The sequence below is a fragment of the Lathyrus oleraceus genome, chromosome 5, assembly GCF_024323335.1.
Source record: "Lathyrus oleraceus cultivar Zhongwan6 chromosome 5, CAAS_Psat_ZW6_1.0, whole genome shotgun sequence".
NCBI lineage: Eukaryota > Viridiplantae > Streptophyta > Magnoliopsida > Fabales > Fabaceae > Lathyrus > Lathyrus oleraceus.
Genome location: NC_066583.1, coordinates 47,547,727 through 47,619,815, shown reverse-complemented (window position 1 = coordinate 47,619,815; position 72,089 = coordinate 47,547,727). Strand labels below are relative to the sequence as shown.

At 35.6% G+C, this 72,089-nt stretch overlaps 4 protein-coding genes across 5 annotated transcripts; 2 read left to right on the top strand and 2 right to left on the bottom strand.

Annotated features, from left to right (window-relative positions):
- Window positions 1-1,193: 1,193 nt before the first annotated feature.
- On the top strand, window positions 1,194-3,139 carry LOC127087073 (allene oxide synthase 1, chloroplastic). Its single transcript, XM_051027929.1, has one exon. It carries the CDS (start codon window positions 1,279-1,281, stop codon window positions 2,986-2,988), a length of 1,710 nt encoding a protein of 569 aa, XP_050883886.1. The 5' UTR covers window positions 1,194-1,278; the 3' UTR covers window positions 2,989-3,139.
- A 17,087-nt stretch (window positions 3,140-20,226) lies between these two features.
- LOC127084124 (uncharacterized) lies at window positions 20,227-26,034 on the bottom strand. 2 transcript variants are annotated; one of them, XM_051024519.1, is made up of 16 exons: window positions 25,816-26,034; window positions 25,619-25,712; window positions 25,306-25,427; window positions 25,175-25,225; window positions 24,827-24,946; window positions 24,629-24,748; window positions 24,279-24,420; window positions 23,218-23,388; window positions 22,939-23,094; window positions 22,721-22,827; window positions 22,286-22,376; window positions 21,735-21,876; window positions 21,500-21,656; window positions 21,165-21,281; window positions 20,889-21,015; window positions 20,227-20,653 (listed from the first exon to the last, which is right to left on the bottom strand). In XM_051024519.1, the coding sequence occupies exons 1-16, from the start codon at window positions 25,824-25,826 to the stop codon at window positions 20,414-20,416; spliced, it is 1,968 nt and encodes a 655-aa protein (XP_050880476.1). In that variant the 5' UTR covers window positions 25,827-26,034; the 3' UTR covers window positions 20,227-20,413. The 2 variants fall into 2 exon arrangements, with proteins under 2 accessions (XP_050880476.1, XP_050880477.1); XM_051024520.1 differs by lacking the exons at window positions 25,175-25,225; window positions 25,306-25,427; window positions 25,619-25,712; window positions 25,816-26,034 and adding an exon at window positions 25,084-25,102.
- A 13,735-nt stretch (window positions 26,035-39,769) lies between these two features.
- On the bottom strand, window positions 39,770-43,254 carry LOC127084891 (uncharacterized). The gene is made up of 6 exons (XM_051025411.1): window positions 43,053-43,254; window positions 42,851-42,957; window positions 42,564-42,699; window positions 40,591-40,728; window positions 40,359-40,483; window positions 39,770-40,156 (listed from the first exon to the last, which is right to left on the bottom strand). The coding sequence occupies exons 2-6, from the start codon at window positions 42,892-42,894 to the stop codon at window positions 39,997-39,999; spliced, it is 603 nt and encodes a 200-aa protein (XP_050881368.1). The 5' UTR covers window positions 42,895-42,957; window positions 43,053-43,254; the 3' UTR covers window positions 39,770-39,996.
- Window positions 43,255-61,836: 18,582 nt separating this feature from the next.
- On the top strand, window positions 61,837-63,006 carry LOC127078655 (uncharacterized). The gene has a single exon (XM_051019088.1). The coding sequence runs from the start codon at window positions 61,837-61,839 to the stop codon at window positions 63,004-63,006; it is 1,170 nt and encodes a 389-aa protein (XP_050875045.1).
- The last annotated feature ends 9,083 nt before the right edge of the window (window positions 63,007-72,089 follow it).

Below are 72,089 nucleotides of genomic sequence, written 5' to 3'. Positions count from 1 at the left end.
TATAAATGTCTCAAATTATAAAAGATATTTTTAATAAATAATACTTTCTCCGTCTTAAATTAAAAAAGATTTTGAGCCTTTTTCAGTTTACATTTGAAATATTTCATATGAATTAAAACATTCGGAATTAATGATTTTAACTTTTTTTTTTAAGTTGATTTATTGTTATTATTATTAAGGAAAGAGAAAGTATATTATATATAAGAACAATTCATTTGCTTTGAATGCTATTTTTAATGTCATATTATTACTTATTGAATTGTGATAAAAATAATTATTAGGACATTGATGACAAATTATTAAAAACATAACTTATTAATTATTATAGATAATATTAGAAATAGCAAATAATTGTTATTATTATAAATAAGAATTTTTTTATCAGATATTCGTATTATTTCATATCATATATTTTTATTATTCGAATTCGAATGGTCTTTTCTTTTCTTGTGTACTCATTTAGGTAAAGTATTATTTTCAAATATTTTTAATAAATGACATTTTTTTGTCCCAAATAATTTTAAAAAATTGATAAATAATATTTTATCCATCTTAAATTATAAAAGATTTTAAACTATATTTGGAATATTTTTTACGAATTAAAAACAAATTATTATTCCTATTATTAATATTCTAAAAATAAACATTTTTATTATTAATATTTTAAAAATAATAATATCAAAAAAAAATTATTATCATAAAAAACTATTATTATTTACATTTTATTTTAAATATTTTTATATAAAAATTATTTAAAAAAAATCAATTATATTAATTAAATATAGAATTAATTAAAAAACTATTTAATAATAATTAGAAAACTATTTAATAAAGTATTTAAAATATTAAAAAAAAAAGTTTCTCATACCCTCGTCCATTGATTGACCGAGCCCACACAAGGCGCAATGGGCCTTCAAGCCCTCGACCAATGGATGGACGAGCCCAATAAGAAAAAGGGGCAGATTGAGAAATTTTTTTCAGAATAGGACAAAGTGGGAATTTATTTTCAAATAAGGGGCACTGCAGGAAAAAAGTCCATTTTACACAGACTTTTTAATTTCTTAACGATTGGAATTTTATAAGATTGGTCTTCAATTTCAACTTTCAACTTTCAAAGTTCATCTCCCATTCAATATATTCATAAACACAACTTCCAAAACAATCACTCCTTAATCTCCCATAATCCAATACAAATCAATACCAAACACCTTCAAATTAAAACACTCTCCCTTATCCCTTCCTTTCATCTAAACTCTATTCCTAACTTCCGAACCAAAAATGGCATCATCATCACTTACCTCCATATCTTCCCCTTTCCTTCAAACTGAATTTCCATTAAAAAGAACTACAAAACCCCACACTCGCTGCTCTATATCCAAATACCCTTTCACTCCACTTTCAGTTGCTCCATTAAAAGCATCTGGATCTAACACTGACAATACTCCTATAACATCTTCCGTCTCAGTGCCCGACACAAATACAACTGAAATATCAACTTCTAACACCAACAGTGACACCGAGAGTACCTTATCCTCCTCAGGTCCACAAGAACCATTGCCCCAATTGGAAACACCAAAAAACCTCCCACTCCGAAGAATTCCCGGAGATTACGGCCTCCCTTTTGTAGGACCCATCAAAGACCGTCTAGACTATTTCTACAACGAAGGTCGCGACAAATTCTTTCGAACCCGAATGAACAAATACAAATCAACCGTTTTTCGCGCCAATATGCCACCTGGCCCTTTCATTTCATCTAACCCAAACGTCATCGTTTTACTCGACGGTAAATCCTTCCCCATTCTCTTCGACGTTTCCAAAGTAGAAAAACGAGACCTCTTCACCGGAACTTTCATGCCTTCCACAGAACTCACCGGCGGTTACCGAATCCTCTCTTACCTCGACCCCTCCGAACCAAAACACGAACAACTCAAACGCTTTCTCTTCTTCCTCCTCAAATCTCGAAGCAGCCATTTCATCCCCGAGTTTCGTTCATCTTACTCTAAACTCTTCGACACCTTAGAGAAAGATCTTGAAAACACCGCAAAAGCGGTTTTCGCTGATGCTAACGATCAAGAAGCTTTTAACTACCTTTCAAAAGCCTTCTACGGAGTTAACCCTTCCGAAACAAGTCTCAAAACCGACGGTCCAAGCATAGTAACGAAATGGACTCTGCTTCAACTCGGTCCAATTCTCACATTAGGTCTTCCAAAGTGTATTGAAGAACCACTTCTTCACACGGTTCGTCTTCCACCGGCTTTGGTGAAGAAGGATTACCAGAGACTCTATGATTTTTTCTACGAAGCTTCTTCCGGACCGATCTTAGATGAAGCGGTTCGGCTCGGAGTTTCTAAAGAAGAAGCTGTTCATAATCTTATATTTGCAACTTGTTTTAACACTTTTGGTGGAATGAAGATTTTGTTTCCGAATATGTTGAAGTGGATCGGACGAGCGGGGGTTAATCTTCATGCTAAGTTAGCCAAAGAGATTAGATCGGTAGTTAAATCAAATGGCGGGAAAGTGACAATGGCTGCATTGGAGCAAATGCCATTGATGAAGTCAGTGGTTTATGAATCGTTTAGAATTGAGCCGCCGGTGCCGTTGCAATACGGGAAAGCGAAACATGATTTCGTGATAGAGAATCACGAGAACGCGTTTCAAGTGAAGGAAGGTGAAATGCTGTTTGGTTTTCAGCCGTTTGCGACTAATGATCCTAAGATATTTGATAGGGCTGATGAGTTTGTTGCGGATAGGTTTATTGGTGAGGAGGGAGAGAAGTTGTTGAAGTATGTGCTTTGGTCGAATGGTCCAGAATCGGAACAACCGACGGTTGGGAATAAGCAGTGTGCTGGGAAGGATTTTGTTGTGTTGTTTTCTAGGCTTTTGGTGGTGGAGTTGTTTCTGAGATATGATACTTTTGGTATTCAAGTTGAGAAGGCGCCGATAGGATCTGCTATTACCTTTACTTCTCTTAAGAGAGCAACCTATTAATTTAGTTTTGTTGGGGTTATATATGTTTTCATGCATGATGGATGTTGTTTTGTCTTTTTGGTTTTGCAGGTAGATTAAACAGCTTAGAAATTCAAATGGTGAAATCAAATACACAAGCTTCCAAATAAAAAGAGAATATATATTATCTACATATTCTTCTATTATTTCTATTGCATTTTCGACTAAACAATCAGTCTTGTTATTCAAATAGCATGATAGGTATTTTTATCAGAATTATTATAAGGGCAAAGATATTGATTGGGATCAAGGTTATAAATTGTAGCCATCATTTAGGAGCTATAAAAGGGAAAGGAGTGGAGAAAGAAAGGACAAATATTTTTACACACATATATTTAACTGAGGCTTGACTAGTTATACAATAAACTAAGTTATAAATGTGTACTTTTATCGTTACATTTGTTGTCCACCGTGTCCGATAAAATTTACTTGGTTCAGAGTGTCTAAAACTCATGAAGAGTTGGTGAGAAATACCGAAAGTAGTAATAACGATGATCAATCTGCTATAACATAAATATTGGCAGTTAAAGAGGAATTGCGGCAGAAAAATGAAGCTTTGCATGGAGATGAACGAGATTTACAACAAAGGAAGCAACAACCCGTCGTGAAGGAGGAGGAAAAAGAGTTTCTTGATCCTCAACCTCTATCTATTGATATCTGGGAGGCGTCTATCCTTGAAGAGTTCAAACCACTAAATATAATGATCACCAAGAACACATCACAACCCTCAATATCCAAATGGCCATAGTTGGAGCAACAAATTTACTAAAATGCAAACTCTTGGTGGACACACTCAAAGAAGCCACCCTTAGGTGTACATGAACTTGTCAAAATTCTCTATAACTAGCTCCTAGGATCTTGCCATGAAACGGACTCATAATTTCTCGACAAGAAGGCATAGAAGAGTCTTGATCACTATCTTATTTAATGTTTGTAGGAAAAATGTTCAATCCTCAAGAGACTATTTGGCCAGGTTTAACGAAGCAAATATTAATGTGATTCACCTTAATAAAAAATGTTCATGGAGGATTTCTAAAATGACCTCAAGGCAAGACAATTCAACGGGTCACTCTAACAAAAGATGACAAACTCAATGGAGGAGATCATGGTAGTTGCAAAATTTTAAGTGAAGGAGAGGATAATAATGTTGAGAATAGAATGATAGATGAAAAAGAGCGGAATATCAAGAATCCTAAATCATCTAATTCTAAGAGGAATCTAGTCATTCAGCTCAATCGAGATATGAACACATTTAAATCAAAACTAAGATCGACGTATAACTTTACACTCTTAAACACTCAGAGAGTTCAAATACTATAAGAAATACATCCTACCGGAGTGATTCCTCTCTCTCTTGTACCAAGAAAAAAAGGTGATGGGGTGTGAATCTGATAGATATGATAAATATCATAAAATGAAGGGGCATCGTACAAATGATTGTCACCAATTGAATGGAGAAATTAAACGTTTAATACAGGAGATTTGAAGGTGCAAGAAACACAAAAAATGGGGGGTTGAATTGAGTTTATAGATTTAAAAACTTTTGTCACTCAATATATCAAACAACAAAGATAATAATAAAGATAAGAACACAAGTATTTTTATTCTGGTTTGTTGTTAACGAAGTTACGTCCAGTCCACCCGCCTAAGTGATTTCGCCCTTAAAAAGGACTTAATCCAATAATCAAACTAATTATACAATAAACTCAAAGACACGCAGTCTAAGACTTCTTGAGAAATTATGACTATACCCTAGTCTCTCAAGAAAAACAACTCAAAGACTAATCGTCAACGACTTCTTGAGAATTCTGACTATCATTTGAGAATTCTGACTATCATTTAGGATATTCTAACTTCACCCTCCAACAAATCTATTTGCTACTATATAAAGAGGTCTTTGAATATTGGAAGAAGCATATAGAAGCATTGAACAGATATCAATGCTTACACTCGTAAAGAATACGTGAAAAGAGAAAAATAAAAGAAATGTTTCTCACACTTATACACTTAAAACATAAACTCTTTGAATATTTTTGTCAAGTGTAATATTTAGTTTAAACGTGTGTATCTGCTTGTTGAAGCATCTTGTAAACACAAAACCTGTTATATTAACTTTGGTTCAGAATCCGCCTTCAGAATTTGTTGAGACTTTAGAGTCTTGAGGAACAGGGTTCTGAAACTTTCAGAAGCTGATAGTCATAAATTGCATTAGAGTCTATTTGGCTGGTTTCTTTTCAGAAACATTGACTCTGACAGATCAAAGTTAATTTGAAACATCATAATTTGACTTGTTTGTAAACACAGTTTTATCATTTGGTTCAGAGTTTGGACATCTTCAGAGTCAGAGACTATTTCAAATTTTTCTGCACATTCAGAAAAATAGTTAGAGTACAAAATTATTCTTTACACTTTGTTATCATCAAAACTCAGGGATACTTGTAGAACCAAGCTTGTTCCAACAATCTCCCTATTTTTTATTATGACAAATCCATGTATTTAGATGAACAATTTTTACTTGGACAATCATTTTTATAAAACTTTAGATTTGTAAGCTCCCTCTAAGTTCTATAACTAACAAAATTGATGGTTTCTTCAGAATGGGGTTCGTAAGCTCCCCCCGAGTACTTATCATATTTTTCTTAGTTTCTTCAGAGTGAGGTTTGTAAACCCCCCTTGAGTTGAGACTTAGACAAATAAAATTGTTAATCAATTCAATTTTAGCTATATTTAGGTTTTATTAGGGTCACAAGATATATCCAAATCATATTCATTATCTCACCCTTTGTCATCAGTAAAAAAAATTAGAAAAAAAATATAATTGAAAGTAAAATGCAAAACAAAGAGTAAACGCAAGAGAAAAGAAAAATTATTTTTCATTGATGAAGATGATAATACAAAATAAGATAAAAAATAAGAAGACAACAACAAAAGAAAACCATGGAAAGTAGAAACTAGAGTAGAGAGAGTCCAACACTATAGGGTCCTAAGCTACTTCGAGCTTCTCACTCCAGTGAGTCTCCAGAGCCTCGGCGAACCCAGCCTCCTGCACATTCTCAAAAGTACCTTGTTGAAGGAAAAGTTTAGAAATAACTTTTCCAAAAGGTATGAGAGAAGTTATTCCCCCGTGAGAGGCAATAATCTTCTTCCTCAAGAAGTTAAAGATTGTGAGGGGAAGATTAACCCTAGTCCTTAACAAGATGAAGAAGATAAGATGCTTGTCAACATAAGTGAGTTTTTCCAATGTATTTTCACATGGCTGAAAGTTTGACATCAGTAGTTGATGGCAGATCTTCTCCTTGAGAAAAATAGAGGAGACATTTACCAGATTGTTCTTGGTGGTAAAGATCTTATCTTGAATGGATTTAACGAATGGACTTATCCTTCGGTACACGTTCATGTGAACCTCAACCTCCTGACACACGATTGCCTTAACAATCAGAGTAGGAGTTAGGGTGATGGGAATTCCAAAAACATTATATTTAATGCATGAAACATCTTGTCTAATCTGTATGAGGGGCACATTTGTCCAAAATTCTCTAATGAGAACAGGATAGATGGGCCCTTCAAGCATGTTAGAGTAATTCTCCAATTTCTGGGAACGAACATGACTTAGAAGATCAAGACCATGATTCCTAAATTTGTTGAAGTCACCAAATTTTTGATAAGCAATGGTGAAGGGGCAGGCTACTCCACAAACATAAGACATTTTTGAGATTTTAAAATGATGAAGGAAGATGGATTTTTTTCGAAAGTGATTTTAGCAAGTGCAGAATGAGATAAAAAGGAAAGAACTAAGGAAGAGTTTAAATAGAGAGGGAAATAAGGAGTTAAAACATTTTAGGAGGGAGTAGGTAGAAACCTAAACTAGGTAGACTCAACAGGTATCAATGCATGCATCAGTAATAACATTTAAACCAAGACACACAACATGACACGCTTGTCATAAGATATTATTACAAAATATTGAAAAAAAACAAAAAATAAGACATTTGAAAAGACATTTAAGAAAGCAGTTTTGAAAAAGTAAATAAAATTTTAAAAACTATATGCAATCTGATAAAGGGAGGAAAGTGAAGAGATTTTCTTTTGAACCAAATTTTGTTATCCTAATGGGTCACATTAAATGTTCAGGTGACTTTAACGTATGACATTTGTCTTACTTTAGATCCATGCCAAAGTGTTTAATTACACCATTAATATTAAGAGTTCAAAATCCAGAAGAAAGAAAATTCCAAAAGGATTTTGACTTTGGACCTTCTGACCCATGGAGCCTCATAACTTCATAAGGCTAACTGGTTCAGAGTTAATGTATCTCATAGTCATATTTTACTCTTCAAAAGCTACAAATTTTAAAAAGATTTTGTTTTATTTTGGACAAAGTTTCATTTTTAGATTTTTCAGAATAAAAACAAGTTTATCTTCAGCAATGGATTTTGTAAGGATATCAGTCCATTGATGGTTTGTATCTATAAAATTTAAATTAATTACACCCTTATGAACATAATCTCTTATAAAATGATGTTTGATTTCAATGTATTTAGCTCTGGAGTGAAAAATAGGATTATTTGGTAAGCAAATTGCAGAGGTATTATCACAAAGAATATGAATGTTACTATCATATAGTTGATAATCTTCTAGCTGGCTTTTCGTCTAGAGAATCTGAGTGCTACAACTAGATACTGCAATGTATTCAACTTTTGCAATTTATAATGCTATTGTTGTTTCCCTCTTGCTGGACCAAGAAATGAGATTGTCACCTAGAAACTGATAGCTTCCACTGGTGCTCTTCTTTTTTAGTCTATCTTCAGCATAATCAGCATCACAATAGCCTACTAACTTGTAATCTTTGAATTTTCTATAAAACAAACCAAGATTAGTAGTACCTTTCAGATGTCTAAAGATCCTCTCAACAACAGTCAAATGAGATTATTTGGGATATGATTGGAATCTAGCACAAAGACATATGTTGAATAAAATATCTAGTCTAGAAGCAATCAAGTATAAGAGAGATCCAATCATACATCTATATACTTTTTATTCTACTTGTTTGCTTTCATCTTTCTTCATAATGCATGTTGGATGCATTGGAGTTTTGGCTACTTTACACTCTGACAAGTCAAACTTCTTTAGTTCCCTTGTATATTTGCTTTAATGGATATATGTCCCTTTTGAATTTTGGTTGATCTGAATCCCCATAAAAAACTTTAATTCTCCCACCAGACTCATTTCAAATTCTGCATGCATAGACTTAGAAAATTCCTTGCAAATAGTAGCATTAGCAGAACCAAAAATAATATCATAAACATAAATTTGCACAACTAAGATATCATTTTTGAATGTTTTACAAAACAAAATTGTATCTACTTTCCCTCTTGAAAAATAATTTTTCAAAATAAAGTTGCTTAGTCTTTCATACCATGCTTTAGGAGCTTGTTTCAGACCATATAAAGATATCTTGAGTTTGTAAACAAAATCTGGATTTTTGTAATTTTCAAAACCTTGAGGTTGATCTACATACACTTTTTCAATAATGTAGCTATTCAAAAATGCACTTTTAACATCCATCTGATAAAGAATGATGTTAAGGTTTACAATAAAGGAAATTAAGAGACGAATTGACTCTAACCTGGCCACTGGTGCAAAGGTCTCAGTATAGTCAATTCCCTCTATTGAATATAGCCTTATGAAACCAGTCTGGCTTTGTTCCTTACCATTTATCCTTGCTCATTCAACTTGTTTCTCAATACCCATTCGGTTCCTATCACATGGGTTCCTTTGGGTCTGTACATAATATCTCATACATCATTTGCATAGCCAGAATCCATTCAGTGTCCAAAAGTGCTTTATCAATAGGGGTAGGTTCTATTTAAAGACACCAATCCCATAAGAATTTCTTTAGAAGGCTTAAATGAAGATCTGGTTCGGATGGGTTTAGATTTACCTCCCATAATCAATTCCTCAAGATGTGGAGATTTTTTCCTTTAGTTCCTCATAGGTGCTTGAGAAGCAACAACTACTGATTCAGGTTGAGCAGCTTTGTGTTAAGAATCTTTAGAGTATTTAACATCGGATTCCTTGCCTTCATAATTTGAGTAGCTAATCTCCGGATCTGTAAACTTTTCAACTAGCTTTGACTTGTCAAAGTCAAGCTTATCATCAAACATGACATGAATTGGTTCCTCAATAGTTATTGTTTCAGTGTTATATACTATGTAGCCTTTTAAGCGTTTCAAAGTATCCTAACATGATAAAATTTTGTGCTTTGGAATCAAACTTGTTTAAGTTCTCTTTAGTGTTTAGAATAAAACAAGAGCATCCAAAAGGATGAAAATATGAAATGTTGAGTTTTCTGTTTTTCCACAATTCATAAGAAGTCTTACCCATAATAGGTCTTATAGAGATCTTGTTCTGAATGTGACAAGTTATGTTAACTGCCTCTGCTCAGAAGTACTTTGCAACATTTGATTCATTGATCATGGTTCTGGCCATTTTTTGTAAAGTTATATTTTTCCTCTCTACAACTCCATTATGCTGAGGCGTTCCAAGGCAAGAGAAATCATGTGAAATGCCATGTTCATCAAATATTTTTTCGAAATCTTTATTTTCAAATTCTCCACCATGATCACTTCTAACTTTAACATCTTAAAGTCTTTCTCATTTTGTACTTGGAAGCAAAAGGTAGAAAACACAACATGTGACTTTTCCTTGTGCTTAAGAAAATTGACCCATGTCCACCTATTGTAGTCATCAACAATGACAAAATCATGCTTTTAACCATTGACAGAAGGTGTTTTCACAGGCCCAAACTAATCAATATGTAAAATCTTCAAAGGCTTAGAGGTCGAAACAACATTTTTGATTTTGAAGGAAGATTTAGAAAAATTTCCTTTCTGACATGCCTCATGTAACACCCTATTTCCCCTAATGCATAAGTATAATTAAATCATAGATTTTTCACAACATTCACACATAGGATGTTAAACATCTCGAAACACGCACCTATTGATCATGTAACACTTAATTTAAATAAACATGCAACACCTGGCATCGCATGCTCACCTTCACTTAGGGTATCATCGCAATAGAAATACTCGATTAAAACACACTAATATAAATCTCATATCATAATTAAAAAGCATCGACTCATAAGTCTTCTCCAAATTTTTATTACACCAAAACATAAAATATGAGAGTAAACATTGTTTCTCATAAATCTCAACCTAAAACAAAACAAATGCTCCTCAGTGTTACATATCAGAGTATAACCAAAGATAAAACAAAGAAACTAAAAGAAATAACTCCAGGAGCTAGCTCCCACTCACAGCGTCGACTATACTCTTGAGTATCTGCGTGATGCCCATGTAAGGGCAACATTCAAATAGAAGGGGTGAGAAATTACATTCAATAATAACATTTGGGAAGAGAACAATTCCATGAATCAAAAGTGATAATGTTGCAATACAAAAGTCGTGCCTTTCTTCATTTAACATCTCTCAAGCGTGAGCTTCGAGGAACTTTTGAGTCAAACCCTTGAGGGATCCTTTAATGCCCCAATTGGCCACTAGCTTGTTGGTGTTGATACCCAAGGCGAGTGAGAGCCCGGTCAAGCAGAAACCTTCTTCCAATTTGGGAAAAGGGTTGTATTCTTTGATTGATTGGTTAAGGAGTCTCTCAAGGTCTTCCAAGGTTGGAGAGATTTAGAAATCGGGGAAAGTGAAGCATCTCAAGGGGATGTCATAGTATTGGGCCATTGTAGTGATAACACCATAATCAACTTTCTCGGTCAGAAGACCTATGATGTTCCCAAAATTGGCTCTAAACTGTTGTCCTTAAGGGTTGTTGCTTTTGAGCTGAGGACCTTCAATGAGCTAATGTCAGGACTCTCGAATCGTAAGGTAGAAGTGTTTTTCCTTGTTGAGATATCCATGATTGTGTCGGTAAAAGGTCTTGTAATTCTTCGTTTGAAAAAATGAAAATCTTAAGAGATTTGCTTATTAGTTTGATGATGAATGAATATATGTATGAATGAATGATTGGTTTTATTTATTTCCATGGATCTTAGGCATGGGTTCAAGGTTTCGGACCATCGTGACGAAACATGGGGTTTAATAATGACTGCTTTGAAAACCAAGGTTCTCGCTTTGTATGATCTATGGATTTTGAGAAATTGGGTGTAAAACACTTCCCTTAGAGTCATGGACTCCCTTTACTTTCAGTCGTTTATGTCAATTTACTTGCCAGACGACTGCTCCATCAAAGTCATCTACTCTAAGTGAGATCTTTGCATCGACCCCTACGAGGAAGGCACCTCAGGGACCTATACTACGTGACCATCAGTCTAGGCTGACCATGGTTAAATGTTCTAAAAGGGGGTCTTAGGGTCACGGACTCTAGTAAAGGAAAGGATGCTTACACCGAAAGCACGACGGGCATCAATCCCCTTAAGAGAATCTACCTCTAAGTGAGGTTCTCGTATGAACCTAACGAGGAAGGCACCTCGCGAACCAATACTACTCAACCTCTCATATCTCAAGCAAGCTCTCAAACTCGGGTGGAGAGTCTTTCACACAAGGTTTTATTTGCAATCATTATTGCTTCCAAATTTCCTTCGTCACGGGGCCAAAGTTACGGACCAATGGACAAACACAAAAAATAAACACAGGTTAGCAACAAAAGTAATATATACAGAAAAATAAATGACAGATAAACTTCCACGTAAGTAAAAAGAGAAATAACCCAAACTAGGCTAGACTCACTTAGGGAAAACCGGAATGAACAAAAAGAAACTGGACGGACTGAACAAAAAGATCAGAAGAGTCGCCACCGAATTTTATTTGAGTACCTCTATTGGAGAGGCGAAGGGAAATAGTCGACAAAACCCTCAAAAAATATAAGTGCACAGGAAGCGCTAGGAAAGGATAAAGAGTCAGTCTCGCAACCGAGATTAGAGTTCGGGAGTCAGTTACGCAAGTAGAAGGTATTAGTACCCTCATGTCCATGGTATTCCATGGGGACCATTTGGGTTGTTTATGTACATGAGGATTTATCTGTTATCATTTTATTTTCAAAATAATGTGTGTGAAAGAGCGGGGTTTTGGGTTTTTATTTATGGTTCTCGCCAAGGATTTTGGCCCTTGTGCCTACGTATCACTCATTCGGGGACAAGGAATCAGAGCTACGTAGTTCGGAGTAGAAAATGTTTGTGTGTTGGTTGATTTTACCTTTGAGAAAAGGATTTTCGGGATGGATGCCCTAAGGCACAAAAAATTAGGTTTGATGAGTTGTGTTGATTTTACCTTAAACAAGGGTTTATGAAAAGAGTTTGTGATTATATTGCACTAAAGTCTATGTGAGGAGAGTGGATATTCTAGACAACAAGCCAAGTGTCTTGTGTCCAAAATAAACAGAGTGAGGGTAGGAATGCTCCATTCTCACTCATTATCCACCATTTAATCCTCGTGGCGCATAATACTAATCGTAGTTATTAAGTGTTTTGAATTTGATTAAGAAAAATCCACTTGATGTTGAATCAAGGGTTTGTTTATTTGATTATGAAATATGGCTTATGCAACATGAATGTAAAGTAGCCAACATGAAAATAAATGAGCCCATTCTAAGGTAGCCCAAGATAAAGCCTTGTGTGTGCAAAAGTGACATATTCTAAACAAAGTATAATGGTCTTACAAACGTGCCCCTCTAAGGTGGTTCCATGATGCCATTCTTACAACTAGAATGCAAGTACGGATGAAACCCAAGTGTTTGAGACAAAGTGTTACAAAAGAGTAATGGAAAAAGGCTCCAAGCAAAGGTCCTAAATGGGATTCTCTAAGTCCAAGTTGATTAAGTGCCATGACTTGTTTTTGGTATTATAATTTTATCATGTTTTTGTTGATTCCATGAGTATGATAAAAATGAAGTAAAGACAATATAATAAACATGCATGATTGGAGTTTATACAATGATAATGATGATGATGATGAGTACTTGAATATAAATGACATAAAAATAAATGCAATGGATAATGACAATGATGATAACAATAACATAAGGTTAGTGGGTTAGGTTAACAAGTCAATATGATAAACAAATGAGTATACATGGGTTAGTAGGTTAGTATAAACCAAAAGGGACAACAATGTATCAGATGAAATCACAAGTTAACAAGGTAAGACTTCATGCACAAGTCAAATGACCAAGTTATTTGAAGTAGGGGCAACCTATCCATGCTTCAAAGTACCATGGATGAACACTTGATCATCCAATGGTAGGTTTGAAGTATGAAAGGTTTTAATCAACCATTATCCAAACATATCATGACTTAAGTAGATTTCATTAGTGTCATATCCTAATTTTTAACCGTAAGATTCCACAAGTCATTTGCATATTTTCATACAAACAAGATCACATCTTGGCCCTTCCCCTATCCATCTTTGGGTTTGCTTCTTGCAGGGATCACTAAGCACCTCTTTGTTTTGTTTTACCTTTGTGTTTATATGATTAATTGCTTATCTAACCACTAATCAAAATACCAAAAATATGATTTATTTTACTTAAGTTTATTGTGCATGGTAGGGCTTTTCAATCAAGAGCATCTCAAAGTTTTGTGGCTTACTTCTCAAAGAAAGTCAAAGGTTCATGTGTTTATTTCCATACCTTCTTCAACAAGCAACTTCAAGCTTTGAGAAATTTAATAAAGAGGAAATCAAGGACACCTTATTTTTAGTTCATATGATCACCCATGTTCTTTGATATTAAAGAAAAGTCCAAGTACACAAGCTTGTTCCAAGTGGTTTGAACAAAAAGTCAACAATTTGAAGTCAAAGTTCTAAGGATCACAACTCCTTCAGTTCTCAATTTTTTTGAATGCTTCTTTTTGAATATGACTCTTCTCAACATCCTCTACAACTTCTCTTTACATTACAATAGCCAATTATGTTTGGAGTATCATCAAAAGTTTGGAGATATTATAGGTCATTTATGGACTTAATGAAACTTTACCTATTTCCAAGTGACTTTTCCCCAACTTTCAAAGATCATAACTTCCTCAATTTTCAACATATGAGTCTGATTATATTTTAACAATGTTATTTATGATACCCTCTACAAGTTTTTTTCAAGGATCAAGATCAAAATATGCTTGGAAGACCATGAAATTCATTGAAACATTACAGGTCATTTTCAGCCATGAAGTACTCAAATTTTTCTAAGTTATATGATCAGTTTTTCATGCCAACTTCAACATGACATAAATTTGTGCTCAAACATCCAAATTCAACCTTTCTTGGCACATTGTAATCTTTGCCATGATGTTAACATATTGCAAAAAGAATGGGATCAAAAAGCCTCCTGAGCAGGGTGCTCCATTGGGTTGAACATGGTGACTTGTAACTGAAGAAATTGACATTGCTCGAGTTTTGAACTTCACTAATCTCAATTCCAAGCCAAATTAGCATGTGTTTAGGATCTAAACATGTTTAAACAAGTCTCTAGAAGTTAATTGACCCTTAAAACATATCATTTGGCTGAGTTTTGATGAGTTTCAAGTTACACTTTTTACACATTCGGATCAAATTCATTTTGCACGAATTATGCATCCTTTCATAGGTATTTGGATCCAATCACATTCCTTATAAATAGAGGTAGACATTGCATTCATTTGCAAGCAAAGATAGTGGTAGAATTTGGTCACCCTGAAGGTTGGGGTAGAGTGCTTGAGATGCCGGTAAAGAAAGACTGATATGTTGGACACCTCTTTGAAGGTTAGATTGATCTTGTGGATGACGAAGACGATAACATTGATGCAATTTGCCTTGTATACTAGAAAACTCAAGGCAAAGAACTCAATAATTGGACTTCCGTGGAAGTCCCCGGAGTCATTTTGATTAAAAAGTAATTTTCTCATTTTATTTCTAATCCATATGCTCTTCCCAAGGCATGGTGGAAGCTTATAGGGTCCCTCATATTTTCAACAAAGTTTATCATAAATAAAATAAACATCATGCATTCAATTGTGTTCCATGTCTTTCATTTTTCTTTTTTACGACAATGTTTTACTTCACACTTTCTTTTTCTTCATCATTCTAAAATAAAGTATGAATCATAATTCATGCAGATTTGTCTCGGATTCCATTGATAACAATACTATTGTGGCTCATTATGACTTTGATAATCCAATCTACCACACCGACGAGGATTGTGAGGAAGATTGTGAACTCCCTAAGGAGTTGGCCAGATTTTTACAGCAGGAATCAAGGGTCATTCAACCACACCAGGAATCAATGGAGATCATTAATCTCGGGAAAGAGGATAATAAAAAAGAAATCAAAATAGGTGTCGCCTTAGATGGTGATGTAAAGAATGGGTTGATTGAGATTTTAAACAAGTATGTGGATGTATTCTCCTATTCATACCAAGATATTCTAGGACTTGATACAAACATTATGGTGCACATATTACCTCTCAAGGAAGAATGTCAGCCGATAAAATAGAAGTTGAGAAGAACCCGACGTGACATGCTATCAAGATCAAAGAGGAGGTTCAGAAACAACTCAACGCAGGTTTCTTGGAAATATCAAATTATCTTCAATGGGTTGTGAACATTGTACCTGTACCAAAGAAAGATGGTAAGGTTTGAATGTGTGTTGATTATAGGGATCTGAACAAAGCGAGTCTGGAAGATGACTTTCCACTACCTCACATTTACATGTTAGTGGATAATACGACTCAATTCTCTGTATTTTCGTTCATGGATGGCTTCTCCGGTTATAACCAGATCAAAATGGCTCCGGAAGACATAGAAAAAACTACATTCATCACCCCTTGGGGAACTTTCTGTTACAAGGTCATGCCTTTCGGGTTGAAGAATATTGGCACAACTGATAATGAGCAATGGTGACTCTCTTTCATGATATGACTCATAAGGAGATCGAAGTATATGGCAATGATATGATTACAAAGTCCTAGACTGAAGAAGAACATATTGTCCATGTGCAAAAGCTATTTGCACGATTGAGAAAGTTCAGACTAAGGATAAATCCCAATAAATTCACCTTTGGGGTAAGATCCGACAAACTGATGGGTTTCATTGTAAGCCAACGTAGGATTAAAGTTAACCATGATAAAGTTAAAGCCATACAGAGTATGCAAGTACCAAGAACAAAAAAAGAGGTTTGTGGTTTCCTAGGAAGATTGAACTACATTGCTAGATTTATATTGCACCTTACAGCCACGTGTGAATCCATATTCAAGCTACTCCGAAAAGATCAAGTTGTCGAGTGGCACGATAACTTCCAAAAAGCCTTCAAAAGAATACAACAGTATCTGCAAGAGCCACCAATTTTAATGCCTCTAGTGTCGGGTAGACCTCGTATCATGTATCTGACAGTTCTTGAGGAATCTATGGGCTGCATACTCGAGAAACATGACAAGTCATGTAGAAAAGAGCACATCATTTACTACCTAAGCAACAAGTTCACTGATTGCGAAAAGAGGTATTCACTGCTCAAGAAAACATGTTGTGCACTCACATGGGCTGCCAAACGCCTGGGACAATACATGTTGACCCATACAACACTGTTGATATCAAAGATGGATCCGATCAAGTATATCTTTGAGAAGCCTACTCTCACTGGAAGAGTTTCCCATTGGCAAGATGTCACTCAGAAGGCCATTAAGGGGGTGTCTTGTCGGATTATCTCGCATAACAACCCATGGAAGATTAGTATCCAATGTAGTTTAATTTTCCAGATTAGGATATCCTATTTGTCAAAGACTGTGCAATTCCAGGCCCTGATGAAGGCCGAACCAGGATCGCGATGGACGCTCGTGTTCGACGGTGCTTCAAATGCTCAAGGTCATAGGATTGGGGCAATAATCACTTCTCTAACTGGATTTCATCTTCCTTTCACTGCAAGATTGTGTTTCGACTGCACCAATAATATGGTAGAGTACGAGGCATGTATCTTCGGTATCGAAGCAGCCATTGATTTGAGGATCAAGATCCTTAAAGTATCCGGAGACTTAGCTCTGGTTATCATTCAGGTCAAAGTAGATTGAGAAACTCGTGATCACAAGTTGATCTCGTATAAAGAACATGTCTTGAAGTTGATTCCCTATTTTGATGAAATCAATTTACATCATATCCAGAGGGAAGAGAATCAACTAGTTGATGCTCTTGCTACCCTTTAATCTATGTTCAAGGTTAAGTGGGCCAACAACGCACCCCTGATAACCATTGTACACCTAGATGAACCTGCATATTATCTAGCAACTGAGGAGGAATCTGATGATAAACCTTGATTCTACGACATCAAGAGGTATCTTGAGAAACAGAAGTATCCTAAGAACATATCTATTACAAATAAGAAGACCTTGGGAAAGCTCTCATCCAAATTCTTCTTGAGTTGGGACGTGCTCTATAAAAGGAATTATGACTCGGTCTTATTCAGATGTGTGGATAGACACGAAGCAAACTGAATCATAACAGAAGTCCATGAAGGCTCCTTTGGGACTCATTCCCGTGAACACACGATGACCAAAAAGATCTTGAGTGTGGGTTGCTACTGGTTGACAATGGAAGTTGAATGTTATCGCCACGTACAAATGTGCCACAAATTCCAGATCTATGTAGACAAAGTGCATATACCACCAACTCCTTTGAACACCCTGACATCACCTTGGTCTTTTGCCATGTGGGATATAGATGTGATTTGACACATTGAACCAACTACTTCAAACATACACTGGTTTTGATTACTTCACCAAATGGGTGGAGGTTGCTTCTTATGCAAATGTCATAAGTGGTTGTTCGCTTCTTAAAGAAGGAAATCATCTGTCATTATAGGATTTCCAACAAGATCATTACTGACAATGGATCAAATCTTAATAACAAGATGATGAAAGAGTTATGCAAAATCTTCAAGATCGAACACCATAATTCATCACCATATCGTCTGAAGATGAATGGCGTTGTCGAGGCAGCAAATAAGAACATCAAGAAGATTGTTTAGAAGATGGCGAAAACATACAAAGACTGAGATAAAATGTTACTGTTTACTTTACATGACTATCGTACTTCGGTACGTACTTCAACTAGGTTAACCCCGTTCACTTTTGTATACAGTGAAGACCTTGCATCCCCAGTAAACATAGACACAGTCAAATAATACTTCGCCTAAAAAATAGACCCGCTAAATCAAAAACCATAAGGGTGTTGATTGGTAATTTTCTGTGAGTATTTGTTTTATCGTCTCCACAGGGATTGATGAGATATTATCGTCGTTCTACAGTTTATTATGTCTTAAGCAAGAGTTTCAAATGATTTTGGGTTGGTGAAAGTAACATTCATAAGAGTTTGTAGCAATGATAAAAGTTTAGAAAAATTAATGTTTTAAAAGACATATCAAAACTAGAATTCATCAACTTATTTTATATATATTCAATTAATTAAGCATGTGAACTTCGTGTATAATCAACATAACCACATGACCTACAATGGCACTATCATTCTTGTTGAATCTTTAAAAGATTCCTCCAAATAAACTACAATTTTACGAGGCAACTTTTAAAAAAATTCATATTCAACTATTATAATAATAATAAATTATCGTATAAATGAAAATAAATATAAACAGAAAAATATAAATAAAATTATTGAAGAAGAAAATTTGAACAACATAACTAAAAAAACCTTTATTCCTTGTGAAATTTTTCCATCCTAACATGTTGATTTTTAAAAAAACAAAATATATAGGATAATTAATTAAAATATTATAAAATTATTCTTGTGCAATTTTTTTCATCATTACACTATATTTTCATGATGATACCTAATTCAAATAGGTAATATGTAATCTTTTTATATTTTCATATCCGTTTCTACATTTGGAGAGGATGAGAGAAAATCGGCAAGTAATGAGAAAGAAGACTTTTATCACGAAAAGTTGAATTTTATCTAATTTTTACTTTATAGAATGTGAGTGATGTTTTTATATTTTTTTCATTGATAGTCAAGGTGTGGTTTAGTATTTATATGGGTTTGTGAGAAGAAGTTGTGGGATAACACATTATTATGCATTGTGATAGAAGGTGGATAGGATAGGAAGTCGTTGTTATTCATTGTGTGGTTACTTTCTATTTGTTTTTAGTGGATTATGGTATTGTGAAAATTTTATTCCATACTCCAACAATTATTCTTTACTTTTACCATTCATTTAATTTAACTATAATTCTCTTAAGTAAATAGTTTATGTTTGAAAAAAAAATATTTTAGATAACTTTTCTTAAGTTATTTGGGAAGTCTAAAACAAAATGAATTTATAACACAAAAAATCATGGTCTAAAATGATAGACGGTTGTTTAAAATCAACTACACCTCTTTTAGCAACACTTTTAAATTGTTGCCTAAAATAACAAATTTGAACCAATCAGAATTAAGCCACACAAAGGGCATAAAACAAAACGAACTTAGGTAACATGAATTTTACCCACTTTTAACCGCAGTTTTGAACTGTTGTTGAAAGTCTATAATTTTGAAAAATATTAACCATAGAAACACTTTAATTAAGTTTTTCGATAATCAATTTAAAAACTACCATAATACTTTAATCAAGTTATCCGGTGATCAATTTATAGACTAAAAAAATATTTTAATTAAATTATCCGATATATTAAAAATAAAAAATTTGACTTTCGAGACTCTTTTACCGGTATTGAGGTATATTAAAAATTAAATATTTATTTATCAAAATTCTTTTGATAAATATTTTTATACTTTGAAAATTAAAAATTTAACTATCAGAACTCTTGTATTAAGTTTCGGTAAATTAATAAAGGGGTAAAAAAAATCAATTTTCAAAAATTTAATAATAAATAAAAATGATATAATTAGACTATTTTGATAAATGTTAGACTATAGAGTTAATGGTAGGGGTGTATGGTAAAGTTGTGATATTCTTGTATTTAAGATGTGTAATGCTTTAGTGGATTTTTAATACCAATTAATTAATAGATAAATTAATAAAATGAGGTTATTTCATTTAATTATTAATGAATTAATAGGAAGAGAGTTTTGGCGGGAAATTTTGGTAAGAAAGTTATACGATTGTAATTCAGTATGATATGATGTGAATTTTTTAATACCCCGCTTAGGTTCAAAATTTCAAATACTAAGTGTTGTTATACAGATGAAACAATCATTATTCAAAAAGCTGTGCACAAAACTAATGTTCAATCTGCCTGTTTCATGAATAATGCTGGATGAACTAGTCTAACATAAACATGTAGTATACTATGTTCATAAACAAAAACATCCCAGTGTTTCATTAAAAAAAACAAATACATTCCAACATAATGAAAGAGCAGTAGTATTTTGTATCATTTATTTCCCAAGGCTGGGTTAAATTACTTGTCAAGAACAAGGTGGTCCTTCCAAACGAATATAGTCATACAGGAAACCCTGGAAAGGACTGGTGCATCTTGGCTGTGTAAAATATATAGTATTTGAGCCACCAACAAGAAGAGAACTTGGTATGTTCACATGGTACAGCCAATAAAGTCCATGACTTCCAAGTCTTGCAATTGAGTTCTCCCTTCCTATTAATCCGGTGGTAAATACGGGACGCCCTGCGTTGGGATCATTGACTCGAATCTTCCCAGACAACAAATACAAGGTTAGGACAAAATTTTAAAATGTGAAATACCATCATGTTAATCCAACGGACAACAAGGGCCTGTGCGGCTTGATTTGGTAAGCTGGTCTAGATTTCAAGCAATTTTTTTAAAATCTAAAATACCGAGCTTGAAATTTAGACCGTCTGATCTTAATCCAACATTCACATGTGTGCTGACTACATGCAATTCGGATCCGCGTGAGGGGAGTTTACCTGCAATTCAGCTAATGTTGCAGATGCAATTGCAACTCTCAGTTTATATGTAGTTCCTTGATTAACACCACTGAGTTCAAACTTGATTTGCCAAGTTGTTCCTTCGTGAGTGTTATCTTCTCTTTTTCTGAAGTTATATAAGCTTGGAAAATGATAAGCTAATATATAAAGCTTAACTAAAAAAATGCAAGTACGAAACTATTTAAGATGAAGTAAGCACTATAGTCTCGATCTCGAGCCATGTTATACAAATAATCAATATTCCAAGAACCGGACCTGGGAACATGAGCATAAAACCAATCCTTCCTATAGTCACTAACACCAATTGTGTAAACCAAATCCGCATCAGGATATAATTCTGAGTATCTGTCCCACAATCCATACTGCCTGAACCTACAGGTTTTGAGAAAACGGAAGATCTAAAAACAGGACGACATATCAAGGAAATATTTTCATCATATGCAAACAGAATAAATGCACAGGAGGATCATGATTGCAGAATTTTTTGTGTTATAATATGCAACAGATTCAAAATTAAGCAAAATCCGGATTAGCAATATAAGAGGGGGGAACAGAAGAAATGAGCCTTTAATAAGATAAACAATGCTAACCTGTCGGGATGATTTATAAAAAGCTTATTAATATATTGTGGATTGGGATCAGGAACATAAAATTCTGCGGCGGATCTATCAGGAATACCTATTTCCCACAATGTGGGACCATCCCTTGGAGGTTCATATACAAGTTCCCCCAGTTCAATGCAAGAACCTGCATTGCAAGTTCAGTAAGCATGTAATTTGTCTTTCATGATGACAAATGATTTCAACTTTGACTAAGCTAATGAACCTGAGGTTATCTTCACAAGATCACCGAATTTGTAGTCTCCAACAAAACCAGGCACCGAAGCAAAAAGGTTGTAGTCACCTGGAAGTACATTGCTAATCGTAAAAAATCCATTCACGTCTGCTCTGGTCCAGAATTGATAGTCCTGGCAGGAGTAGAAGTTAAATAATGTTCTGGAAAGGAATTTATTTGGACGCACACAAAAGCATTCTTATTACTACCGTGATTCAGTTAATTTATGTTTTTCAAAAGATGAGAAAAACAATATGATGTTGATTATGTTTACATGGACAAATTAATTTGTGAAGAGTGAGACTATTACATTGTTTTCAATTACTAAATGACAAACAGATCATATTGTTAAAGACTGTCTGTAACCATAAGGAGTAGCTGCTGCCAACATAGCCCATACTATAGAGCAAAGAAAAGTTTAATAGGCCTGCCCTGGAGTCCCAGTCCCAGAATGGAGAGGGAAAATGACAGATGAGCACAAACTACAAAAGTACAGCTCATGAAATTAAAATACTAGGTTTCAACAAAGGAAGCAAGAACACCTTGCATTCTCTTTGCCATGATCCTGCATCTCCCGGTGGAGCCAGACCAACATAAGCACCATTTGCTGATATTAAGTCAGTGCTGATGTACCTAAAAATAATTAAAATATTTCACTCAAGGAAAACGAACAACCATAATCCTGTTGCAGCTCAGCAACTGATTACTTATTCATTTAGTGATATTTATGCATTCCGAAAAAATTTGCAGTAGTTAGCACTAAACTTGAACTGCAACATAATTTGGAAAACTGTGCTTGTATCCATACAATATACTAACGAGTAAATAAGATACTTTTATTTTTACAAAAATTTGTTGATTTATAAGTATCGACAACTTGTTCACATTAGTACATTAAGAGAAGTAAATAAGATACTCATCCAACAATGCAAAATTGAAACCTCAAGAACAAAGTAGGAAAAATCATGTCTGCATACCTGTCTAAGACAAGTAATCGGCCATTAATGTTGCCCCGTTGATCTGGTTTTAAAAAATCCTCTGAAGCGGGGAATAAATATGGCCAGCTTTGAACTTCGGTCGCCATCTGAATATAAGTCCAAATCAGTCTTTATCTTAAAACTTACTGCATCCAACTGAACTATACTATCAACATTCAAACAAGAAAGTACAAGGGATACATGTGCATTAGGTATACCTTTATTTTTGCATCCTCCCATAACACGAGTGGGTCATCACCTGTTGATCCAGAATTGAGATAAATATATACAGGACCGAAAACTTTCTTCCATGGTTCACCGCCTCTCCATTTGGGTACCAAATCTTGTCCGGCATAGTGACCACTAAGAAAAATCTGATGAGGCCAAATTAATATACATGTGATGTTATAAGAGATAATAATAATACAGTAAAATGTGCTCAACTTTTAATAGCCATGCAGGAAATCTATCACCATGGTCTACGTTCTTTCACTTACGGCAAGTGTGGTGGGTCCTACATGAGAGGTCAAGTTCTGCTTGAAGGGTCCACCAGAACGAAACTCATCACTAGGTGTGATCTGCCAGAATCCTACAGATGGACTGAAAGATATCCACCCATGGACTTTATTGTCTATATTTTTACATGAATATTGATACTTGTCATCCACCTACAACCAAATAAGAACATAATAGAAGACTTCATACACAGAAAGAGAATATTAAAATAGAAAATAGTTGATAAACTTTCATTCTGCGTCTATATACATTGCAGTCAAGATCGAGTGTTGGGTCTTAAGATCTTACGTGCTGAAGTTGTCTTTTAGTGCTATGATCTGAGAAAAAACTTTTTCCGTGCACTTTGGGGTTAAGATCGAGTGTTGGGTCTTAAGATCTTACGATCTTACGTGCTGAAGTTGCCTTTTATATGACTATCATGATATCGGAATACATAATATCTTAGATAATTAGACATGTTTGTTAGATTTATGTTTTTTGAGCTATTTATTTTGAACAAAGTCTTTTGAACTTGTTAAATTAGTTTTTTGAGCTATTTATTTTGAACAAAATCTTTTGAACTTGTTAAATTATGGAATGATAGTTATGAGTTATTAATTAAATTGGTTGAATTTTGTGATTTATAGGTTACTTTTTCCATGTATTATAATTTTCATGTTTTTGTGTGTATATGTATGTCAAACTACCATTTTGCCCATCGATAAGATCTTAAGTGCCATGCTACGATCCTAGTTTTACGATCTTTCACATGCCGTCCGATCCTACTTAAGATGCATTTTTGTTTTGTTTCTAATATATTTAATCATGAATTTCATCTTTTCTCCTTATTTATTGCAGAATTGATCAGCCAAATATAATTTAACCATACTTTAAAATAATAGTCATTGACGTAAGTAGGGATTAGGGACAAGTTAAGCCATGAACCATTATTGGTGTGAATATATTCGGTGTCAAATCATACACTTATTCAAATGTAAAATCAAGCATGCATTTATATAAGACCTAAAATAGAATACTAACAGAATGTATTTGCATCCAGTACCTCTCCTTTCAATCGTGGATCCTTAGGATTAACTAGTAGAACAGCTTCTTGGTAGGCCAAGGGTTGGCATCTTCCTGGCATCCGATCTTCTGGAAAAGGCATAATCCTTTGCCTATTGTCAGCCATAGCCATGTACTGAAACCTATAAACTTGGTTGTTAAATTAGATGAATATTCAAAAGCAAAAAATGATTGCAACACACTCCACTATTGTTTTGAATGTAACATTCCCAAAGATCCAGAAGAAGAATGGTATGTTACTTTTGTCTCTAGATTTGTGAAGTAAGTTATATCTGGAAATCCGAATTACACACACACGCGCACACAATAATTTTTAAGAAAACTGATTACTTGTCTTTTCTAAGCTTGAAAGTGATCCTTGTTTCAGTAAGATCAAAATCTGGCCATCCGTGTAAGTGCTCATAAATTCCATAAGAGTAGAAGCCTGATGAACCACGGAGCAAAATGAATCTGAAATGAACCATTTACAAATATTAACCCAATAGTTATCATTTCAAAAGGTCTTATATACAAAATTTAAGCAATTACCTTTTGTCAATATTCAAGGGGACATACTTTCCCTCAAGAGAATGATCCCACATTCTTTTGAATGATAGCTCCAACTGATCCTCATTTTGAACTATAACTTCGAAACATGTCCCTTTAATCCTGAATCACAATATCTTGAATTCACATTTGTTTCAAATATTATCCTCAAGCAAAAACTGAATTGATAGGATTGCCAACTGAACAGTTAAGAAAAATAGAGGGGATTCGACAGCTGGTGTGAGATAAAAACCACTCACTCCCATTTTAATTGTAAACCCTAATATCATTGGCGTAATAGTATCAAAAGACTCGTTCAAGCTGTAACAAAATAAAATAGTATAGGCATACACATCAAAGCCCCCTTTGACTCCTGGTGCACTCCAAACAAGATCCCAATACCTACACATTCAATTGAAAGATAAAATTATGATTATGTCTTAAAAAGGGAAATCTCCCTCTGATTTCCAAACAACACATACCCTCTATTAGTCTCCTTATTGAGAACTTCAAGCAAATTGTCGACGCCATTATATCTTATTCCAGTGACAATTCCATCTGGTTTCGATAATGTAACTTGTACAATACCATTATCCATCACCACCTGCACATTCATTGCCAAATAGTTAAACCGCAATACACTAATCCATCTTACTCTAAATCAACAACGCATACACCAGACACAACACTAACACTAACACTAACAAAATAAAACTGAATAAACCTAACCGCGACATCTCCGATCTAAAATGCACAATCCACATAATCTTAACATGATAAAGAATGTAAACTTACATGGTGTTTTTGGATGTGTAACTGTACTCCTGGGGAAGACATGGTGAATCCTTCCTTTTTCTTCTTCTTTATACTAGCAAGAACTCTAAGGTAACTAGGGTTAAGAATCAACCAAGAATATCATGAATTTCAAATTCAATTACTTCAAATGTTGATCATGAGGTGAAAAAACGGTTATAACAGATTACGAAACGAACCGAGAAATCATGAATCGTTATTGGTAGAGATGGATTGATGTGAGGAGTGCGATGAAATAGACACGTGGCGTAACTGTAAAATAAGCGTATAAATTAATAATTAATTATAATAACGGAAAACAGGGTGACGGATAAAGAGCATAAAAGAAGGAGGAGAATAAACCAAAGGGAATGAAATAAGAAAGTTCTTCCTCGGAGGGAATTTCCGACCAAATATTTTAAGCAACAATATATAGTGAAAAATAAAACTGGTTTAATTATCAAAAATAAAAACTTAAACAAATTAATGAAAGTGTTAAATAAGCACACAAAAACTGAGAATTACACGTACTGTTAATTCAGTTTTTTAATATGGATAATGATAACTCATCACAAGTTAAGAATCAAACATATAGAAACATTTATTTAAAAATTGTGTATTTAATTTTTTAAAATAAAAATATTATATGATCAATATAAAAAAAAAAAAAAATTGTGTCCTTAATCGCAAATGACATAAGTTAACAATGACTCTTTTAATATTTTTAATTATGTATAAATTCATATAAAGTTCAATTCATTATATTATTAACATGATATTTAGACTATGAATTACTACCGTCAATAAATCGATGCGCTCAAGTTGTCATAAATCAAAAGTCATTCGATTTAGATTCGACGATATAGATTTAGTCGGAGTATCTTTTGAATTATACATTAAACATTAAATAAGTATCTTTAAACCATTAGATCGAGATAGAAAATATAACAATATCTTGACCCCATTACTGCAGGAAATCTTGTTTCATGATATTCGGTGTCAAGTAAATGTGTAGTTTTTTTATGTTTTAGAACATCTTCATTGGTACAGATCAACATATGTATCTTAAGCAAGTCCACAATGCGACATCATATTGAAATAATGCAGGTATATTTTGCTTCAATGATTAAAAAAGGATTTAATTGAAATACACTGACAGTGTAAAAGGATTTTACACCGTCAGTTAATCATAGTCATTGGATATTGAAACAAGTTTGACTTTTATTTTAAAAATCTATAAAGTAATGCAAACGGATGATGGTGATGAATTGATAGTTTAAAACTTTTTACAGTGACAGTGCATAATAATTAATCTCATTAAAAAATACTCCTAACGAATCACATGATGGTATCTTAAATATGTATAAATCAATATGGAACAATTGACAATTTGATTAAAGATATAAAAACACTAGTTGTTTTATTATTATCATGTGAAACTTGTTCCGCCACATATATGCTTCAATGGAGAGAATAGTTATGGAACGATATCTTAGTCTATAAAATTTGGTTGATTCCCAATCTACTAAGCTTTGGGTGACTTGACTCTAAGAGTAGAGGGACAACCCAAAAAAAAAAGTTAACTTAGAAGACATCAAAGGCAAGTAAGTTGCTAGGTCGTTCTGGATCGTTGGATGATAAGATTGTATGATCTATCAAAATTTATCTTTGGAGATAAAGTGTCACGAGAAGAAGGTTCTAAGGTTTTTTTAGTGTTAGAGTGTTTGCAAGTACCTCTGGCCTCCGGAGTAGTTGATTATCAAAGTTTGTCATTTAATCTTCAATGAGAAAGAATTTTTGAAACAAGGTACGCAGTCTGATCAATTAGCGTCTTTTGTGGGAAATGTCCTTTAATGTTTCTATTTTATTCCACTTTAATGGCAAATTTTGGCAGCAGACGTTGGCCGGAGAAATATTTTCAAGAGGAGACATCAACTGTGTCTTAAAAATCTCCTAGAATATGTTTGTAACACCTTAACAAATCCAACACGAAATAATGCTAATTTAAAACAATTATACACATAGGATGTCACGCAAAGATAATATAAACCTGCTTTGTAACACGGGTTAGATAAAACATGTAATAACTTAAACAATCGCATCACATGCTCGGCTTTACATAGGCTCATCACAGTGGAAAATAAATCAGATAAAGTAACTTAACAAACGATTAAGTATCAGAACACTTTCTTTTAAGCATAAAACTTGGTTATGGCAAAATGTCTTCCACGTTAACAACTTCAAAAATAATAACAAATGATAAAACATAACGTTCGTCCACCGAGTGCTACAGATCAGAGCAACAGAATCTAAATATCGCATAAAACAGAAAAAGAATAATAGCATCAACGCCATCCTTGAGCTTCTAGAAGCTACTCATTTATCTGTTCATTTATACCTCCAATAAGGAGCACAGAACAACACAAACAACAAAGGAGTGAGAATACGCTCGAAATATATAATAGTGCGAAAAAGTATGAAGGGTAGCCTAAGCAAACATCAACAATCATGTATCTCATTCACATCATTTCAACACAATTCATTCACACTAACCACATAAATATTCTCAACCACCAATATCAACATAGTTATTCAATTGCATATACAAACAACGAATGTAATGTACTCAACATCATGATTCTACATCCATGTGGTACCGTTACGAACAACACGAGTTCGTTTCGCTTGTGAATTCCCTCTCTGGAACTAGAGCATACCAATTCCCTACTAACACCTTTAGTAACACTTCATCGATTCCAATTTGGAACCAACTACTCACTCATGAATCCACACCATTGGACCAGATCACACCAATTCGCTGCTAACACCTTTAGTAACGCTTCACCGATTCCCATCTAGAACCAACTACTTGCCCATGAATCCACACCATCGGACCAGAGCACACCAAAACTAGATCGGAGTTCGTACACCATGATGCATGATTTTTAACAATATGCAATATCACCAAAATTATCACCATATAATTACCATAATTATGCACAATATCATCCTCAATACACAAAAATTGATTAATTCTACAATAATTAATATACAACACCAAAATATCTCCAAATAGTGGCTAAACAGTAGTATAATCACATCACAACCTCAAAAATTGGAACTGACAACACAATTCCATGCAACTAGGCAAACGACACTCATTTTGGAAGCATGACGAGTTTCCCGTCGCTGCCCACACCACCACACCCGTCATCCCTATGACGCTCATCCCAAAAAACTGAGCCTAGGGACCATGACAGTTTACCCGTTAAGCAGTTGACGCCCGTCAGTGCCTTTAAAGTTGTAACATCATGAGGGTAATGCCCGTCACCTTGAACCAGAAGGCAGAAATTGCATTTTTGCCATGAAGGTCAATTTTGAACTTTGATTTTCGCTTCCCGACCCTCATATCAATCAACAACGTTAGGAAAAAAATATCTAACATCAATACATCATCTATCTATCAATTAACATGTATTTTCTTCGATTAATCATGGTTTTTACATGTTTTGTTCATCAAAATCACCAGACACATATAAACACCAATTCATATCATCACTAACAAGAACACACAATCTCCATGGTAAATCGGTACACGAAATTCACATAATACAACATATAATTCATGCTATCACAGAACTCGATTCATATTCATCAATCATTCATCAAAAGGGAAAATTTTGAGGAAAACCTAATGGAATTAAGGACTTCCCTCAACTCAATCATGCATTCAACATCATATTTAGAGTAATCCCCCCCCCTACCTTGGATTTCCAGCAAAAACACCTTCAAGCTCTATCAATAGAGGTTCTCCTAGTCTCTTCTTTTCCAAGATCAGTTTTCACGTACTAACCCAAAAACTCTATACGAACTCCTTTTTATTAGAAACCTAATCCTTCTCAATTAGTGATTCTCACAATGCCCTCACGTATTCCCCTGTTTATCAAAATACCATTTTTGACTCTAATTTTATTTTAATAATAATCATCCTTATTATTCTCTAATATTATAATTCTATTATCTAATTAAATAACTAGAACTATGCTCCACTAACCCAAAATATCATATATGAATACTAGTCATCTAAAAAACATTCAAATGCATATAGAAGTTGATTTAAACAATTAAATATACGTAAATTCAAATAAATAAATAAATAAGTTAGAAAAATAGGGTGTTACATGTCTGGTAATGAACAAGACTAATTCAAAACTAGAACGACTACATAGGATGGTTGAGACAAAGAAAAAAAGAAGTCATTGACTTTTCTCCTGAAACTCACATTTTCAAGCAAAATGTTAAACCAGTGAGACGGTATCCACATTGTAGCTTGCGTAGTAGGACAACTTTGTACGTCTTGGAAAGGTTTACCCATCAATGCCTTGACGAACACAAAATGAAATGTTTGTGTCTCTCACTCATTACCTTGATGTTTTATTCCCTTAAGATGAAATAGTTGGAAGACACCGCAATGAAGGACGGGTTAGAACTGATAACCAAAAGGACTATGCATCCTTGTCTTTCTACAATTAGTCATTTATCAATATATTACCAAAACACCATGTCCCTTTGTTGATAACAGTCGAGAAGGAAGATTTAGATATTCGTTATGTGTTATTCAACTAGGGAAATTCCTATGATATCATGCACACATATATGTTTAACACCTTAAGTCTTAAGCATAACTTGTAATCGTAACACGATGGTAATATTAAGGGGATTGAATCGGATGCCAAACCTTAAGGGTATATGGAGTTGTCGATAACATTTGGAGTAAACAAAATCAAAAGGGTCATGAGAGTCAAAATTATAGTAGATGGATGAAAATGTATCTACAATTGTCTCGTTGAAAGGACGACGTTGGTGAAGTTATGCCCAATATCATCGAAGATCTACCTAAAGTTAAAATTTTATGTTGGTGCTAACTAGGTTAATATGCTCGAAACAAATGTGGAAGCGTATCACATTTGTTTCTTAGTGTTATGGAAAAAGTACCAATTAACTAAGGAATTTGAGATCTTTGAAGTTGCACACAAAGAACAACTATAACGAGAAGCTCGTTTGGAACCATGATCGATATGGGACAAATACAAAGAAGAAACATTTCCTTTAGAGGAAAAGAGTAATGTATAGCAAGAAGATCTCAACAAAGAATAAATCTAGACCTCTGTGAGGTATGAACTTACATAAGTCATCAGAATAGCAGTCAACTTACCCGAGGATGTGAAAACTCAACTTACAAGATGCCTACAAGCCAAATCTGATTTACTCACTTGGTATGTGAAGTAATTTTAAAGTATATATACCAAGTTAGTTTGCCACTCATTAACTTGCATATATATGTGGCCCAACATCGCTGAAAACACCCACTTGAGAATATGGATGAAACCAATAGGGGCATGGAGGATCCTTTAAAGGCTTGATTCATAATTGAGGGCAAGTACACTACTTGGTTGTCAAATGTTGTGTTAGTGAATATTTAAAACAACGTAAGTGGTGGATGTGTGTCGATCATTTGGACTTGACAAAGTCTTTCCCAAAGACACGTATCTTTTGAACAACATGAACATGTTGGTGAATAACTCGTTCAGTTTCAAACTATTGTCATTCATGAACACCTATTTGAGATACAATTAGATTTCAATGAATCCCAATTTCAAAATTAAGACAATATCCATGACTGGCGTGAGAAATTTTTGTCACAAGATGATGCCTTTCGGTGTAAAAAATGGGGATCAACATGCCAAAGGATGATGAACGGAGTCTTTGAAGACTAGATTGATGACATGCTAGAGGTATGCATGGATAATATGATAGACAAATATAGCAAGGAGATACGTGATTTTGCCTAGCTATAAGTCAACTTCAAGGAAGTGAAATGGTACAACATGTGTTTAAACCTTAAGAAGTACATATTCGAAGTGAAAATCAAGGAAGTTCCTAGGATATCATCTCATAGAAAGAAGTATATAGTTTAAATCATACAAATTCAAGGTTGAAATATACATGGTAGTCCCAAAGACTGAGAATGGAATCCAATGGTTAAATTGGATATTGATCATCTTGTCACGGCTTACTTTAAAATCGATTCATCATGCTCTACCGTGTTATAAATCATTTAGCAAAAATACAGCTTTCGGGTGGATGTTTGGGAAACAAGTTATGTTTACTATGCTCAAAGAAGTGTTGTCTCAGCCTTTTGTCTTGAATATATCCAAGGAAAAAGAAACCTTCTTCATTTATCTATATGTGTTTGCAAAATCCATTGGAGTTGTTCTAGTGCAAGAAAACAAGATATCCCAAAAACAAGTATACTTCATTTGCAATGTATTGCAAGGTCCGAGTATAAGGTATCAAAAGATAAAAATACCGCTTTGGCCCTTATAACTACGACCGGCAAGTTAGGGCATTACTTTTTGAATTGGCCATCCAATCAAGAAAGTGTTCTTCAAACCAAACTTAACAGGGAGAATGGTGAAATGGTTCGTTGAATTCTCTGAACTTAAAATCACTTACAAACCTCAAAAATCTCCCAAATCTTGAACTTTGTCCAATTTTATGGAAGAAATTGCATCTTAGGAACAACACATGCCATCCAGGGGAAGGTATTTGTCAACGACACTACCAATGTTAAGGGTGACATGATCGGGATCCTATTGGAAAATGACAACAGACTCACCCTCGAGGTAGCAATAAGGTTTGAATTCCCAACAACCAACAACCAAGTCGGATACGAGGTTTGATTGGTCAGACTATATATGGATTTTGATATGGGGGTCAAAGAGGTGACGATTAGGTCTGCAGTTACATATAAAAGCAAATGAGATTATTAGGCCAAGGGTGTGACCATGCAGTAGTATGTTGCGATTGTGAAGGTTTTTATGGCTAAATTTAACAAGACATAATTTCAACCATTCCTAGATTTCATAATTCAAAGGATGACCTCTTATCCAAACTTGAAAATTCCAAGGTAATGGACTCCAACAAAACAGTGATATATGAAACTTTGACCACCCCCAACACCACTCATGCATCAAATTTGTTGGGGAACCACAATTAGATAACTTCAATAACCAAGTACATCTTAATTGGATAATTTCCAAAAGATAAGAAATAAGTTTCAAAGATACGGAGACGAGCTTGCTCATATTCCTTACTAGAAGGCCACATGTACCAGTGGGGTTTCACCAATCCTATGTTGAAGTGTTTAACAAAATAAGAGAGAAAAATTGTCTTGGAAGAGATCCATAAGGGGGAGGCCAATCAACATCTAGGAGGAAGATCCACAACGAAGAAAACCCTAAGTACAAAATATTATTTGCAAAAGGTGCAAAAAATGCTAGAAATATTAAGATGTACACGTAGACTCGCCATTAAAGATGAACACAAAATACTCACCGTAGTTGTTTTCTTGGAAGGGGACAAATATCTTATGTCATTTCCTGATAGCTCTTAGGAAACTAAAGTATTTGATCATGATCGTTGAATACTCCACACAATCAATGAAGGTTGAGCCTTAACAAAGATAATTGTCCACAACATCCTTCTTTACTTCAAAAGAATTATCCTTACTAAGTTCTCCATTCCGGAGGTCGTGGTGACAGATAATGTGACATAGTTCACTGATAAAAGATTTTGCAACCAGTTAGATGACCTATGCGTAGCTCAACACTCCACTTTAATATAACACTCCAAACGAATGCCCAAATAGAGTCCGCAAAGAGGGTCTTACTAATGGGCCTTAGACGAAGGTCGAATAGTGAAAAACAAAATTAGATCGAAAATCCCCTCATTTCCTATAGGCATATAGGGCAACTCATCACTCGTCTACATAGAAATCGTTTTTCAACTCACCTATGAGGCCTAGGTTGTGATCCCCGTTGAGATAGAAGAGTTAAGCTTGAGAACCTCACATCTTTCAATAAGGGAAAATAATGAAGAAAATATATGGAGAAGAGTCATATATCTTCAAATAATGTCAAAATTGACTCTATTTAGGTGAGACCAAAATCAAACGACAATGAAATACAACAAAGGGTAGTCCCTTTAAAGAAGTTTTATATTTAAAGAGTAAATAGTAAATAGAAAGATCAATTTGAAATTACAAATTCTCTTATATTAGTAAAAAAAATAGTAATTTCAATAACATAAAAAAAAATTGCAACTCACCAAACTCATTACACGATTTAGCCTAAAAAGTTGCATCTTTTTGTCATAGGGTGATAAAATTTTTACAAGAAAGTAAAAGTAATTTCTCTTGACTTGATGTATTCTAGAACGAGGGTAAATTAAGTTCTTTATACGTGAAATCTGATAAAATAAAATACGTAGATTTAACCAATAATTCATATTTATTGGAATTTAGAAAATGAGAAAAAAATCTTAGATTTAACCAATAATTCATGTTTATTTGAATTTTAAAAATGAAAATATTTACATATTATGATATACAACATTACTCCACCATTAGTTGAATCTTAAGTTTTTTTGACATTATTTTTTCCATTCTTAGGGGTATTTCCCCCACCACTGTAAAAAGATACAATTGTCTATAGCGTCCAGAGGTGCATCTTCGTACGCATCTTTTTTTAGTTATTTTTCAGAGCAAATTAATGAGCCATTTTATTATTCCAAAATTTAATCTAGAAATGCATCTTCGTATGCATAAAAGGTGAGTCTGAAGATGCATCTCTGTATGCATAAAAGGTGAGTCTTAATATGCATCTCCATGAACACCATTAACTCAAAATTTAGTGGGTGGTCCAGAGATGCATCTATGGATGCTTTTTGTTTCATATACTCGCGTCAAACTCTTCCCTCTTCCTCTTTCTTAATTTTCTAAAAAGTACTCAAACAATACCATTTGAGATCTCATACCCATTCAAGCTTCTATCATTGAAGCTCTTTCTCATCCTTTCAAGCATCTCATTTATTTAAACTTCTCTTTCTCATCCATTTGATTGGGTATGTTTTTCAAAATTCTATACTTTTTATGTTTTGATTTATAGTTTGTTATTTAAGCTATATTATATAGTAGTAGAATCGAAATAGGTAGCCTAAATGGACATGCATTGACATTTGTTTTGAGGGTTAGGGCAACAATGGTGTTTCTGCCATGGCTAAGAAAGTCGCAACTTTGTCTGGAGATGCATCTTTGAATTTTCTCTATGCTATTTTCGAGATGTATCTCTGAATTTTTGTATGGCTAAAATTTGGTTGAATTTGTGATGTGACTGTTTGTTTATAACACATGTGCAATTGCTGAAAACAACTCTAGCAGAATTAGGCTCCATCGTGTGTCCCAAACTGCGAATGTACGACATGAAAGTGCCTCTAGCAGAACCACGAGGCCACGAGTTGATGAAATCTAGTTTGATAGTTCACAGCGTTGAGATTCCCAACCATATGGTTCTACTTCTAGTAACCGCCTGTCTCAGGCCTCTATTTCACGGGGCAACGAGTCTCTAGATGTTGAAGCAGCGCCTGAAGCCCGGGAGGAACCCTCTACTGGTGCCCCTTTAGAGATTTATTCAGGAGACCTATATGACACCTCCTTACTTCATCTATATCCATACCATGTTGATAGACATGTCTGGGAAGGAGAGGTATATTTATTTACTTTTATTATGCATATGTTTTAAACTAATTAAATCGCGATTGCTGGTGATATTTTTTTTACATGAGCGATAGTGTGTGAAATCCGTAACTCACGACATGAAGATATTGGAGTTAGTACAGTTCAACGTTGATTGGTTTAGGAATGTCATCTAATATTCTGGTCTTATCGGTTTATGTTTTATTGCGTACATGACCATAAATCATGGCATGCAGGCGACATTTGTAGAGAGGTGGCATTCAGAGTCATCATATTTCCAATTTCTTATATGCGAGATGACCATCACCCGGGATGACGTCTAATGCCTCCTGCATCTTCCCATCAGGGTAAAATTACTGGGCCACAAAACGCTCAGTCAAGAGGAAATCGTCGAGATGATGGTCGCCCATTTGGGGGCTGACCCAACTAACGTTGCAAATGAGGTAGCTGACACCATAGGTGCTCATACTAGATTTATTTTTTTTAACAGCTTTATAAAGATCATCTACAGTGGGTTAAGGATGCCGAAGGCGACGATATGCAGGTTGACTACCATCGGACTTGTGCATTGAGGTGTTACCTCTTGTTCTTGGTTGGCACGTCCATTTTTGTGGACAAAAATGCAACCTACATCGATGTTGTCTACCTTAAGTACTCATCGACTTGACGGTGATTCACGAGTACGACTGAGGGCCACCTATTTGGTATACCTGTACTCGAAGTTGGGTGAGGGTTATCTTGGGAAGACAAAGTAGATGGCAGGGAGTTGCACGCTGCTTACGGTAATTTATTGTTACTAATATTTTTATGATTATTTTGTTACACTTGTTATTAATATTTTATCTGAACCATGTTTCAGGGATGGATCATCTCCCACTTTTCTAGCATCACTGGGTGGGAAGTTGTGCCTGCCTACACTGAGGATTGACCACGTGCTACCGCATTTGCGTCGTACATAGGGAATAATGTGATTGAGTCATTTTGAGTGTATCTTGATCGTACTATAGCAGATGACATTGCCTTTTTGCATATACATGGGTCGTTGTGAGACGCGTAAGCTAGACATCATTTCCTTATATTCTGGATGGCTGGTATGTGGATCATCTCTTATGTATCCTTATCTGCTCGAGCGAGTGATGCACCAGTTTGGCTATTTGTAGATTATTCTAAGACCCCTTTCAGAGTCCGCTCCTTCCACCATCCATCGCAGAGATCTTGATGCGATATTGGAGGATTTCGAGAGCCACGTGGTACCATAGGAGTATCACAGGGTGTCAGCTCCTTTACATTAAACTTATGTTGACAGCTACATGACGTGGTTATATAGAGTGCCACACCCTATCATGACACCAGACGTTCCTGGAAGACCATCTAGGCTAGCTAATCATGAGATTTTTTAGACTATGGATGATCAAACTGATGACATGTCGATGATCTTTTAGCGTATTATGGAGATATAGAGATCAAACATATAGGCATGACTTTTTGAGGATGGCAGCTGTAACACCCCGATAAAAAATAAGATAATTATTTAATTTAAGTTAATATTATATTTATTAATTTAATTAAATAATTGGAAGTATTGGATTATTATTATTATTATTATTGGAATAATAATTATTGGAAAATATATATAAGTTGGAAATAAGAAAAAGAGTCCCATTTGGTAAAGAAAGGGTTTCACGTGAAAAACAGAGAAGCGGCTGAAAAGAGGAAAAGGGCAAAGAGACAGAGCAAGAGGAAGAAGGTTGGAGAAGAGAAAAGCTTGAAGCTTAAAGATTCGCCGGATTAACTCAGGTAAGGGGGGTTTATCGTCGTTTAATGGGTATTATGGGTTAACATGTAATGGGTAGTGATAAACCGTTGAATTGACCCTAATTGGGATGTTGAATGCTGAAAAATTGTGTTGGATAAGTTGTGTTAAAGCTGTAATTGAATCTGTATTTGTGTGAGTTGTGATTTCCCGAACGTATAGCTTTTTACGGAATCGGAATCGGAGGTCCGGAAGTCCTCCAACGGCGGAAAATGCGGATAATTCTGCATTCTGCTTCGTGTTAGCGCAGGAACAGCTTTCTGTCTTGCGTTAACCGGTTAACCCAGGGTGTTAACCGGTTAACACTGTTAGGAATTGTGAGGTATTGCTGTTTTGCTTGCGTTAACCGGTTAACCCAGGGCGTTAACCGGTTAACACTGTTGTGAGTTGTGAAAATATTGTTGTTCTGTCTGCGTTAACCGGTTAACCCAGGGCGTTAACCGGTTAACACTGTTGAGTTTTGCCAGAAAGCGTGTTCTGTGTTGCGTTAACCGGTTAACCCAGGGCGTTAACCGGTTAACACTGTTGGAAATTGGAGAAATTGATATTTTAATGTTGTGAACATAATTGGTGATTGGCCTATATCGGTGTGTGATATAGTAGGGATTAGTTCCCGTTGTTTTGAGTAGGATAGGTATTAGTAGAGTGTGCTAATACTGTGATTGAATTATTTGGCATGACATGATATGATTATGTGATAAATATGCTGATGATGTGTGAAAATATGCATAATGTTGTGAATGTGTATATTATGTATGTAATTGTGGATGGACTGTTTTATGGCTTAGAGTGTGAGCATATGTCCATTGTGGATTGTTGTTGATGATGTTGCATTGCTAGGTGAATTAGCATGCATATTGTGGCCTTTATGGTGGTAGCTAATTCCCATAGTGAGGAATTAGTGAGTTAGTCATTATGGACTGTTGTTGATGTTTGCATGCTAGGTGAATTAGCGTGCATAGCATGGCCCTTGGGGTGGTAGCTAATTCCCGTGGTGAGGAATTAGTGAGTGAGTCACTAGGTCTCAAATGAGTGGGACTAGTGGGCTTGGTAGCCGTATCTGGATTTGATCGGTGAGGTGAACTATATGTTCACGAATAGTCGGTACCGCATGCATGGAGTCTCATTGCATAATGTATGTATTGTGTATAATATGAATGGATGTGTTCCAATCTTATACGTGTGTTTTGATGTTTATGTTGAGCATGATTATGATGTTTGAGTGGAGGTTGCCGTTACCGAATGTGTGATATGATTAGGGTGATTAATGTGTTATTTGCTTAGCATTACATGATATTTTATAATGCTTATTATATCGATTGAGGAACTCACCCTTACAACTATGTTTTCAGGTAACGAACAGTGATTGAGTAGAAGCTAGTGCTTGGAGTCTAGTGTAGTCTCCTTAGTGGGTCATGCTCTGATAGATGTAACATCGGGACGGGATGTTTTACCTTGTTGAATAATGTTACATGTAATGTGTTACATGTTTTGCATGATTGATTTGATTTCTATCCGCTGCGTATTGTGCAAATGCTTTATGTTTTGAATTAATAAAAGAGCATGACAGTTATTTGGTGAATGGTGTGAAATGATTGTGTGACACCCTTAATTGCATAATTACTCTGATTGATATATTGCTATTTTAAATTAAATATTTGGGGTATTTTAGAAGGGTGTTACAGCAGCCCCCAGTTGGCCTTCGTAGAATGCATGATTTCCGAGACACAAAATGCCTTGTAGTACAGGCGGAGGAGAAGGCGGGGGTTAAACATACCAGTAGGTTTTTGTTTGGTTGTATTATTTTATATTTTCATAACAACTTATATATGGTCGGAACATTTTGATAATTGTATGACTGTTTTCATAATTGTGTACTATGTTTGAATTAATTAATATACGTGTTTTCCTTTAACTCATGGATTAAAATGCCCTAAAATATGTTGGTCTAAAATGATCTAAAATATGTGTGTCTCCAAAAATATCAAATTTAGTGAATAAAAACAACACAATTGAGTACAAACGGTATTTTGGATATACTTCTTCGCATACACTTAAATAACATACGAAGATGTATTTTCAGACCATATTTTATTCAAAATGTGATGGATATAAAAAAAATAAAGATTTATGTGATTTTAGGTGTGTCCGAAAATACAACTTTAAACGCATTAAAGACAATTTTAAATTTTCTGAAGTACATCCTAAATTTGAAAAGAACATTCCCCTTTTTTCACATCATCTTAAACTCCAATTTAGGAGAATAGTGCAGTAAAAAAACGGCACAAAAAAATAATTTTTTTCAAATAGAAATTTCATTTGAATAATTACTTATAAAACATTATTTTAATATTTTACCCTTTTGCTATAACAAAATTAAAACTTCAAAAATTACTTGAATTTAAAATTGTTTAAAATAAATTTCAATAAAAATTATTTTCAAAATATATATTTTAAATTATATAATTTTTTAATTATATTTTAATATTTAATAAGTATATTTATATTACTAAATGTAAAAAATAATCTTTAATTTTAAAAAAAAATTAAAAACTTCTGGTATTTAAAAAAAAATTAATTTGCATTTACAAAAATCATAAAAATCCTTTTTAAAATACAAAAAAAAACATTTTTTTAAGGTTAAACCATCCCTAATCTGATAGTTGTATTTTTTGAGTTCGAGGTCTCCAACAATGTTATACATCTTCCTCGATTTTGTACTATCTGAAGTAATTGAAAGATATAATTATATAAACAAGGAATTTCAATCTTTATAATGAATGACTCAAATTTATCTCTTGGTAGTTCTCTCCAAAATACAGAACCACAGTAAATAGTACATAACCACACGTAACAATGCCGGTGTGTTTTAATGTACTCCTAGTAGTGAAGTACTTACTTCTGTTGTACTATGAAAATAAATGACACAGATAGAGCAATTTAAATTAACATAACATGTTTCCGTCTCCGCTGCTAATGCACATTACTGTCCTCTACCTTTCTCGGATAAAAAATCGATCCAAGTATAACAGCGATACCAGTTATTGCTATGGTGATAAGAAGACGACTTTTTGAGAATTCGTTCTGCTGCCTTCTTGGAGCACTTTCATCTCTTTCAGCCGGCCTCTCATCCCTTCACATAAAAAGTAGAATAACTAACTTTAAGATGTCTTTTTTCTTAGAGGAAGTGAGTTATATGAAGTAACTAACAGGAACTAAAGAAAGAGAGTCTAATAATGCATTCAAGACTTGCAAAAGATGGACCAATATTAGAACAAACAAGTAAAATAATACTGATGCACTGTAATTATATTTATATTGAGTTGTTGTTGTACCTTGAAGACCCTGCAGCAGCATTGTCTTCAAGTCTGTTGCAATTAACTTCATGAATGTTTATTTCACGTAGTCTAACATATTTGTTACAAAGGTGACACATCTCTGTTCGATTCCCACATACTTCCTGAAAGTTATTAAAGACCTCAAAATGAAATTAGTGTCACCGTGTATACTACATAGATTACTGCAGACTTCTTAATTCAAAGGTTTTCTATGACCACTGCACTGTACCTGATGCTCGGCCAGATCAAGTGCTGGCAATGGAAACTCACAGAACTCACAGGTGACAATCCTTTGAGGGCAATTTTCACCTTTATGGATATCTAAAATATCACGCCCCATTGTTTCACTGCACAATGAACATGCCACCTGCACAATGAACATTTTCTTTTGAAAAACTATTGCAAAAGTGATTTTTTAAATTCAACTTCAATATGTCAGTGTGCCCGGCCTGGGGAACTGAATCAGGTGATGCATGTGATCAGATTCTCCAATTCATTCATGGTTTAAGTTAGCCACAGTGGTGGCTGATAGGAATCTTCACATTATATCCGTGACAATGATACAATTAAAATAACAATGAGTCAATAAATTTACATGTTAGTCATTACAGCAAACTTTCCACCAAATTCCCATTCAACATTCCATGATCACTAATAATTGAATCCCAACAACAATATATAATCCGTTTTGAACAAAAGTACCAAGAAAACATTACATAAACCAATACTCAATCTGTAAAATCCAAACCTATGATCTGAAGCACCAATTACTTGACAAATTACTAAGAAGATGAAAGATTATTCACAAAATGTCCTTCAAAATTTAACATTTTGAAATAGGGAATTTTCAAAAGGATATCCCATAAATCCTTTTCAGGAAAACAGCATTTAATCTACCTTGTTAATGAATTTCCCGAACTCAGGCGATTCTAGCTAAAATATCCAACTGCCACAAGTTCATCACTAAGCACAAGAGTTGGAAAAAAAAACAGCATTTAATCTTTCTAGATACTTAGCCACCATTAGATCAGCAGAACAGTGCCGTTAATGCCTAAGTCCATCCAATTTATATTAAGGATGGTAACTCAATGGATCAAATTCCAATGGACAGTTCAAATTAATCATTTTCCAATTCAAGCTTCGCATAAAATTATGAAGAAAACCTAACTAACCCATCCCTAAATCAATTTGAATGTATCAATACCCAACTCTTCCTGTCCATCTATTATTTCATTTTCTATTTTCCGAATCTTTTCTATCTCTGAAACTAAAAATACGCCCCTCTTATTTTCCACAACTAAGGATCGTCAAATTAATTATTTCAACTTGTGAATTACATTGGTGGTTGACCATTACAACCGAATTTAAAATAATTCTGATATTATTTAATTTTTTCATATTCTTATTAAGTGTATTCCCAGCTTACTTATATAATTTTCAGTTGGTAAGCATGGGAACAAAAGTGAGGAGAAAAAGAAAATATAAACTGTTCAAACAAACGACTGTCACTAAGTGGTGAGGTAGATCTAATATATCAAACACTCCAACCAACCCATTAAAGATATCCTTATAACTATGATGAGATGGATGGGGTCAATGTTCACAAATATCGACCATGGCAGATTGCAGTCATGAATCTTTTGACAACCACTATGGCCAATTTGTTAAAGATGGCAGCACTATGGTATTTTATGGCGGATTTTGGGCTTTCCGCCATGGTTTTCCATCGGCAACACTTATTATTATACACATGCGGATCAGTGATTATTGAGAAAATCTCAAGTCCCTACATTGGTTAGATATAGAGTCTCTAAAGAGTTAATATAGAGTGACACCCCTCACCTTACAAGCCGGTTTTGTAGGAATAAGTTAGGTCAAACTCTAATTCTGATATGGTATCAGAGTCTACCAATCGGCCACGGATCACCCACGGTTTATATCCACGCACCCAGCCTTAGAGTGAAGTGAACTATGAATCCTATTTTATTAAATTTGGTTAAAATAAGAGCTAAATCAAATATTAATCTTAACATAAACATCAATTATCAACCCATGAATCCCTCAAAACAAACCCACAATTTCTTCAATTTATCTGTGATTCTTTATCATCAAGTAACACATATCAACTTGACAAACTAACAGGTGATTCCTCTAAACAAAAAAACCTAAAACAAAAACAAGACAAAAGTTTTCATTCCATACCGGCGCATGGGTGTTTAAGTAGTGATCCTCAGCATGTTGCTTGGGCACCATATCACCGCAAACCTTACACTTTTCAAGTTTCCGTAAGCAATGAACAGAATGCAAATCAATATTTGCAGCAGGAATAGCCCGATCACTGAAAAAATTCATAAAATTAAAACAAATCAACGTCAATTTTCTTAAGAACAAAACCATCAATCAAATCCAAAAACAAGCTCAATTAGTGATAATTTTGAGCTGGGAGCTCGTAAATCAAAGAATAGATGAATCGAAAGCGAAGTGTTTACCAGTGAGGGCATACAGTAGTGGCTTGATCGGGCACAGTTTCCATGTCGTTAAAACAAATAATGAATCTGAGAAAACGCTGTTCTATGACCTCCTAATCTTGAGAAAACTGGGAAAATAGAAAAAAAGAAGATATTTGAGAATGAATAATGAGAATTGTATAGAAAATTAGATAGATAGATAGATTATAGAAGCGGAGATTACGATTGGGGTTGAATTAGGTTTTATGAAGATTTGGGAATTTGGGAATTGAAGACAGAAGAGAGATTTTGGTGGTTTGGTAGAAGAGACTTTATGGGCCTTTCTTCCCCGTTTAATCTAATCTAAATAAATTATAAAATTGATGAAAGAAAATAGAAAAGGAAAATAGGACTAGTAGTTGCACAGTTGGGGCGAGGGTGACACCTATGTTATTTATACACTTCTCTCACACAATATTTAAGTTAGGAGTGCGGGTCTGCCGTGAAATTATATTTTAAATATTTAGTTTGATTTACTAAGTGGTAATTTTGTAAATTTGTTAGATTAATAGATTTATTTTTATATTAGATTTTTTATTTATTTTTAAGAACAATATTTTATGAAGATTTTAAACAAATTTTATTTTAAAAAATATCATATATATTTATAAATAAATGTATAAAGTTATACTTCAAATATTAACTTTCAACCGAACAAAATAAATATGTTGTCACCCCTAGTTTGAGTCACATGCTAATTGAGAAATTTCTCCCTCTTCTCACATGATATAAATTTTATTAAAAAAAGAGCTTCTTTCAAATTTTAGAATATTTACGTATTTTTAATTTACTATTTTAATATTATTTATTTATTAAAAAAAATATTTCACTAATAAAATTTGGTATTACAAATTATTTAAATTTTGTTTAAATTATCTCGGGATTAGGTATAATAGGACGACACCCTTAACTATTTCGCTCGTTTGGACCTCTGGCTTAGGATATTGTGTATATTTCAGGATTGGGCAATATAAGGACGACACCTTCAAGCGTTGCGCCCCTTTAGGTCTCTCATTTGGGGGATTGTGCACATCCCGAATATGACATCCTGGGATTGGGCGATAAAAGGACGTCACCTCGGATATAGTGAATTGTTGTGAGTTTGGGCATTAGTTTAAGCTTATTTTGGTAGATTTCTACAATAACTTGATATATGTTATGTTTTTAGTGATTGTTAGCTATTTTACGCGCTTGAGGTAGTGTTTCATGTGTTTATAGGGCTGATGAGTAAAGAGGAGCTGGATCAGAGAAGAAAATGGACGACAAGCCTGAGCAGGAGAAAAACGGAGAAAATTACATATTTCTTGCACATACGCGTATAAGGCCTCTCATACGTGTATGACCACTCAATAACACCTCCCATCATACGCGTAACACCAAGAGGGAGGCAAAAAGCATGTTTATGCCCATACGTTTATGAGGCCAGACAGTCGGGCACCCAACTGCGTAGCCAGAGCCTTACGTGTATGGCTTCAGTTGGGCCATACACCCTACCCTGGGCCATACACCTATGAGACGGTGCAAAAGCAGCACATACGTGTATAGGTGAAGTCAATACGTGTATGGCGCGACACAGAACTGAAAAGCCCATAATTTGTCTATTTATCTGAAAACCGCGAATTTCCAAGGGTTTGACAATTTTTTAGTAGAGGGAACGCGTTTTAAAGGCTGGAGCACTGAAGAATTCATGGTGGATCAAGATTTTTATGAAATTTTGTGATTGAAGATCTCTTTTCTTCCATTAATTTATAATGTCTACACTTTCTGTCATGTTTTTCTTTAGTGTTATGAGTAGTTAAACACCCCCCCCCCCCCCAAATGCTATTGGAATGTCTATGATTTGGATTTATGATACAATTCTAAATTTCTACCTTGTAATGAGTTTGATTTTGTGATATTTGAATTATTTACAATATGTGTTTAATGCTTTCTCTTTCAGAAAAATTGAGTTTGATTTGTGGCTAATATTTAGGCCGGACCGCCATTATTAACGCTCAATTGTAAGTAATTCATAGTAGATATTATATAGGCTTAGGGATACTCTGTGGAAACTGGAATATTCTTGATTAAAATAATGCTTAATTTCACATGTAATTCACTATGGACATAGGTATTAATTTGAATGATTAAAGATTTTCTCACTAAGGACTTAGGTGTAAACACCCTTGAGAACCGGTAGTCAATGTTATTGAATTAAGTTGTTTCAAGGTTAATTTATTGTTGTTGATGAATCAAATGAAGGAAAATTGTGATCCATAACGCAGCGGAAATTAAAAAAAATCCTTTAGTGATCCTTACGAATGGGCATGATCAGTGATAAAAACGGTTACCTCTTGTGGCAATTGAAACCTTTGATGTAGATCTAAGGAGTGATCACAAGCGTTGAATGGTACCAACGCCTCTACTCAGTCCATACGAACGGATTCCTTCAGTCTCAGTGCTAGATGCTACAAATAAAGGCTTTGAGTGAGTGGGAGAGAGAGAGAGAGGGGGAGAGAGAGAGAGAGAGAGAGAAAGAGAAAGAGAAATTAAATTTCATCAAGTCAAATGCTTCTGCACAAGGGTTATATTTATAGAACCACTTGTGTGGGATGCAAGCTAAAAAATCCATTTAAGTGTATGTGGCCCATATCTTATGGTATACCAAAAATCAGTTAAGCGCGTGGTACCTTACCATATTTTGTTTTCTACTTAAGTGTGTCGTACCTTACGATGTTCTACAATTCACTTAAGTGCAGTGTACCTTACGGTGTTCCTTATTTACTCTTTCTCTCATCAATCTGTCCTTTTGTGTGTGACCGTGTAGGTTCTCGCGACATTGGCAATTATATTAAATCACGTGTTTAATATAATAAATAGTGAGCAATATCTAGCAACACATCACTACTACGCAAGACACGAAAATGCCATGTCATCTAACAAACCCTTTTTGTGATAATACTTGTGTGTATAATTACCCTTTTTTGCCCTTATGTCTATATTGAACACAAGGCATAGACCGTGTCATCCTTGTCCGGTTCAATATTGGACCCTTAGACATTTATCCTGTTACGCAGGATGGAAAGTTCCATCTAGGTCACTCATGTCCCTCAGCATGCTTCGTGGAGTACCCATCAACTGTCTTTATGGTCATCCAGTTACGGACAATGTTTGATCGGCAATAAAGAATTTGACTTTACACCTAGGGTCCATATTGGTTTCAGGGCGAAGGGTGGTATACACCACTATCAGCATGAGAATAACTTATGACACTTTGCATAACATTCTATGTAGTATTTGTTGATGTAAGCACTAGAGGACAATACTTTTGGTACTTGTATCGAATTATTTATTAATAATAAATGGCTTTTTCTTTATTATGTTTGTTTAATAAAGCCCCTAAAATAGCTAGTCCGTTTAATGTATCAAGTATGACTTAATCATGAGATCTCATTGAACATAAGGACATTATTCTTAAAATATATGTAGTCGAGCTTTGTTGTGAAGTGGGATAATATTAAAGCATTAAGACTATTATGTATATAGACTGATGATCACATCTCATGGATCATAGATAAAGAGTTATCAAGTCTTAAACAGAGGTATGAATATTAGGAGTAATATTTATACTGGATTGACCTGATATAAGAATACTACATAGAATGTTATGCAAAGTGTCATAAGTTATTCTCATGGTGATAGTGGTGTATACCACCCTTCGACCTGAAACCACTATGGACCCTAAATGTAGAGTCGGGTGCTTTATTGTTGATCAAACATTGTCCGTAACTGGATGACCATAAAGATAGTTTGTGGGTACTCCACGAAGCATGTTGAGGGACATGAGTGGCCTAGATGGAATTTGTGCATCCTGCGTAATAGGATAAATATCTAAGGGGCCAATATTGAACTGGACAAGGATGACACGGTATATGCCTTGTGTTCAATATAGACATAAGGGAAAAAGGGTAATTGTACACACAAGTATTATCACAAAAGGATTTGTGATATCACATGACATTTTGGTGTCTTGGATAGTAGTGATGTGTTGCTAGATACCGCTCACTGTTTATTATGTTAAATACGTGATTTAATATAATTCCCAATGTCACGAAAACCTATAGGGTCACACACAAAAGGACAGATTGATGAGAGATAGAGTAAATAAGGAACACCGTAAGGTACAGTGCACTTAAGTGAATTGTAGAACATCGTAATGTACGATGCACTTAAGTAGAATATGAAATGTGATAAGGTACCACGTGCTTAAGTGATTTTTGGTATATCATAAGATATAGGCCACATACACTTAAGTGGGTTTTTAGCTTGCAACCCACACAAATGGTTCTATAAATAGAACCCTTGTGTAGAAGCATTTCACTTGATTAAATTTTGTTTCTCTCTCTCTCTCTCTCTCTCTCTCTCTCTCTCTCTATCTATCTATCTATCTATCTATCTATCTATCTATCTATCTATCTATCTATCTATCTATCTATCTATCTATCTATCTATCTATCTATCTATCTCTCTCTCTCTCACACTATCTCTCTCTCTCTCTCTATCTATCTATCTATCTATCTCTCTCTCACACACACACACACACTTTAAGCCTTCATTCGTAGCAGCTAGCACTAAGACTGAAGGAATTCGTTCGTGTGGACTGAGTAGAGGCGTTGTCACCATTCAATGCTCGTGATCACTCCTTAGATCTGCATCAAAGGTTTCAATCGTCACAAGAGGTAACGGTTTCTATCACTGATCATGCTCATTCATAAGGATCACTAAAGGAAAAAAATTAATTTCCGCTGCGTTTTGGATCGCAATTTTCCTTCAGTGCTATCAGAGCCACTTACAAAACCATGTATTTGATAGCTATTTAGTTTTTGTATTTTCTGTATTAATACGATTAAAATACATAATAAATTAAATAATAAATGAGTAATTAAATTTGGCATCATGTGTGTACGATTTGGATGATTGATGTTGACTATGCTTCGGAATCCGATGTTAGTATGGTAAAGCAGCGATATATTGATCGTCCATAGGTTACACAAATAAGGTCAATCAATTTATATATATGATATAAGTAATTATGATGCAAAATATGGTATATATGATATATTGTTTCTATTTCGTTCATTCAAACACTTAATGATTATTTTCCTTTGAGCGATCTGTAGGAGAATAGCCATCCAAGGCGCAGCGGAATTTAAAAATTTCTCCATTTAGTGATCCTTACGAATGGGCATGATCAGTGATAGAATCGTTACCTCTTGTGGAGATTCAAACCTTTGATGCAGATCTCTGATAATGATCAAAACCTTTGATACAGATCCACGGGGCGATCACGAACGTTGAATGATAACAACGTCTCTACTCAGTCCACACGAACGGATTCCTTCAATTGCAGTGCTAGCTGTTATGAATGAAGGCTTTGAGTGAGAGAGAGATACGAAATTCCAACTCTTCAGTTGTGTTTTCTGTCTCAGTTAGTTACATTGCTTCTACCCAAGGGGTTTTATTTATAGAACCACTTGTGTGGGCTTCAAGCCAAAAAGCCCACTTAAGTGCATTTTGGCCCATATCTCATAATATGCCAAAATCACTTAAGTATTTGGTACCTTACCATATTTCGTATTCTACTTAAGTACACCGTACCTTACGATGTTCCTTAATTATTCTATCTCTCATCAATCCGTCCTTTGTGTGTGACCCTATAGGTTTTCGCGACGTTGGCAATTATATTAAATCACACATTTAACATAATAAACAGTGAGCGGTATCTAGCAACACATCACTGCTACCCAAGTCACGAAAATGTCATGTGATCTGACAAAACCTCCTGTGATAATAATTATGTGTATAATTACCCCTTTGCCCTTATGTCTATATTGAACACAAGGTATAGACCGTGTCATCCTTGTCCAGTTCAATATTGGGCCCATAGACATTTATCCTGTTACGCAGGATGGGCAAATTCCATCTAGGACACTCATGTCCCTCAGCATGCTTTGTGGAGTACCCATCAACTATCTTTATGGTTATCCAGTTACGGACAACGTTGGATCAGCAATAAAGCACTCGACTCTACATCTAGGATCCATAGTGGTTTCAGGTAGAAATGTGGTATACACTATTATCACCATGAGAATAACTTATGACACTTTGCATAACTTTCTATATAGTATTCTCATAGCGGGTCAATCCGGTATAAATATTACTCCTAATATTCATACCTATGTTTAAGACTTGATAACTCTTTATCCATGATCCATGAGATGTGATCATCAGTCTACAAACATAATAGTCTTAATGCTTTAATGTTATCCCACTTCACACTAAAGCTCGACTACGAATACTTTAAGAATAGTGTCCTTATGTTTAATGTGTTCTCATGATTAAGTCACACTTAATACATTAAACGGACTATCTATTCCAGGGACTTTATTAATCAACCATAATAAAGAAAATGCCTTTAAATAATTCGATACAAGTACCAAAAGTATTGGCCTTTAGGGCTTACACCAACACGATCAATGTTCATTTACTTCGGAATCCGACATTAGTATGGTGAAGCAATGACGTGTTGATCAATCATACTGAATTAACAATCGAGGTGTGTTTGACGGTATGAAATTGTTGCATTAGGATTTTATGACGATACAAGGGTTGTGATGTCAAAGAGTTATGCGATTGGGGTTGTGACTGCACAAGAGTTGTGCTTTAAAGTACCAAGTGTTGATGCGAAAAATAGTGTCGTTTTCAAATGAAGTGTTGACCCCAGTCCGTTGAACGGTCAGCGGAATCACCGTCCGCTGACCGGGCAGCGGAACCCCCGACTAACTATGCGAAGTGTGATCAATCACCAAAATTTAATTTGGTTTATTTAATTAACATAATTTAAATTAATAATAATAATGTGTTTATTATTATTGTCTTGTGGTGATCAGTTATGGCTTTGGTTTTCCTTTATTTTGTCTTTGGGATTTTAAAATACGACCTGCATGTTGTGCCTCTCTTTTAATCTCTTAATGTAACTTCTTTTCTTATCTCACTCCCTCGTATGTAAAACAAGTTTATTTTATGTAATGTTATGTTATGAAGAAAGAGAAGAATATAATATCAAAGGAGGACAACCTTGAAGATCTTGCTTGGAGAAGCTTAGATCGTTATTAGGTTAACTTAGGTTCTCTTATTGGTTTGGGGGAACAATTGCGCTAGGGGCCATAACTGTTTCATTTTGTATGTATGTTGATGCATGCGAGAGACGATTTATATGATAAATAAGTCAGGGAGATCAAAATAAATTGAAAATCCCCTCAAATTAATATTAAGTTTATGCTTTCCAAGTTTTAACACTCATCAAGACTAGTATCGAATAATGTAGGTTTCGCCTATGCGATGTGCATGTTCTATATTAGTAAGGTGCGAGGGGATAATTGTAATATCCAATTGCTAAAACAATGGGTCAAACTTAACTAAACAAACTATAATAAGATTATACATATTTAGAAGCAAGAGTTGAAAATGATCCATATGATGGATTCAAATAAGGAGTTATTCACCCAGCTAAATGTTCAAGAGTTGTATTAGATACAATTGGAAGGAGTTCCTACCTAAATAACCTAGTTTTATGTAATCCGCCTACGCAGACTTAAAATAAAGTGAAATGTGTGTATCGACCCACTAGAAAATCTTCCAATAGGATTTTCCGAATCAAATGGTGAGGGTCATTTGTTTTGAGTAAAATAGTGGGAGCATATTTAATTGAAGGTCTAATTAAATATGTTATTTTAATGATACTTATATTTTCATATTTTTCATGTAGATTACCATGACAACAAACACCTCTAACAACATTTTACGGTCAATCCTTGATAAGGAAAAATTGTCTGGGACGAATTTTCTGGATTGGCACCGAAATCTGAGGATTATCCTTAAGCACGATATAAAGTTGTATGTCTTAGAGCGACCTATTCCTGAAGAGGAACCTCATAGTTATGCACCTAAGGCAGAAAGAGATGCTTATAAGAAGCATGTTAATGATGCCAATGAAGTTGCTTGCCTCATGCTAGCTACCATGAACTCAGATTTGCAAAAGCAACATGAGAACATGGCAGTGTTCGATATGATCGAACACCTGAAGATGCTTTATCAAGAGCAGGCAAGGCATGAAAGGTTTGAAGTCTCAAAAGCCCTTTTTCAAGGCAAGTTAGATGAGGGAGCCCATGTAGGTCCCCACGTGCTCAAGATGATTGGGTATGTGGAGAACCTTGAGAGGTTGGGTTTCCCCTCGAAAAGGAACTTGCGACTGATTTGATCTTGCAATTGTTGCCAGATAGCTTCAGTCAATTTTTCCTTAATTTCAACATGAATGGTATGGGTAAAACTCTTCCTGAACTGCTAGGCATGTTGAGAACTGCTGAGCAGAATCTGAAGTCAAAAGGGAAGTCCATTATGATGATCGGAAATGGAAAGAAACATAACAAAAGGCCCATCAAGCAGGGTGGTAAAGGGAAATGCAAGGAAGTTTCCAAACCCAAACCCACTACTCCTGCTTTGAAGCCTAGTGGAGGCATAACAAAGGATGGCACTTGCTTCCATTGTGGTAAGACCAGACACTAGAAGAGAAACTGCCAAAAGTACCCGGAAGATAAGAATAATGGAGTAGAGACTTCAACTTCAGGTATTTTTATTATTGAAATTAATTTTTCTACTTCTGCATCATGGGTATTAGATACTGGATGCGGTTCTCACATTTGTACCAATGTGCAAGGGCTAAAAAGGAGTAGAGATCTGGCAAAAGGTGAAGTTGACATACAAGTTGGCAATGAAGCAAAGGTTGTTTCTTTAGTCGTAGGAACTTATGTATTAACTTTACCTAGTGATTTAATAATTCAGTTAGAGAATTATTATTATGTACCTGCAATTAGCAGGAATATTATTTATATTTCTTGTTTGGACAAGTTTGGTTTTTCATTCATAATAAAGAATAATTGTTGCTCCATTTATTTGAATGATATATTTTATGCTACTGCACATATTAACAATGGACTATATGTCTTTGATCTTGAAATGACTATTTATAACATTAATACTAAAAGGATAAAACCTAATGAGTTAAATCTGACTTACCTTTGGCATTGTCGATTAGGGCACATAAATGAGAAACGCATTTCCAAACTCCATAAAGATAGACTCTTGGACTCTTTTGATTATGAATCATATCAGACATGCAGATCTTGTTTAATTGGAAAGATGACAAAGTCTCCATTCATAGGAAAAGGTGAAAAATCTAATGATCTTTTGGCCCTTATACATACTGATGTATGTGGACCACTGAACATACCAACCAAAGGAGGTTTTCAGTACTTCATCACATTTACTGATGATTTCAGTAGATATGGTTATATGTATTTAATGAAACACAAATAAGAGTCCTTTAAAAAGTTCAAGTAATTCGAGAATGAAGTACAAAACCAACTAGGTAAGAATATTAAAACTCTTCGATCAGATCGAGGTGATGAATATTTAAGCCTGGAGTTTGATGACCATCTGAAAGGGTGTGGGATTCTATCCCAACTTACTCCTTCTGGAACACCCCAACAGAATGGTGTATCTGAGAGAAGAAATTGAACCTTGTTAGACATGGTCTGATCCATGATGAGTCATTCCGATCTTCCAAACTCCTTTTGGGGACATGCAGTATTGACAACAGCTTACACACTTAATCGTGTTCCATCCAAAAAGGTTGAGAAGACACCATATGAGATATGAAGTGGTAAGAAACCACATATATCTTATATGAAGATTTGGTCTTGTGAAGTTTATGTGAAACAAAAAATTTCAACTAAGCTTGAGCCCAAATCAGACAAATGCTTATTTGTTGGGTATCCTAAAGAAACAAGAGGGTATTACTTCTACAATCCTTCTGAGGGCAAAGTGTTTGTCGCTCGAACTAGAGTCTTCCTAGAAACGAATTTTATTTCTAAAGGAATCAATGGGAGGAAAGTAGAGCTTGAAGAAATTCAAGAATTACACAGCATTGATACACATATGGAGGAATTAGACCAGGAAACACAAGTAGTTATGGAAGAGAAACCTGCTCAAGTAGAACAACACCAATGTAGGTCAAGCAGGATACATCACCTATCTGAGAGATATCTCATAAATGATCAAGGTGATGTATTACTCATGGATCAAGATGAGCTTGTGACCTACCAAGAGGCCATAATTGGCCCTGAGTCTGAGAAGTGCCTAGAAGCCTTGAATCTAAAATGGATTCCATGTACACAAACCAGGTTTGGACCTTGGTAGAGCCTCCTGTATGAGTTAACCCTATAGGATACAAGTGGATCTTCAAAAAGAAGACTAACATGGATGATAAGGTACATACTTATAAGTCAAGGCTGGTTGCAAAAGGATATAAACAAATTCATGGGGTTGACTGTGATGAAACCTTTTCACCAGTTGCAATGCTTAAATCTATTCAGATTTCACTTGCTATCGCTGCATATCATGATTATGAAATATGGCATATGGATGTCAAAAGTGCTTTCCTTAATGGGAATCTTCTTGAGGATGTGTACATGACATACCCCGAAGGATTTGACATACCAGAAGAAGCCCAAAAGATATGCAAGTTGCAAAGATCAATCTATGGATTGAAGCAAACTTCCAGAAGCTGGAATCTTCATTTTGGTGAAATAGTAAAACAATATGGATTCATCAAGAATGAAGATGAGCCTCCTGTCTACAAGAAGGTTAGTGGGAGCATGATCTTCTTCCTGGTATTATATGTAGATGACATATTACTCATTGGAAACGATGTCCCTACCCTACAACAAGTAAAGACTTGGTTGGGGAAATTCTTTTCTATGAAGGACCTAGGTGAAGCAACCTATATATTAGGAATTAGGATTTATAGAGATGGATCATAAAAAATTCTTGGCCTAAGTCAGAGTACATACATAGACAAAGTGTTGAGACGCTTTAATATGCATGATTCCAAGAAAGGATTCATACATATGCAACATGGCCCGTGTCTATCAAAAAAACAATCCCCTTAAACTAAGGAAGAAAGGGATCACATGAATAAGATTCCATATGAATTTGCAATAGGATTTATCATTTATTCCATTTATGTACTCGACCAGATGTCTCGTATGCTTTAAGTGCAACGAGTAGGTACCAATCTGATCCTAGTGATGCTCATTGGATAGTTGTCAAGAATATCCTTAAGTATTTGAGAATGACTAAGGACTCATTCTTGATATATGGAGGTCAGGAAGAGCTTTTTATAATTGGATACACCGATGCTAGCTTCCAGATAGATAAGGATGACTTTAGATCGCAATCTGGTTATGTGTTCTACTTAAATGGCGGTGTTGTGTGTTGGAAAAGTTAAAAGCAAGATATAGTTGTTGATTCTACAACTGAGGTCGAGTATATTGCTGCCTCAAGTGTAACAAAGGAAGTTGTTTAGAACAAAAAGTTCATTAGTGAACTTGGCATAGTTCATAGCATTGTGGATCCCATTGATCTCTATTGTGATAATAATGGTGCTATCGCACAAGCTAAGGAGCCTAGATCTCAACGATCCAAATACATACTTAGGCGTTATCACCTCATTCGAGAGATAATAGATATAGGAGATGTAAAAATATGCAGAGTACCTACACTTGACAATATTGTTGACCCACTGATAAAGCCTCTTGCGCAAAAGAAGCATGATGGTCATACTAGATCTATCGGTATTATGGGTATGCCTGATTGGCTCTAGTGCTAGTGGGAGATTGTTGGTGTAAGCCCTAGAGGCCAATATTTTTGCACTTATATTGAATTATTTATTAATAATAAAAGACTTTTTCTTTATTATGTTTGTTTAATAAAGTCCCTAGAATAGCTAGTTCATTTAATGTATCAAGTGTGACTTAATCATGAGATCCCATTAAACATAAGGGCATTATTCTTAAAGTATTTGTAGTCGAGAGTTGTTGTGAAGTGAGATAACATTAAAGCATTAAGACTATTATGTAGATAGACTGATGATCACATCTCATTTATCATAGATAAGGAGTTATCAAATCTTAAACATATGTGTGAATATTAGGAGTAATATTTATACTGGATTGACCCGCCTAGAGGATTTTTTATATTAATAACAGGATTTCTATCAGGCCTATTATGGGTAAGACTCCTTATGAATTGTGGAAGAATAGAAAACCTAACATTTCTTACTTTCACCCTTTTTTATGTGATAGTTTTATGCTGAACACTAAAGAGAATCTTTGCAAATTTGATTCTAAAGCATAAAAGTGTTTATTGTTAGGATATTATGAACGCTTTAAAGGCCACAGAATCTTTAACACAAAACACAAATAGTTGAGGAATCAATTCATATTAGATTCAATGATAAGCTTGACCCTCAAAAGTCAAAGCAAGTTGAGAAATTTGTAGATCTGAAGATCAATCTTTTTGAATCCAAGGATACTGATTTTGGAGAAAAAGACTCACAAGGAAAAGCTAAAGAATATGAATATATGACTCAACCAGGAGTTTTCGTTGATCCAACTCATCATAAGAATAGTATATCAAGAACCTCTCATTCTGAAGAACTGATTCTAGGAGATAAAAATGCTAAAGTCGGAACAAGATCTTCATTCAAACCTTCTGAAGAGACTTGTCTAGGTTTGTTATCCCTGATAGAACCCACATCTATTGATGTAGCTCTTCTGGATAATCAATGGATTATGGCTACGCAAGAAGAACTGAATCAATTCACCAGAAACGATGTCTAGGATCTTGTTCTGAAACCAAAGGGTTTCCATGTCATTTGAACCAGATGGGTCTTCAGAAATAAGTTAAATGAGAAAGGCGAGGTTGTCAAAAACGAGGCTCGACTGGTAGCACAATTTTATAGTCAGTAGGAAGGTCCAGACTATACAAAAACCTTTGCTCTAGTTTCCAGGTTAGAGTCTATTCGTCTTTTAATTTCTTGAATGGATATATTTTTGAAGAAGTATATGTGCATCAACCTCTTGGTTTTGAAAGCTCTCAAAATCCTGACTTTGTTTTTAAATTGAAAAAGTCATTATATGGTTTGAAGCAAGCTTCTAGAGCTTCGTATGATAAACTAAGTAACTTCCTTTTGGAAAATAATTTTATCAAAGGGAAATTGGACACAACTCTCTTTTGCAAAATCTTTAAGAATGATATTCTGGTTGTGCACATTTATGTTGATGATATTATTTTTGGTTATGCTAATGCTTTATTGTGCAAATATTTTTTAAGTCAATGCATTCAAAATTTGAATGAGTCTGATGAGAGAACTCAAGTTCTTTATGGGAATCTAGATTGATCAACGTTCAGAAGGAACGTTCATTAAATAGAGCAAATATACAAAGGAACTTATGAAGAAGTTTAACTTATCAGAATGTAAGCAAACAAAGACTTCAATGCATCCTACACGTATTCTGGAGAAAGAAGAGATAAGTGGTAAGGTAAATTAGAAGCTATTCAAATGTAAGATATGTTCTCTCTTGTATCTAACCGCTTATAGACCTGATATTTTATCCAATGTCTGCTTATGTGCTCGCCTCCAATCAGATCTCACGGAAACTCACTTAACTGTTGTTAAAAGAATCTTTAGGTATTTGAAATGTACTACTAACCTTGGTTTGTTTGATAGAAAATCAAGTGAATACAAATTAGTAGGCTATTGTGATACTGACTATGATGGAGATAGAATAGAAAGGAAAAGTACTTTTGGAAGTTTCCAATTTATGAGAGATAACCTGGTTTAATGGTCCAGCAAGAGACAAACAAAAATTGTTCTTTCAACAGCCGAAGCTGAATATATTGCAGCTTCTGGATGTAACACTCAGATACTCTGGATGAAGAGTGAGCTGGAAGATTATCAGATTTCTGAGAGTAACATTCCTATTCTCTATGATAATACTTCTTCTATTTCTTTATCTAAGAATCTTATCTTGAATTTTAGGGCTAAGCATATTGAAATTAAACATCACTTTTTATGTGACTATTTTCAAAAGAGTATTTTCCATCTAAAATTTGTTGATACAAACCATTAATGAGCTGATATCTTTACAAAACTCCATGTTGAAGGTAGATTTGTGTTCATTGTGAAAAACTTATTTATGGATTTATGTCTATGATGAAAACATATATTTCAGAATGTCAAAGTCTTCAAAACTATAGCATAGATTCTGAGAATGTTTTGTTGACTATGAAACATGAGATTTATAAAGTAAGGAAGTTTTTACGAATCAGAAAGGTCCTGATCAGAAGCAATCTTATCAATTTGTCTTCTTGATTCTGAACAGTCGTTGCATTAAATGGTTGTCATATCGTTTGATTTCATGTGGTTCTAAGTGGTGACAGTTGTCCCACTTTCTGAGCATGCGTGATAAAAGCGTGACACATTGGGTTTCACAATTCTTGGAATTAGGTTAAACTCTTATGCTTCCTGATCAGTCTCCAATTCTACTTGTTTTCTGACACTCATTCAGCACCTTTGTACAAAGTGGGTAACATATTAGTCTACTAATTTTATTATTTTGTTTAGTAATTTAGATGTTTTGCATTGTTGTTTCCAGTTGTTGATTACATGTTAGATGCATCATTATACTCCATTTTATATCCCTTTGTGGTAGTTCTATTGGTTTCAGGTGTAAGCAAGAGTACCGGAGGGATAGACAAGCAAATCGAACGTTCCGGGGCCGTCGGAAGAGGAAAATTGGAGAGAACAGTAGTCCTGACACGACCACCCGTGTTGTCCTACATGGGCCGTGTCAGGAGAAGACACTTGGAAGAGGAAAACAGGGAGTTGACACGGGCCGTGTCAGCCTCGCTGAAGGGGCGTGTCAAGCTTTTCACTCCAGCAGCCCAACACGACATGTCATGTTGCCTGACACGGCCAATGTTGGCTTGGACACTTAATTTTCCAGTTTTGTGATGTTTTTGGCACGGCTTATCCCAGAGGGTATTTTGGACTTTTGCTAGATAAAAATTGTCATCAGGAACTATTTACAGGAGATTTGAATATGAGGAGAGGGACTTTTTCACGATCAAAAAAAGAGAGACGATAAAGATTGAAGCGGTGGAAAGCGACGAAGAACGGAGATCCTTCAAGAGCGGACGCGATTGAAGATCAACGGAATTCTGAACTTTTTGTAATGTCTAATATGAGAGGCTAAACCCCCCAATGCCATGGGGTGTCCCTGAATTGATCATGCAATGACTTTGATGTTATAACTTCCTTAATATATGTTATTTGTTATGAATTTCACTATGTAATTTACGTAATGCTTTCTTTATCAGAAAAATTAAGATTGATGTATGGTTAACGATTAACAGGATTGCAATTGTTAAGGTTTTTATACAGTGAACCATAATAGAGATCACCTAGGATTAGGGATACCCTATGGTTACCGGGTTATTCTTGTTAAATTAAAATGACTTGGTTTCATCATAATCACCTAAGGACTTAGAGGTTAGATTGAATACCATAGGTTTCCCTCCGAGGTCTTGGGGGGAAACAATCTTAAGATCCGATAATTGAAACAATTCTCACTAGTAAGGAGATATACACTCAAGGGTCATTACAAGAGATTTTCACACACCATCCTTGGTATATTATTATAATCTGTGAAAATATTTATTTTGTTTTATTTTCCCTTACAGTGACTTTTACAAAACCAAACTATTACTTTTGTTCAATTGAGTGATTGTTTACACATATATTACTGCGCAATCCTCGAGATCGATCTTTGGGAGACATCCCTCTTACTACTACATCGGCAAAATAGTACACTTGCTATTTTCCCGATCAAGTTTTTGGCGCTGTTATCGGGGATTGCCAAATATAAGTTGAAATTATCTCAATTTAAATTTTGTTGCTCTGCAACTAAAATTTATTTTCCGTATTTTGAATATTTTATTTCGCTTATATCGACTAATATGTGTCTGATATTTGTATGCGAGGTAAGGCCTCAGCTGATTTTCCTTTTGACGCAGAAATCGAGAGAACCTTGCGGGCAAGACTCAGACAAGCTCGATTAGCCAGATCAGACGAAGAACAACTTTCCACCTATTCAGGTTCAGATTCAGGTTCCGATAGAAAGATCGACATTATGGATGAAGCTCCACCGCCACCAGAAAGACTGTTGGGAGACTACGGAGGTGCAAATGCACAAACCGGCAGATTAACCATTATCAACCAGCCAGTGAACGTAGCTAATTTCCAACTGCACTCGAGTACCATTAATCAGCTTGAAAGGAAGCATTTTACTGGAAAAGTGAATGAAGATGCAAACAAGCATTTACAGAGGTTTCTGACCATGAGCAACACTCTAAAAATTGATGGTCACACCGAAGAAGCCAAGAAATTGAGGATGTTTCCGTTTACCTTAGCGGAAGAAGCTGAAGAATGGTTTTATTCCTTACCTGCCGGTAGCATCACATCTTGGGAAGAAATGGAAAAAGCCTTCCTGAATGAGTATTTTCCAGCATCGGTATTTCTGCGGAAGAGGTATGACTAAATTTTAAACAGAAGGATGGGGAAACTTTGGGAGACGCCTGCAAGAGATTCAAGAGAGTCCTAGTGGCATGACCAACTCATAATATGGATGCAACTGAACAGATACAGATGTTTGTGAATGGTCTCAAAATAAAGACCAAACAGTTGATTGATACTGCAGCCGGTGGTTCCACAAATTTTTCAACAGCCACCAGAATCAAGAAGATCATTGAAGCTATTGCTGCTAATGAACACATGGAGTTGTACGATAGGTGTCAAAGTAAACCAGAAGGGGTGATATATTTAAAGCTGGAAACTAATAAAATCCATATTGAAGACACTATAGTTGCTGAAGTTGATAAGAAGCTGAAGGCGATGAATATAGGTACCCAACAGGTGGCGCTGGTCCAACTGGTGCCTACTGTTTGCTGTGAAATTTGTAGTGGTCCGCACCAAACTATTTATTATTTTGCAACTCCTTAATAAGTGGAGGAAATCAAACTTTTGAAGCAAAACAATCCTTATTCCAACACGTACAATCCTGGTTGGAAGAATCATCCCAACTTCTCATGGAAAGACCAAAAAGGAATCGCTCCTCAACATGGTCAGTACCAAACTCAATATCAACAACAACAACAGCAACAGGCCCCTAAGAAAGTTGTGTGGGAGATTGCCATTGAAAGAATGGCAGATCATCATGTTCAATTTCAAGAAGAAACCCATAACTATCAGAAAAACACCACAGCATCCATAAAAAATCTTGAAGTCCAAATGGGTCAAATCACTTAACAATTAACATCGAGTTCTCAAGCATAAGGTGCTCTACCTAGTGCAACTATGCCAAATCCTAGAGAGCATAATAATATGAGCTTTGTGACAACAAGAAGTGGCAAGCCTGATGAAGTAGTCGAGGCGGTGGATGAAGAGGAAGATCAATTTGAAGGAGAATTGCGGTCCAAAACGCAGCGGAAATTAAAATTTTCTCCTTTAGAGATCCTTACGAATGGTCATGATCAGTGACAGAATATTTACCTCTTGTGACGACTGAAACCTTTGGTGCAGATCTCTTGTGACGATCAAAACCTTTGATGCAAATCCACGAAGCGATCACGAACGTTGAACGATGACAACGTCTCTACTCAGTCCACACGAACGGGTTCCTTCAATCTCAGTGCTAGCTGGTACGAATGAAGGCTTTGAGTGAGAGAGAGAGAGTGATAGAAAACTAAAATAATGCAACCGCAAATTTTTGCTTCTGCACAAGGGTTCTATTTATATAACCACTTGTGTGGGCTTCAAGCAAAAAGCCCACTTAAGTGTATTTTGGCCCATATCTTATAATATGCCCAAAATCACTTAAGCTCATGGTACCTTACCATATTTCGTATTCTACTCAAGTACATCGTACCTTACGATGCTCTATAACTCACTTAAGGGCACCGTACCTTACGGTATTCCTTAGTTACTCTATCTCTCATCAATCTGTCCTTTGTGTGTGACCCTGTAGGTTTTCGTGACGTTGGCAATTATATTAAATCACGCATTTAACATAATAAACAGTGAGCGGTATCTAGCAACACATCACTGCTACCCAAGACACGAAAATGTCATGTGATCTGACAATTCCTTCTGTGATAATACTTATGTGTATAATTACCCTTTTGCCCTTATGTCTATATTGAACACAAGGCATAGACCGTGTCATCCTTGTCCAGTTCAATATTAGGCCCATAGACATTTATCCTGTTACGCAGGATGGGCAAATTCCATCTAGGTCACTCATGTCCCTCAGCATGCTTTGTGGAGTACCCATCAACTATCTTTATGGTTATCCAGTTATGGACAACGTTGGATCAGCAATAAAGCACTCGACTCTACATCTAGGATCCATAGTGGTTTCAGGTCGAATAGTGGAATACACTATTATCACCATGAGAATAACTTATGACACTTTGCATAACTTTCTATATAGTATTCTCATAGCGGGTCAATCCGGTATAAATATTACTCATAATATTCATACCTATGTTTAAGACTTGATAACTCTTTATCCATGATCCATGAGATGTGATCATCAGTCTACAAACATAATAATCTTAATGCTTTAATGTTATCCCACTTCACACTAAAGCTCGACTACGAATACTTTAGGAATAGTGTCCTTATGTTTAATGTGTTCTCATGATTAAGTCACACTTAATACATTAAACGGACTATCTATTCCAGGGACTTTATTAATCAACCATAATAAAGAGAATGCCTTTTATTATTCGATACAAGTACCAAAATGTATTGGCCTCTAGGGCTTACACCAACACAATTTATCTAAGTGGATCTTGAGATCAAAGAAAATGAAGTTGCGAGGGAAGAAGTGGTAACACCGAAAAAATTCTTAGAGTTGTTCAAGAAGCTGGAGATTAACATTCCACTGTTGGAGGCACTTGAACAAATGCCTACTTATGCCAAGTTCATGAAGGACATCATTTCGAAGAGGCGTATCGCCGACACCAACCCGATTATCCTAACCGAAACTTGTAGTGCTATTTTGCAGGGTATGAAGATTCCGATAAAGAAGAAAAATCAAGGAGTTGTCACCATCCCTTGTACTATTGGAGATAGGTCATTCAACAAAGCCCTTATTGATCTAGGAGCTAGTGTGAGTCTCATGCCGTTATCCATTTACAAGAAGCTTGGTATAGGGGATGTGCAAGATACCAGGATGATACTCGAATTCGCCGATCATTCGGTCAAGAAACCGTATGGTATTGTTAAAGATGTTCTGGTGAAAATTGACAAGTTTGTATTTCTGGTTGATTTTGTAATTCTAGAAATGCCAGAAGATAAAGAGATCCCTCACATTCTTGGTATACCCTTTTTGGAGACGGACAGGTGCGTAATCAACATAGAAGAAGGAACCATGACGTTGAAGGTTTATGATGAGGAATTGGAAATTGATGTCCGAAACACCATGAAGGACAAGGATGATATTTGTACCAGTCACACTATAGAGGTTCTGGATCAGGTGATGACATATGATAGCCCTTTGAATGCTCCACAATCAACTTTGGAAAGAGTGTTAAATTTGTCCATTTCCGACAGTGATAAAGAAACGAACAACGGGGACTCCAAGGTGCTAGCCTTGTTGGATGCACAACCCCCGTGGAAAGGATCACGACCACACCAGGGGGAGGATTTACGCCTACCTCACTCTAGTGAGGAGGATGAAGAGCCAAAGAAAGGAACGGAGTTGATACAACTTCCGGAGAACCTCAAAGATGTATTATTAGATTCTGAAGGAAAATATCCTGCTATTATAAACTCGAGCCTAAAGAATGTCAAAGAAGAGAAACTCATCCAAGTAATGAAAGAGGTAGTCCGGAAAGAGTTGGTGAAATTGTTGGACGCAGGTCCTATATATCCTAGTTTTGACAGTACCGGGCTACAGAGAAAAGAGTTTGTCGAGGGACAATTAGTGTTATTGTTCAAATCCAGATTAAAGCCTCCAGGAAAGTTGAAATCCAGGTGGTTGGGTCCGTTTGTGGTTCAAAAAGTGTTTCCCCATGGAGCTATCGAACTTAAAAATCCAAATAATAGGGATACATTCAAGGTGAACGGATAAAGGTTGAATCACTATTATAAGGGGAAGGAAAGTGGTCTGATCGATAATGTTCGTCCCCAAGGATGAGGGAGACGACCGTCGAGCCATGCGACGTTAAACGCAGCGCCTCGTGTGAGGCAACCCACACGGTTTTATTCTAACTATGTCCATGTTTGGTGTGTTTACAGGTTTATTCGTAGGTTTACAGGTACATCGCATAATGCAAAAAGGAAGGGCTGAGTTCAACTCATAAAAGATTGTTAGATACCAGAGAACAGGGTAATAATCAAAAACAGTGGAAAAATCAGAAATTTTTGGAAAAATAGGGCCCTGACACGGGTGCCCGTGTCACCTAACACGGTCTGTGTCAGGCAAGCAGCTGAGAAGCCAAAATTTTATAGTAGGCTGACACGGCCGCCCGTGTCAGTTGACACGGCCCGTGTCAGCTCTACTGGAAGAAGCAACAAAAAAAAACAGTGGCCTGACACGGCCCGTGTCAGACCCAACGGCCATATTTTTCAAAATTTGTCTTTTTGTGATTTTGTGGACCCCACCCGTATTTTCCACCACTTAAACACATTTTACCCCTGATCTACCAATAAAATCTGATTTCCTTTCACTCTCTCTCTCTCTCTCTCATTTTTACATAATCCCTCTCCTTCCTCATCTGTTCTTCACCTTCCTCCATAACCACACCACCTTAAAGCTCTTAACTTTAGCACCTTACTTTGTCCAAATTGTCGGGCCCTTCACAAAAGTTGATCTACTCTCCATCCTCTACAAGGCTACGACAATCGTTTTTCCGTTTTCCATACTTTTTTGGGGTAATACATTGTGTTACAGGAATTAATAATGTCGCCGAAGAGAATTTCCAAAGGGAAGCAAACAAAGGCAGAATCATCCCGTCCACGGAAGTGGACCATCCATCATCCAAATTCACATGATATCATCTTTGACAACCCGGAGCATGAACGGAGGTACACATCCCATGTCAAACGGAAAATAACTCCGACAAGGTACCTTTGCTCCGATACTTTATTTCAATTGGGTTTGTCGGAAGAATTGGATAGGATGTTCCATGTCCTCAGAATGCTTGAATTTGTGCATTGTGAAGCGTCAACCTATGAGCGCATCATTTTATTATTCTTGAGCACAATTGAGTTCGAGCTGAAAAAAGGTTGGACGAGTACAACGATGTACTTTGGAGGAACAATGTCTTTCAGGCTATACAATGTCGACCACGAGTTGACAGTGGAGCAGCTAGGTGAAATTCTCCGCTTACCCCTTTATGGACCCCGAGTTGTACCAGATAGTTTTGATGCTAAAACTTTCTGGTTGACCATTACAGAACGATCTAATTATGTGGAAAATGGGGCGAAGGCATTTGGCATTCAGAACCCCTGCTTCAGGTATGCCCAAGAGGTGTTGGCTTTCACACTTTTTGGTAGGGGTGATATCACATGTGTAGCCACCCAAAGGGAACTCTTCTTTTTGTTTGTCATGGCAAACCGGGTAGCTGTGAGCATTGCAACATTTGCAGCGGATTACCTGGGTCGAGTAGGGAGAGCATCCCAAGGGGGAATTTCCATAGGGGGCATCATCACATAGATTGCCCACCATTTTAGTTATGACCCTGTTGCACTTAATGAGACGTTGGTGGCAGGTAAGCACAAACTGGACATGAACGCATTGGTCCAACAAGGTATGATTTCGCAAATTTCTGAGTATTATGCCTTAATGAGTTCTGGTCAGTTTATTATGGCTCTTCCTGACCCTGCACGAATTAGCATTTCCAACACGACCAATTGGCTATATGAGAATGTCGTCCAAGATGATATGGACGAGCATAATGCTGACACATTTGTTGCAGGTGACCCACCAAAGGAAGAAGTCCAGGAAGAGATGCAGGAACAAGAGCAGTTTGTTGTTCCACCAAAGGACACCACGCACACAGGTGTTGGGTCATCATATGTGACGCCGGATCAATGGTCGTCGATGCAAACAGAAATTGGCGATCTTCGAGCGGAGCAAACACGCCAAGGCGTAGAGCAAGCCCGTCAAGGGACTCTTATGGACGAGATATACGCGATGATGCAACGTCTAATGTTGCAATTTCCGCCACCATAGTGAACCGGTGTGAGTCTATCTCTATCTTGCATTAAACATTGCGGACAATGTTTAGTTCAAGTGTGTGTGTGAGGGGGGGGGGGGGGTTATTATTATTTTTTTGTTGTTGTTTGTTTTGTTTTTAGTATTTTTTTAATTAGTTGTGTGGTATTCTATGTGTTACAGATAGAGGACATTCGTGTCGGATTAATGATGAAGCTTGGAGCGATTAGATGGAAGACACACCCCTCTACTTGCTCTTCTAGAAACCCCCGAAAGTTGATGTTACTGACCCGAACAATCGGACACGACTCTCTGTCACTGAACTTCTTACGGATACTCTATAACCGAAGTGAAGACGAAGCTACATCACACTGAGAGGTATCTTGGAAGCCTGTAAGCTAGACAAAACATGGTGAGGACTACAAAAAGCCAAACACTTGTCATCATGAGAGTTGTCCAGGTATGTCTCTGTCTCTCTGAGTTTGTATTAGAGATACTAAAATTTCATAACACACTGTATACACTGAGGCATTATTTTTATTTTAACCTTGAGCCTTTCCAACCAATCTGCCATTATTACCTTTCGTTCACCAAATTTGAGCCATATTTCCTTTTGTTTGCTATTTAACCACTGTATATAACCATAAGCCCATACACGACCACACCTTGCTTAGATAAGTGTTGTTTACCCCGAAGCTGCGGAAAAGCCTAAGTTTGGGGTTTCATCAAAATGTTGGGGACACCGACGAATTGTAGATAAGTGCAATAAAAAGAAAAAAAAATCAAAGAAAAAGAGAGAAATAAAAAAATGTATAGCATGAGAATTATTATGAAGCACTTATCTAGAAGTATTAAGGTTGGCAAAAAGCATGCTCAAAGAGCAATAAAAGAAAATATATGAGCCAATGAATCTCAACAAGAACGGTGTCTAAAAGAAATACCCCTGATTTTGAGATTGAACAACAGTTACGAGGGTAACAACATGAACTCTGAGCCTGAACCCCTAGTTTTTCCATTTTTTTTGTTTTGACTCCCCACCTTACACCTTAGCCCCGCTACAATCCAAAAAGTCCTCGAATAGTGTGTGTTGTGTGTTTCTTGTTATGAAGGTATCTATATTTCAAACCTAAGAGTTGACTTTGCATGCTCTATTTTTCTTGAGTGTAAACACTTTGATCCTGAGAGATTTGGTGAGAGTGTGAAAAGCTACGGGCCAAAAGATGTGTCAAGGTGAAAGTGTGACTGAAGTTGGAAATCGGGAAAGAGTAAAACTGTGATTGAAAAGTGAACAGGAGATCGCGAAAGATCGCATTAGAATTGTGGATGCGAAATTTGGGGGTGACCGTGCTGATGTCTCGAGCATCACTTGAGGACAAGCAATGCGATAAGTTTGGGTTTGTGATTAGTCTCCAATTCTACTTGTTTTCTGACACTCATTTGACACCTTTGTACGAAGTCGGTAACACATTAGTCTACTTATTTTATTGTTTTGTTTAGTAATTTAGATGTTTTGCATTGTTGTTTCTAGTTGTTGATTACATGTTAGATGCATCATTATACTCCATTTTATGTCCCTTTGTGGTAGTTCTATTGGTTTCAGGTATAAGCAAGAGTACCTGAGGGATAGACAAGCAAATCGGACGTTTCGGGCCCGTAGGAAGAGGAAAATTGGACAGTACAGTAGTCCTGACATGGCCACCCGTGTAGCCCAACACGAGCCTTGTCAGGAGAAGACACTTGGAAGAGGAAAACAGGGAGCTGACACGGGTGCCCATGTCAGCTGACACAGCCCGTGTCAACCTCTCTGAAGGGGCGTGTCAAGCTTTTCACTCCAGCAGCCCAACACAGCCTATCGTGTTGCCTGACACTGCCAGTGTTGGCTTGGACACTTGATTTTCCATTTTTGTGCTGTTTTTGGCACGGCTTATCCCAGAGGGCATTTTGGACTTTTGCTAGATAAAAATTGTCATCGGGAACTATTTACAGAAGATTTGAATATGAGGAGAGGGACTTTTTCACGATCGAAAAAAAAGAGACGATAAAGATTGAAGCGGTGGAAAGCGACAAAGAACGAAGATCCTTCAAGAGCGGATGCAGTTGAAGATCAACGGAATTCCGAATGTTTTGTCTCAACTTTATCTTGTATCTTATTTGAATAATATGAGAGGCCAACCCCCCCCCCCCCCCCCCAATGCCATGGGGGTGTCCCTGAATTGATCATGTAATGACTCTGATGTTATAATTTTCTTAATATATGTTATTTGTTATCAATTTCACTATGTAATTTGCGTAATGCTTTCTTTATCAGAAAAATTAAGATTGATGTATGGTTAACGATTAACAGGATTTCAATTGTTAAGATTTTTATATAGTGAAAACATAGTAGAGATCACCTAGGACTAGGGATACCATATGGTTACCGGGTTATTCTTGTTAAATTAAAATGACTTGGTTTTATCATAATCACCTAAGGACTTAGAGGTTAGATTGAATACCAAAGGTTTCCCTCTGAGGTCTTGGGGGGAAACAATATTAAGATCCGATAATTGAAACAATTCTCACTATTAAGGAGATATACACTTAAGGGTCATTATAGGAGATTTTCACACACCATCCTTGATATATTATTATAATCTGTGAAATTTTTTTTTTCTCTTACAATGACTTTTACAAAACCCAAACTATTACTTTTGTTCAATTGAGTGACTGTTTACACATATATTGCTGCTCAATCCTCGATGGTTGTTTCTTTAACTGTTCTTCATATCCTTCATCTTCATCAATGGCTGCTTAACATCAACAAATTCAACAACAAATCTCTCCCAGTAGCTCAATGGCTGATGAAAACAATCCCATTATAGAAGGAATACTATAATTAACTTTGCACATTGCTATAAACGAGTTAATGTTACTCTACAAAACTATTGTAGACTTCAAGAACTAGAAATACAACAGTTTCGATTTCTCTGAAAACTTGGAACTTCAAGGTTGGAAAACCTTCTTTGAGAGACTAACTGGCCATGTGTACCCAGTTTTGGTGAAGTAGTCTTGGATGCATACCACTGCTGAAAAGGAAATAATAACTTCCTACGTCATGAACATGAAGATTGTCACAACTGAGAAATCCATTGCTGATTTAATCTCTCACAATGGAAAAGGCAAAAGAATTCACAATTCGAAGATCAATGCTAAAAGAGAAGTTGTTATCGTTTTAGTTATCTTTAAAGCTGAAACCAACTTTGAGGACGATAAAGGTCTTAATTCTAAGGATTTGACAGACAACCTAAGAGTTTGGTAAATAATTCTTGGTTGCACTCATCACAGGCCTAGCACCAACAGTTCTGACTATGTCAACACACGTTAGAAGTTCATGTTGTTCTTTCTAGAGAAGGGTCTAAAGCTGAGATTTCCCTCCATAATGCCCATGAGGGATTCTATCAGAGAATCCAGAACTGATGGATCTTCAAAGAAGAACAAAAGCAAGTTCATCCCTAATGGAAGGCTGGTTTCTGAGATTCTCGCTGAGAATGGTATCATAGATGACCTTCTGGTCAGTTGCTTGACTGATGAACTTGTGATGGATACTGGAAAGATCTTCTGGGGGAAGAATATCAAGAGCATGGGTCTCATTTCTAGAATTGTAAGGCCAAATTTCATTCCCTCAAAGGACGATATCTGTGGAATGAGGACTCCAATAGATAACTTCCCAATCTTCACCAAGATTGATCCTCTAGAGGTTCTATAATACTATCTGAAAAGTTGTCAGAAGGATGGAATTGACCCAATGGTGGATCCTTTCAATCTACTTGAAACTTATCTGAATGTTCATGGGAAGAGGAAGAAGGAATCAAGAGGAAAAGGATCTTCAAGGCCTCAAAATAATAATAATAAGAAAACGGATGTCCTTCTGGATGAAGGTGAGGTGCCTCTCAGTGAGCGCCAGAAATCCATACTTATGAAGGATACTTCTGGAGTTGTCTAACACACATCAAACCTTATGACATTGCTTATGGTAAGCTTTCTGAAGATATCACTCTGATTACTTCTGATTCAGTGATTTTCAAAAGGATCTTACCAATCCAACCCCCTCATACTTCTCAATCCATTCCAGTCACTTCCAAACCTATTTTACTTCCATCAGCTCCCAAATCACCCACTATAAAACCTGTTACAGAAACTCCTCAAGTTTCTGAAACTTTGTCACAATAACAACAACAGATACCATCACCACTATCTTCTTCACAGTTACAAATTTCACTCACTCCATCACCATTTATTTCTGCTCCCTAAACAACAAATCCAAATTTCACAACTCCCAGAACACCCCCTTCAAGAGTTTCTGAGGACCATATGGCTGAAGGCAATCCTGAAGGTATGTTCAACTACGAACCTGAACCAGTCATATTCGACCATGAATCACCTCCTATCACTACGCCATCAGTTTTTGGTCTTGACTTTGATAAATCAAAAATTGACCTCACTGTTAGCTACAACAAACCACCCATACCCTCTCCTAATATTGGTAAGATTCTAAGGAAATTTGAGGCAGAATCCAGAAGTCTTCTGCATGAAGCAATGGCAATCAATCATTCTTCAGCAAATCCGGCTGAGAGTGATTATGCTTGGGAAGCTTACAAAAGATGGATGAATTCTAAGATCTCTGGGCTGAAGAATTTCAGGTACAAATTTTCTGAAAGAAACTTACTTTATGGGGTTATTCCCTTGGAAATATAGAAGTTACAGAACTCCCAGTTATGTCTTCCTGTTCAAGAGGTCAAGGAATTTATTCTAGAAGTTATGTAAGAGGTAGTTGTTCATGAAGATGTAGTCGTTCAGGATCCTATAGTCGTTTCTGGACATCATGATTGCGTAATGGAAGAAGCTACTGCTCAAATTATTATTTCTGAAACTCAACAAGTTGGAGTTCCTGTATCTCAATCTTCTGCTGGAACTTCATCTGGAGACATTCATGTTGGACTTATGAAGACCATTGAGGAAATCAAGGATGATAATGCACTATTCAAATAGCGTATGGACAAACAGGACTTGATGTTTCAACTAATTCTATCCAGACTTCCTCCGCCTCCTCCTCAGAACCCCCAGCCCTTTATTTTCTTCAATGCTAGTTGTATCTTTTCTACCTTTTTGGCATAATCAATGAAAATCATTTTTTTTCTTTCTCATTATTTTTCTTTTATTATTTTTTCTATGTCTTTTTGATTGATGACAAAGGGGGAGAAACATAACTAAGGGGATGATTCATAGTTATTTTGATATACCTAAATCCTTAAGTAAGAACCCAAACATTGAATAATGTCTTCTGCTAACAACTACTTCGAAAAATAGTTTGTTAAATGATTTGTAGGTTTATATCTCAAGAATTAGAATGGTTATAATCAAACATCAGAAGTTCTTATGAAGTTTCAAAGATCAGAATACAAGTTATCAGTTTTTGATGAAATGATCTTTTATCTGAGTCTGTACAACCTTCATGCTGATAATTGAGAAAGAGATTCAAGTGCATGAATCTTCAAGGAATTAATATTCATGTTCTAAACCTAGAAAGATGAGTATTTGACATCAAATTTCTTCTAAAAGTTCTTTTTGAAAACCAAGGCATTGACATCTAGCTATGAGGAAGAGTTTCCTCTATGGTAATTAGACTTGAAAGTCAAGTTTCTTTAAGAAGATAACTAGTTCTAAAGTGTCTTCAAAAGATCTCAACAAAGCTTCTGAAGTGAAGCTTATCAGAATGTTTATGTTAACAAACCAGTGCTCTGGACAAGATCAATCAACTTCTGAAGACAAACCAGATTCTGACTAAAAATTTACTCTGGTACTTCAAAAAGGTTAATCAGGAAAATGTTCCTTCATTCTGATTTTATCTTTTTAGGATTATACATCTCGGTGGGAGCTTTGTGCTTCTGTAAGATGTATTCTTCTAAGATTACCTTTACAAAATTGTTCATCAAAATACATGTTTTGTCATCATCAAAATGGGGGAGATTGTTAGAATAAGATTTGGTTTTACATTTATACCTTGAGTTTTGATGATAACAAGGTTGTATTTGTGTGAGAAAATTTTTGGTACCCTAATGGTTTGTTATTGTGTAGCTTTAACAACCAGTTTTGATTCTGAATATATGACGTGCAATGTCATTAGTTTTTTTACCAATGTGTTCCAAATCCACTTATCCGCAAATTATTAGAAATTTTAAAAGATGTTCAATATTGCTACTAAGATCTTTCTTCTTCTGTGCAGATTCACTCTTGAGAAGCTTCTAAGGAGACACTATGTTGTTACTGCAATATTCTCTCAGTTCATGCTTCTAGACATGACTTTTATCACCAAACTTCTGAAGAATGGAAAGCTTCCGAAGTTGTGTTATGCAGTTGAAGATTCTGAATATCTCAAGCCAGACGATTGAAGTTATCAAGGTTCTGACTGAAGATTCTAAAAATTCTGAAGATATTGAAGATCTCAATCTAGATTACTGATACTGTCAAGGTTTTGACCAAAGATTCTGAAGTTTCTGAATCTAGCTTTATGTTTCTTCATTTCATGTTACGTCAACTTTCATTAGAAGTCAATGAACTTGAAGATTAGATCAAATGGGAACATGATCAAAATATTACATAGTATAAATTGAACATCCTTTCCACTACCTGATTTCATGGGAAAGGACAATACTATACATCACACCTGTCACTGATTTTATGGACGAAGGACAGTACACGGTATCACTTCTCTCCCATCCAACAGTGGACAGTCGCTCAACGAGCTTTTCCCTTTTTGACCTCCAACGCTATTCTTCTTATGCTATATAAGTGAAACTTGGAGACTTGAAGAAAACGTCGGTGACACAATATTTTGACAAGTATATTTCTTTGTGAAAAGCTATCATTTGTTTGTACATAATTTTTCTTTAAGTGTTTGTTTATCGTTTGTGTAAAATTTGCTTGTATTGAAGCAACTTGTAACACACAAAATATTA

What these genes read in the sequence shown, in the direction of transcription:
- LOC127084891 (XM_051025411.1), bottom strand. Translation starts at nt 42,894, where the DNA reads ATGGAAACTGTGCCCGATCAAGCCACTACTGTATGCCCTCACTG. An exon ending in ACTACTGTATGCCCTCACTG is followed by an intron (nt 42,700 to 42,850) that starts GTAAACACTTCG and finishes GAATTTTTTCAG; the next exon opens with TGATCGGGCTATTCCTGCTG. An exon ending in TTGATCTGGCCGAGCATCAG is followed by an intron (nt 40,484 to 40,590) that starts GTACAGTGCAGT and finishes AATAACTTTCAG; the next exon opens with GAAGTATGTGGGAATCGAAC.
- LOC127084124 (XM_051024519.1), bottom strand. An exon ending in ATCCACGATTGAAAGGAGAG is followed by an intron (nt 23,389 to 24,278) that starts GTACTGGATGCA and finishes ATTTGGTTGTAG; the next exon opens with GTGGATGACAAGTATCAATA. An exon ending in TAGGACCCACCACACTTGCC is followed by an intron (nt 23,095 to 23,217) that starts GTAAGTGAAAGA and finishes TGGCCTCATCAG; the next exon opens with ATTTTTCTTAGTGGTCACTA.
- LOC127078655 (XM_051019088.1), top strand. Translation starts at nt 61,837, where the DNA reads ATGCCTACTTATGCCAAGTTCATGAAGGACATCATTTCGAAGAGGCGT.
- LOC127087073 (XM_051027929.1), top strand. Translation starts at nt 1,279, where the DNA reads ATGGCATCATCATCACTTACCTCCATATCTTCCCCTTTCCTTCAAACT.